At 44.3% G+C, this 72089-nt stretch overlaps 1 protein-coding gene across 1 annotated transcript; it reads left to right on the top strand.

Moving 5' to 3' along the window:
- Nucleotides 1-39677: 39677 nt before the first annotated feature.
- Nucleotides 39678-43169, top strand: LOC127309538 (uncharacterized). Its single transcript, XM_051340353.2, has 6 exons — nt 39678-39830; nt 40010-40134; nt 40295-40354; nt 41039-41155; nt 41250-41685; nt 41795-43169. The coding sequence occupies exons 1-6, from the start codon at nt 39678-39680 to the stop codon at nt 42971-42973; spliced, it is 2070 nt and encodes a 689-aa protein (XP_051196313.2). The 3' UTR covers nt 42974-43169.
- Nucleotides 43170-72089: the final 28920 nt, after the last annotated feature.

Below are 72089 nucleotides of genomic sequence, written 5' to 3'. Positions count from 1 at the left end.
TGTGATGATACTATGGGGCACGCCAAAGAGAAAGACGATCGAGTCCAGAAAGTTTACCGTGGCCGTTTCCTCGGCTGTTGTAACTGGTTTTTCTTCAATCCACTTGGTAAACTTATGGACTACAACTAACATATAAATGTGCCCTCCTGGCGAAGACTTGTGCAATTTTTCAACAATATCCATGCCCCACTCAGCAAAAGTCCATGCTAGAGGTATCGGCACTATCTATGCTGTCGGTGCATGAGGTTTCTTGGAAAACATCTGACATCCCTCCCAAGTTTTGAAAATCTCCTTGGCATCTTCCATAACGGTTAACTAATAAAACCATGCTCTGAAAGCTTTCGTTGTGATCGCTCGATAATTTGTGTGATGCCCATAGATCCCTTCATGTATGTCCTTAAGAATAGCTTGTCCTTCTTTGGGTGTGACGCGCCGCTGAAGTACGCCCGAGATGCTTCTTTTGTATAACTCACCGTTCACCACCCAAAAAGTCTTAGAATGTCGGATGATTCTTCGTGCTTCGACCTAGCTGTCCAGCAACTCTTTGTTTCAGATATGCTAAATATGGCTGCATCCAGGTAACCTCCACCATCATGATTTCCTTTGTCCCTTGGACTGCGGTGATGTATACTTCCATATCTTCGGGTGCAATCGCAATCCCCGATTTCTTTTTTCCCTTTTTTCCTTCGCGTCTTTGGACTTCTCTGCCTTAGGTGGTTTAATAGAGTGTTCCTTGATATCTTCCAAAAACACCCCAGGTGGGACTGGTAAGCATTGGGACCCGATGTTTGAAAGCATATCGACTTCTTTAGTGCTCGACATGCTGATATGTGAAGCCTCGCACCCGTTGAATAATCTTTTGAGATGGTTGTACATATCTCGATATGCTATCATGTTGTCGCTTACAACATTGCATTTATTCATGACTTGTCTGTCCGTAAGGTTGGAGTCACCGAAGATTTTAAGGCGAGTCACACTGCATGCTTTTTCCATTCGCATGCCATGCAGCAAAGCCTCATATTCTGCTTCGTTGTTGGACGTGTTTGGAAAACTCATCTGCATAACATTTCCAATCTTGTCTCCTTGCGGTGATATCAACACCACACCAGCTGATGCGCTTTCAAGTCGTTTGGACACGTCAAAGTACATTGTCCATGCACTCGATAGATCTGGGGATCCTGTATTCTGGAGATCCATCCACTCTGCCGTGAAGTCATGCAATAATGGGGATTTGATGCCCTTGCGCTTCTCATATGTGATATCCTGAGGGGAAAGCTCTGTTTCCTAAAGGGAGACACGTCCTGTTGCCTCTGGATTGTTCAATATATTTGACAAGCGTGCTTCGTTGACCACTAGGATCGGATGCTCCGAAAGGTAGTGGGGCAACTTCCTTGTTGTCATAAAAACTCCGTATGCTAGGTTTTTTATTATGGATACCGCTATTTTGAGGGTGATAACACCTCACTCGGGAAGTACATGGGTCGTTGGACCCCATGAACGAACCTTTCCTTACTCTGGTCGCTCGACTACAGAGCTGTGCTTACCACCTAGTTTTTAGCCACAATATAAAACTATAGAGTTTCCTTTCCTTGGGCGTGACCAGAACTAGCAGCGTGGAGAGCATACACTTCAAATCTTCAAAATCTCGGTCTGCCACATCGGTCCACTCGAATTTTTCTGATTTTTTCATCAAGGCATAGAACGGTAATGCCTTCTCACCCAACCGAGCGATGAATCAACTCAAAGCTGCAGCGCGCGCCGCCAGCTGCTGGATGTTCCTTAGGTTCGTCCACTTCTTCATTGTGAGGATAGCTTGAATCTTTTCAGGATTTGCTTCGATTCCTCTTGCAGAAACTAAGAATCTGAGGAGTTGCCTGATGTCTACGGGTGGTTCTATTCTTGTAGACAGTATTGGGCCTCCAAGAGCAGAGGTTTGTAGAACAGCAGCAAGTTTCCCTTAAGTGGATCACCCAAGGTTTATCGAACTCAGGGAGGAAGAGGTCAAAGATATCCCTCTCAAGCAACCCTGCAATCACGATACAAGAAGTCTCTTGTGTCCCCAACACACCTAATACACTTGTCAGATGTATAGGTGCACTAGTTCGGCGAAGAGATAGTGAAATACAAGTAGTATGGATGTATATGAGTGGTAATAGCAATCTGAATAAAATATGGCAGCGAGTAAACATGCAACAGAACAATAAATAAACGGAGATTCGATGTTTGGAAACAAGGCCTAGGGATCATACTTTCACTAGTGGACACTCTCAACATTGATCACATAATAAAACCACTCTACACTCTCTTGTTGAATGACAAACACCATTAATTGTGTAGGGCTACAAAAGCACCTCAATGCCGGAGTTAACAAGCTCCACAACATTCGATGTTCATATTTAAATAACCTTAGAGTGCATGATAGATCATTGCAATTATACCAAGTACTAACATAGCATGCACACTATCACCATCACACTATGAAGGAGGAATAGATCACATCAATACTATCATAGTAATAGTTAACTCCATAATCTACAAGAGATTACAATCATAACCTACGCCAAGTACTACATGATGCACACACTGTCACCATTACATCATGAAGGAGGAATAGAGTACTTTAATAACATCACCAGAGTAACTCATAGATGAATAGTGATACAAAGCTCATATGAATCTCAATCATGTAAGGAAGCTCATGAGATCATTGTATTGAAGTACATAGGAGAGAGATTAACCACATAGCTACCGATACAGCCCTTAGCCTCGAGGGAGAACTACTCCCTCCTCATGGGAGACAGCAGCGTTGATGAAGGTGGCGGTGGTGTCGATGGAGATGCCTTCCGGGGGCACTTCCCCGTCCCGGCGGCGTGCCGGAACAGAGACTCTTGTCCCCCAGATCTTGGCTTCGCGATGGCGGCGGCTCTGGAAGGTTTCTCGTACCGTGGCTTTTCCGTATCGAAGATTTAGGTTAGGGAGCTTTAAATAGGCGAAGAGGCGGAGTCGGAAGGGTTACGGAGCCGCCACAAAATAGGGGGGCGCGCCCCCCGTGGGCCGCGCCGCCACCCTGTGTGGTGGGCCTGTGGCTCTCCTCTGGCCCCTCTCCGGTGTTCTGGAAGCTTCGTGCAATTATAAGATGCTGGGCGTTGATTTCGTCCAATTCCGAGAATATTTCCTTACTAGGATTTTTGAAACCAAAAACAGCAGAAAACAGGAACTGGCACTTCGGCATCTCGTCAATAGGTTAGTTCCGGAAAATGCATCAAAACGATATAAAGTGTGAACAAAACATGTAGGTATTGTCATAAAACTAGCATGGAACATAAGAAATTATAGATACGTTTGAGACGTATCAAGCATCCCCAAGCTTAGTTCCTACTCGCCCTCGAGTAGGTAAACGATAACAATGATAATTTCTTAAGTGACATGCTACCAACATAATCTTGATCAACATTATTGTAAAGCATATGAAGTGAATGAAGTGATAGTAAAGATAATGACTAAACAACTGAATCATATAGCAAAGACTTCTCATGAATAGTACTTTCAAGACAAGCATCAATAAGTCTTGCATAAGAGTTAACTCATAAAGCAATAGATTCAAAGTAAAAGGCATTGAAGCAACACAAAGGATGATTAAGTTTCAGCAATTGCTTTCAACTTGTAACATGTATATCTCATGGATAGTTGTCAACATAAAGTAATATAACAAGTGCAATAGGTAAACATGTCAGAATGAATGCACACAGTTGACACAAGTGTTTGCTTCTAAGATAGAAAGAAGTAGGTGAACTGACTCAACATAAAGTAAAAGAATGGACCTTCGCAAAGGGAAGCATGGATTACTATTTTTGTGCTAGAGCTTTTCATTTTCAAAACAGAGAAACAATTTTGTCAACGGTAGTAATAAAGCATATGCGTTATGTATAAGATATCCTATAAGTTGCAAGCCTCATGCATAGATTACCAATAGTGCTCGCACCTTGTCCTAATTAGCTTGGATTAACATGGATTATCATTGCATAGCATATGTTTCAACCAAGTGTCACAAAGGGGTACCTCTATGCCGCCTGCACAGAGGTCTAAGGAGAAAGTTCGCATTGGATTTCTCGCTTTTGATTATTCTCAACTCAGACATCCATACTGGGACAACATAGACAACAGATAATGGACTCCTCTTTTAATGCTTAAGCATTTAACAACAGATAATATTCTCATAAGAGATTGAGGATTTGTGTCCAAACTGAAACTTCCACCATGATTCATGGCTTTAGTTAGCGGCACAATGTTCTTCTCTAACAATATGCATACTCAAACCATTTGATCATGAAAATCTCCCTTGCTTCAGACAAGACGAACATGCATAGCAACACACATGATATTCAACAAAGGTGTAAAAGTTGATGGCGTCCCCAGAAACATGGTTACCGCTCAACAAGCAACTTATTAAGAAATAAGATACATAAGTACATATTCTTCACCACAATAGTTTTTAAGGCTATTTTCCCATGAGCTATGTATTGTAAAGGCAAAGAATAGAATTTTAAAGGTAGCACTCAAGTAATTTACTTTGGAATGGCAGAGAAATACCATGTGGTAGGTAGGTATGGTGGACACAAATGGCATCGTTTTTGGCTCAAGGATTTGGATGCACGAGAAGAATTCCTCTCAATACAAGGCTAGGCTAGCAAGGTTGTTTGAAGCAAACTCAAGTATAAAACGGTGCAGCAAGACTCACATATGAACATATTGTAAGCATTATAAGACTTTACATCGTCTTCCTTGTTGTTCAAACACCTTAACCAGAAAATATCTAGACTCTAGAGACCAATCATGCAAACCAAATTTTAACAAGCTCTATGTAGTTCTTCATTAATGGGTACAAAGTACATGATGCAAGAGCTTAAACATGATCTATATGAGCACAGAAATTGCCAAGTATCAAATTATTCAAGACATTATACCAATTACCACATGAAGTATTTTCTGTTTCCAACCATATAACAATGAACGAAGCAGTTTCAACCTTCGCCATGAACATTAAGAGTAAAGCTAAGAACACATGTGTTCATACGCAACAGCGGAGCGTGTCTCTCTCCCACACAAGCATGAATTTATTCAAACAGAACAAAAACAAACAGACGCTCCAAGTGAAGCACATAAGATGTGACCGAATAAAAATATAGTTTCAAGAGAAGAAACCTGATAAATTGTTGATGAAGAAGGGGATGCCTTGGGCATCCCCAAGATTAGATGCTTGAGTCTTCCTGAAATATGCAAGGATGAACCACGGGGGCATCCCCAAGCTTAGACTTTTCACTCTTCTTGATCATAGTATATCATTCTCCTCTCTTGACCCTTGAAAACTTCCTCCACACCAAACTCGAAACAAACTCATTAGATGGTTAGTGCATAATCAAAAATTCACATGTTCAGAGGTAACACAATCATTCTTAACACTTCTGGACATTGCCCAAAGCTACTGGAAGTCAATGGAACAAAGAAATCCATCCAACACAGCAAAACAGGCAATGCGAAATAAAAGGCAGAATCTGTCAAAACAGAACAGTGCGTAAAGACGAATTTTTTAGAGGCACTGGACTTGCTCAGATGAAAATGCTCAAATTGAATGAAAGTTACGTACATATCTGAGTATCACGCACGTAAATTGGCAGATTTTTCTGAGTTACCTACAGAGAACCCTGCCCAAATTCGTGACAGACAGAAATCTGTTTCTGCGCAATAATCCAAATCTAGTATGAACCTTGCTATCAAAGACTTTACTTGGCACAACAATGCAATAAAATAAAGATAAGGAGAGGTTGCTATAGTAGTAACAACTTCCAAGACTCAAATATAAAACAAAAGTACTGTAGCAAAATAAAAACATGGGTTATCTCCCAACAAGTGCTTTCTTTATAGCCATTCAGATGGACTCAGCAGTTTTAATGATGCACTCCCAAGAAATGAGAGTTGAAGCAAAAGAGAGCATCAAGAAGCAAATTCAAAACAAATTTAAGCCTAACCCACTTCCTATGAAAAGGAATCTTGTAAATAAACAAGTCATGTAGGCATAACACAACAAGCATAGGAAAACTAGACAAGCGCAACTTCAAGATTTTCAGCATATAGAGAGGTGTTTTAGTAACATGAAAACTTCTACAACCATATTTTCCTCTCTCATAATGATTTTCAGTAGCATCATGAACAAACTCAACAATATAACTATCACATGAAACATTCTTATCATGAGCTATATGCATAAAATTATTACTCTCCACATAAGCATAGTCATTCTTATTAATTGTAGTGGGATCAAATTGAACAAAGTAACTATCATTATTATTCTCATCAAGTGTAGGAGGCATAGTATAATCATAATAAAATTTACTCTCCATAGTAGGCGGCACCAAAAGACCACTATCATTATAATCATCACAAATAGGAGGCAAAGTATCATCACAAAATTTTCTCCTCAATGCTTGGGGGACTAAAAATATCATGCTCATCAAAACCAGCTTCCCCAAGCTTAGAATTTTCCATATCATTAGCAACAATGGTGTTCAAAGCGTTTGTACTAATATCATTGCTACTAGCATGCAAATAAGATTCCATAGGTTTTTTAATTTTCGCATCAAACCATCCATGTCTTAACTCAGGAAATAGAATAAAAAGCTCACAGCTGTTTTCCATTATGCCTTACTAGTGTAAAACAAGAAACAAAAAGATGCAATTGCAGGATCTAAAGGAAATAGCTTCGAGCACTTACAACGGCACCAGAAAATAACTTAGTTGCCTGGGACCGGAGTTTGAGTGCCTTTTACCTTTCCTCCCCGGCAACGGCGCCCGAAAAGTGCTTGATGTCTACGGGTGCTTCTATTCTTGTAGACAGTGTTGGGCCTCCAAGAGCAGAGGTTTGTAGAACAGCAGCAAGTTTCCCTTAAGTGGATCACCCAAGGTTTATCGAACTCAGGGAGGAAGAGGTTAAAGATATCCCTCTCAAGCAACCCTGCAATCACGATACAAGAAGTCTCTTGTGTCCCCAACACACCTAATACACTTGTCAGATGTATAGGTGCACTAGTTCGGCGAAGAGATAGTGAAATACAAGTAGTATGGATGTATATGAGTGGTAATAGCAATCTGAATAAAATATGGCAGCGAGTAAACATGAAATAGAATAGTAAATAAACGGAGATTCGATGTTTGGAAACAAGGCCTAGGGATCATACTTTCACTAGTGGACACTCTCAACATTGATCACATAATAAAACCACTCTACACTCTCTTGTTGAATAACAAACACCATTAATTGTGTAGGGCTACAAGAGCACCTCAATGCCGGAGTTAACAAGCTCCACAACATTCGATGTTCATATTTAAATAACCTTAGAGTGCATGATAGATCATTGCAATTATACCAAGTACTAACATAGCATGCACACTGTCACCATCACAATATGAAGGAGGAATAGATCACAACAATACTATCATAGTAATAGTTAACTCCATAATCTACAAGAGATTACAATCATAACCTACGCCAAGTACTACATGATGCACACACTGTCACCATTACATCATGAAGGAGGAATAGAGTACTTTAATAACATCACCAGAGTAACACATAGATGAATAGTGATACAAAGCTCATATGAATCTCAATCATGTAAGGCAGCTCATGAGATCATTGTATTGAAGTACATATGAGAGAGATTAACCACATAGCTACCGGTACAGCCCTTAGCCTCGAGGGAGAACTACTCCCTCCTCATGGGAGACAGCAGCGTTGATGGAGATGGCGGTGGTGTCGATGGAGATGCCTTCCGGGGGCACTTCCCCGTCCCGGCGGCGTGCCGGAACAGAGACTCATGTCCCACAGATCTTGGCTTCGCGATGGCGGCGGCTCTGGAAGGTTTCTCGTACCGTGGCTTTTCCGTATCGAAGATTTAGGTCAGGGAGCTTTAAATAGGCGAAGAGGCGGAGTCGGAAGGGTTACGGAGCCGCCACACAATAGGGGGGCGCCCCCCCCGGGCCGCGCCACCACCCTGTGTGGTGGGCCTATGGCTCTCCTCTGGCCCCTCTCCAGTGTTCAGGAAGCTTCGTGCAATTATAAGATGCTGGCCATTGATTTCGTCCAATTCCGAGAATATTTCCTTACTAGGATTTCTGAAACCAAAAACAGCAGAAAACAGGAACTGGCACTTCGGCATCTCGTCAATAGGTTAGTTCCGGAAAATGCATCAAAACGATATAAAGTGTGAACAAAACATGTAGGTATTGTCATAAAACTAGCATGGAACATAAGAAATTATAGTTACGTTGGAGACGTATCATTGCCCAGCTAGGACTCCAAAGGAACACTTGTTCGGGTTAAGCTTGTGGAGGAATTTTTCGAGGTTGTTGAACGTTTCGCGCAGATCATCGATTAGAAAAGTTATTTGTCGTGTGGTGATTACCACATCATCGTTGTATACCTGAATATTTTTCCAATCTGCTCTCCCAAACACTTCTGCATCAATCACTGTTTTGTAGCACCCGCGTTTTTCAACCCTAAAGGCATCGTCTGGTAACTGTATAGATTGTAGGGCGTGACGAACGCTGTTTTGTCCTGGTCTTCTTCCTTCAATCTGATCTAGTGATAACAAGAGTATGCATCCAAGAAGGAAATACAATCACACCCGGCTGTTGCATCTATTATCTGATCAATTCGCGGGGTGGGAAAGTGATCGTTTGGGCACTGTTTGTTCAGCTCCGTGAAATCAACACACATGCTCTCTTCATTAGTATTTTTCTTTGGTACCAAGACTAGATTGGCCACCCAAGATGTGTCCACAATTTCGTGGATGAACTTGGCATCCTTAAGTCGATGAAGCTCCTTTTATATTGCTTTGCACTTCGGCTCTGAGAACCGTTGAGTGATTGTGTGACTGGTCTTGCTCTAGGGTATATGTTAAGTGTGTGCTCGGCGAGTACCCTTGGAATGCCTGGCATGTCTGTAGGGATGCCAGGCGAATGTTTCCCAATGCTCACGGAGAAACTCGATGGGCGCGATTTCCTATGCAACATCGAGACATGTGGCCACATATGTCGTTTTCGTTGAGTCGGAATGGTGAATCTGCACTTTCTTCGTGTCCTTGGTTGCATCGAACGCTTGATCAGGTAAATACTGACATACGTCTAGGGATACCTCACGATCGTCTGCGCTTTGGATTTGGAGGAACTCTGCATGCATTCCGAAGGATTCTGACAACTTGTGGAACTCTCTATCGCAGGCGTCAGAACAAGCAAAGTTTCCTTTGACGGTGATGACTCCATTAGGTCCTAGCATCTTCAAAAGGAGATATGTGTGGTGAGAAACTGCCATGAATCGAGAGTACACGCGCTTGCCTAGTATCGCATGATATTGTGATGGCCAATCCACGACTTCAAACTCTAGATTTTCTCTTCTAAAGTTTTCCCTGGTCCCGAAGACTACATTTGGTTTCCTCGGAACTATGTTGTGGAACCCAGCATCTGAGGGTATCAAGTTTGTGAGAGATATGTTCATTGCTCGTAGAGTCTTGGCGTAAATCAGGTTGATGGCGCTTCCTGCGTCAAGGAAACCTCTACTACAGTCGTACCCGCTGATTTGTGCATCAAGGACCAAGGGCGAATGACTTGGTCGAGAGATTTTATAAGGGTTATCCTCCCTACCGAACCCGATGTACTGATCGGACCAGTTGAGGTATTCAGGCGTGGGAGGTGGCCCCTTTATCGCCAAGTTTACTTGTCGCGTGATCATCTTCTGCTGCATGTTGGGTGGTCTCCCTTTCTGGATCATATTGATTGCTCCCCTTGGCTCGGGGTATCACTCGATGGATTACTATTGTTTGATGGTGCAGCTTGTATCGCTAGTACTGGATTCTATGGAGACAGTGGTTGCTGAGGGGGTGCATCGATAGTGACCGACCTAGGCGCCCCAGCAAACCCTTGCCTTGATGCACTTTGATTTGCTCTTCGGAAGACTGGGAGCATCCACTGGAAATTTCTACAATATTTCAGCAAATGATTCGACTGCTCGCACCCTTCAGAGTCGAAGTAGAAGTGCATGGTACATGATGTGTTAAGCATCTGCTCCTTGGTTAACTCAGGTTGCGGCTAGAACCGTGGCCTATATCTGTACGTCTGCCTGCTGGAGCTTGGTTCATCTCGATTGCTGCCTCGATATCCGCTATTGCGGTAATCATCCTTCATATTGTCTCTGCTTGTGAAGCCAGCTGCGATTTGCATAGGTCGATCAAAGTCATCATAGTTTCGAGGCCGTCTCTTTCGCTCGTTTCCACGTATTTGTGGATCCTCTTTGGTGACCTTACTCATTTTTTACTGGCTGCATCTTCTCCCTTAGCCCATTTGTTTGCCAGATCCATCAACTCTACTATCGTCTTTGGCCTGGCTCTTCCCATCTCTTCAACAAAGTCCGTGCGGTGCAACCGGTTGTTAAATGCATCGATTGCCCCTTCATCGGAGATGTTTTCGGGTGAGTTTTTTATCATGCTCCACCTCTGGAGGTACAACCGCATTGATTCTCCTAATTTTCGCGTCCACTTCGGCAACTCTTTGATTAATGTTGACGCTTGAAAATTGACCAAAAATTTCGGAAGAACTGATCTCGCAGATCATCCCAGTGCTCTACTATCCTTATGGTGACTTCCAAAGCCAAGACCTCGCGGGTCCACTCAAGAAAAGTTGCAGACTCTGCATAACTGTAGCCTTGGTACCTCCATTTACCCTGATAGTTTGCACATAATCATTGATACGTTGCAAACGTATCAGCAATTTTTTATGCTCCATACTTGTTTTACACCAATTTCTATATGTTTTGTCTACACTTCGTGGCACTTTTATGCTTTTTCCGGAACTGACCTATTGACAAGATGCCACAGTGCCAGTTCCTATTTTTACAGGAAATATTCTCGGAATTGGACAAAACGAAAACCAAAGTTCATATTTTTCCTGACACGAAAACAGAGTCCAAAGTAGAGACGAAGGAGGGCTAGGAGGCGTCCTCACCGGCCCTTTGCGCGGCCCCCTCCCTCGACGCGCCTAGGGGTGGTGTGGGGCCCTCGGGCTCCCATCGACCTTGCCCTTCCGCCTATATATTGCCTTCAACGCAAAAACCATAAATACCAGAGTCATATTCCCCGAAAAGTTCCGTAGCTCTGCCGCCATCGAAGACAAGTTTCGGGGATCAAAAGTTCCTGTTCCGGCAACCTGCCGGGATGGGGATTGACCCCCAGAGCCATATCCATCGACTCCACCGCCTCCACTTCGACTCCTTGATGGTTTGTGAGTAGTCCCCCATGGACTACGGGTTCTTGGCTGTAGCTAGTTCATACACTCTCTCCCAAGTACTTCAATACAATGATCTCATGAGTTGCTTTACATGATTAAGATCCATATGATGTAATTGGTGTTGTGTTTGTTGGGATCCGATAAATTGTAGAATTATGATCAGATTGTTCATCATGTTATCATACTATTGTTTATTTAAGATCTTGCATGCTCTCCGATACTTGTGGTTACCCTGATGAAGTAGTTGCATTATCTCCAAGAGGGAGTATTTATGCTCGATAGTGGGTTCATGACTCTAGTAATCTGGAAGAGTGACAATAACTCATGAGGTTGTAGATTTGATGTCGCTACTAGGGAGAAAACAACAATGCTTTATCCAAGGATAATTCTATTGCTTACTTTACACAGTTTACTTAATGCAATAATTTGTTGCTTGCAACTTAATACTGAAGGGGGTGCGGATGCTAACCTGAAGGTGGATTATTAGTCATAGATGCAGTTGGATTACGGTCTATGAATCATGTTGTAATGCCCAATTAAATACTAGAGTAAACTTTATCTTATCATAGCATGCATTGTCATGCCCTCACAATTATCAATTGCCCAACTGTAATTTGTTCATCCAACACATGTTATTTGTTTGGAGAGTTACCGCTAGTGTAGATAGCTGGGAACCCCGTTCCTTCTGTCATCATCATTGCTCTACAGTCAACTACGCACTGGAATATTTTCGGTTGCCATTGTCTTTGTGTTATTGCTACTGCTGTTGTGTTACTATTACTACCGCTATCATATTACTGTTGCTTTCACATCACCCCTATTACTAGTGCTTTTCCAGGTGCAGCTGAATTGACAACTCTGTTGTTAAGGCTTGTAAGTATTCTTTGTCTCCCCTTGTGTCGAATCAATAAATTTGGGTTTAACTTCCCTCGAAGACTGTTATGATCCCCTATACTTGTGGTCATAAATCATCTAGCCATGCTTCATGTTACTGGACCCCCTCGTACTTTATTTTGTCCGTAGGGATCTTGAATCCCTTTGGAACAACTTTCTTACCAACCCGACGAGAAAAATAGATGGCTCCACTAAGCTCTTCCTCGTCTTCATCTTCATAATCATCATCGTACGTAATCGCCTTCATCATCTCTGCGTCGATGTCCCCGCTTAGCACGAGCTTTGTCGATTCTACTTTGCATGCTATCGTTCCTGGTATCACCATGGTTTCTAGCGATTGCTCGAGGTTGGCACAGAGATCTTGATCGTCAGGGTTCCACCTCTTGCTGAGAACTATTGTGAGGACCTGGTGGTGCTACCTCTTGTCGAGAGGGATTTTTTGGAGGTGCCACTTCCTGCCGAGAGGGGTTGTTCGGTGGTGCCACTTCTTGGCACGTGGCGTTACTTCGACCTGGTGGTAATATTTCCCGCCGAGGACTTTCGTGAAGTTGTGGGGTACCCTCTAGATGCTGCCCAATAGCATTTAGACCTACGATCAAGGTTTTGTGCACCTGTGCTCGCGGACCATGCTCTGGTTGAGTTGTCAACAAATATGTTTGAGCTGCTACAATCGCTGCTTGGGGTGTTGTAGGGTGCAGTTTCCCTCTTGAGTCGTAAGTCATGAATGTTACATCAAGATCCCTAGTCATCTCTCGTCGTTCATCTTCTGGTATCCTGTCCAACCGAGATGAAGATCTTCAGTTGCGATTTCCTACTCCTGATGTTGCTGCTCCTGCAGCTCCTGCTCCCACACTTTCGTTTCTTATAGAGCTCAGCTCTGCATGTCGACGGATGGATTCTTTGGCTCGTGCCCTGCGGGCATCGAGTTCTCTCCTTTCTATGCATATTCAGAAGTATGGAGGTGATACCTGGTTCTATGCATTTTCAGAAGTGTTCGAGGGTGGAAGAAGATGTCCCTGAGGTGATGTTTCCTGTTACTCCTATTAAGGGCTCAAGTAATAACAGTGTGAATTTGGGCTCGGTGGGTACTGTGAATTCATCACAAGTCAAGAAGAAGCGGACTCAAAAAGTTGGCACGCCCATGGTCCAGCCTGCATAGCGTCGGTTCACGAGATGCTGCCTTCGGAAGGATAGATACATGCCCAAGCCCATTTTAACAGCTCAACCAAAGAACAAGAAAATGTCTGGGGCAAAGTTGTTGCTGGTGAATCAAGATGCCGAGGAGGAAGACAATTTGCAGAATGAAGCTACAAGGGAGGAAGCTCAAGAGTTGGTGCTAGTTAGGCAGTTACTCTATTTCATGTCATGCAAAGGGTGGACATTGCATTGTCGATTATGCCAGAGAAATTGACTAAGGATCAGCTTGAAGCTAACCCAGCTGAGAAGAATGCTTTAGGTGGTAATGATGATTAAGATTGTCTCATGGGTGACAGTGCCTCACCAATTAAATGGCCTTTATATATTTATGTTTGGGTCTCTCACGAGCTAGTGTCAGTCTATGTTTAGTATCTGGTCATGCTTAGCTCTATCACTAGGTGTGGGTCTTCTTTTGGGTCTTGGGGTTGTGAGATCAGTGTGCTATGTTTGTCGATGAGTTTATGGTGTTAGTTATGCACCTGCAAGAAAAAAAAGTGTGTCTTTTGATTGGTGTCTAATCCATAAATTTTGCCCCAAAATGTTTGATTGATTTGCCTTCTCCCCATCGGTGGGAGCGACTGGAGGTATCCTTGTGATTTGAAACTCTTCAGTTTTCTTTGGGATACTTATGTACACGAAGAGATTTTTCCTAGTGGTTAATTTTACCTCTATGCATAATGAAAATTGGACGTTGGTGTGTTTTTATGGCCCTTGTCAAGGTGTGGAGGGAGACAACTTCGTGTCATGGCTCTATAACTTGCAGATCCCTTCAATTGATAATTGGTTAGTCATGGGTGATTTTAATTTTCTGAGATCCTGAGAGAACACAATAAGTCTGAGGGTGACGCTAATGATATGTTCTTCAATGATATTATTGATCATTTGGGTTTGCTAGAATTACCAATTAAAGGTTGGGCCTATACTTGGTCTAACATGAAACCAGATACCTCGTTAGAATAGTTGGATTGGTTCTTTACCAACAAAAAATGGATTTATGTATATCCAAACTCTATGGCCTTTCCACTTGCTAAAACGGGTTTGGATCATGTGCCATGTGTGCTTAACATTGATACCAATATACCTAAAGCTAAGATCTTTCGGTTTGATAATTATTTGGTGGATTTGACTAGTTTTAATGATTGTGTGGCTACGTAGATTCACACAAGGAATATAGTTCAGCAGTTATAGCAGGTAAATTAAAAAGGTTGAGGTATGCATTGAAAAGTGGCATTTGATCTTATCTAGACTTGAAGGGATTATTCAGAATTGCAACAATGTCATACTGTCCTTGGATACTTTGGAGGAGCAAATAACTTTATTTAGAGTGGAGTTTAATTTTAGTAGAATTGTGAAATTGCACCTTGATGAGCTGCTTTTGTAGGAATGCAATTATTGGAGAAAACATTGTATGATTAGACGGATCAAGCACTGATGCATGATGTGGATGGCAATGAGGTTACTAATCATCAATTGATGGAAGGAATGCTTTGGATAGAATACAATGATAGAATGGGCAAATCGGAACCAATTTAACGCAGTTTTAGCTAACTAGGATTTTGCATAAAGGAGATGGGCGATGTGATCAAAGCTATGCCAACGGATTGAGCGCCTGGGCTGGATGGTTGTAATCGATATTTTACTTAGAAATGTTGGCCCATAATTCAAAAGGAATTTTATAGCCTTGCGTTAGAATTTTATGATGAGAGTATCTAGTTAAAGAATATCAATGGCTCGTTTATTACACTGGTGCCGCAAAAAGAAGTTTCAGTTCAAGTCAATGATTTCAGTCCTATCTCTCGGATGAATGTGTGTGTGAAATTCCTAAAGAAATTGGCTTCCAATTGTCTTCAAGATAAAATTTTAACATGCATACACAAAAATCAATATGGATTTATTAGAAATAGATAATTCAAGATTGTCTGGCGTGGTCTTTTGAATATCTCTACCTTTGTTAGGCTTCCAAAAAGCGAATCATAATTATAAAGCTTGATTTCGCGAAGGCCTCCGATACCATTGAGCATGAGGCGATTATTCAGGTCATGAGGTTCAAGGGGTTTAATATGAACTGTATAAGTTGGGCTCAAGCTATTCAATCTAGTGGCACTTCTTCTATTCTGCTCAAAGGTATTCTAAGAAAGCAATTTGAGTGTAAGAGGGGATTCGCCAAGGGGATCCAATTTCACCACGTACTCCTCTACCTCTTCGTTTCTGACTTACTTCGATCATCTGTTAATCAAATGGTGTTGCAAGGTTCTGTCTATTTGCCAATTATAACCAATGATGAGGATTTCCCTATTATCCAATACCCAGATGACACATTGCTCATAAGGAACAATTGATGGATCTTAAAGAAATTTTCTTTGTCAACGGGTCTAAACATAAATTATGAAAAGTTGCAAATGGTGCGTATAAATGTGACTGGTGATCTTGTGTCTGACTGGCTGAGGAGTGTGGTTGCCAGGTGGGTAAAATGTTGTTCACATACCTTTGTCTGCCTTTGGGGCTACAAAGCCTACCATTGCAGAACAACTTATGTTTGTCCGTCAGATGGAACGGAAACTGATTATTTCAATTTTAGCTTCTATGCAACTTTATTTTCTGTTTTCCTTGCTGCTTCCTACAGGTTCAACAAATCAGATTGATAGAATTTTCAGACATTGTTTATAGCGATATGAAGATGGAGAGCCTAAGGAGTTCTTGGATGCTTGGGAAATGATCCGCAAACCCAAGCTAAAAGGTGGTCTGGGTGTGGTGAATTTTCAGAAACAAAATGGTACTTTGTTGATCAAGTTTCTTCATAAGTACTACAATAAAAAGATGTCCCATGTGTACGTATGATTTGCTTTGCTTATCAAGGGAAAATTCCTCATGAGGAAATGTTTTTGTGGTTCTTTTTGGTGGAGGGATGTGCTAAAGCAAGTTGATAACTTCAGATGGGTGGCATCGGTGTCGCATGGTCATGGGGATACATCACTCTTTTGGACTGACAATTCGATGATAAATGGTTCCTCCTAGCCGATATGTAACAGATATCCAAGATTGTTTTATTTTGTACTCAGTGATAGTCTTTCGGTGTCTGATGTTTTCCATACAGACGACTTGGCGAGCCTATTTTATCGCCCTTTGTCCAATCAAGCATTTCAGGAGTTGGAGGAAATTACAGAGATGGTTCATGATAACCCCCTGTCTGATCAAAATGATACATGACACTATTGCTAGGGTGAAAATATTCTGCGGGGAGTTTTTATGCTCATATTCATGCTCATATCAAGTTCTAAATGTGTTAAAATGGCTGTGGAAATTGAGTTGCATGATGAAGTCTAAGGTGTTTGCTTAGTTAAAACACACGTTTAGGGTTTCGTGGATAGAGCTACATGCTCCCCACCTCTTCTATTTATATACTTGGCAGGATTACGATACAAGGCACATACGATACAAATACACACGTATGTGAACCGATCTCTTAACACTCCCCCTCAATCTAAACTACTACTACATACAAGGTTTAGATTGGTTCGAAATCGGTCTAGCATCAGCCGTGTCGCTGGCTTAGTGAAGATGTCAGCCAACTGATCATTAGAAGAGATAAACCTTACCACCAGAGCGCCATCAGCCACCTGCTCTCGCACAAAATGAAAATCAATCTCAATGTGCTTGGTCCTAGCATGGAAGACTGGATTCGCTGTTAGGTAGGTAGCACCCAAATTATCACACCATAAAATCGGAGCTTGCCGCTGGGTAACACCAAGTTCTCGAAGCAACGAACAAACCCACATAGCTTCTGTAACATCCCAAGTTTCAACAAAATGAACAAGAGAGAGAGATTCAAGAATCCAAAAATCAGGGTTAACAAAAAACTTTTTCTCATCATATAGGTTTATGCATATAGATCACCTTATTTTTTATTTTGAGTGTGCAATGGCCATGATGTTTGCCTATGTGTTCTCTCTCACTCTAAAACCCTAGCAATGATCACTTGATCACCCCAAAGTCAAATAAAAAGAAAATAGAAAAGAAATAATAAAACCCAACTTCACACACACATAAGGCTTAGGCCATTTTTACAAATCCTTGTGATAGACCATTTTAGTTTGCACCATTGGGTGTAAATGGGTACTAAACATATATTAACAACTTTGGAAACCATCAAACACTTTTCAAATCAAAATTGAAGCAAATTTGAGCTCACATGTGATTATGGTCACATGAGCCATTTTTAGTCTGATGACCACTTTGAGCCCCTGGTCTCTTCTTTCCACTTCTAAACTTTGTCAACTCTTTTCACCTCATCCAAGACAACATCAAGCACTACAACTTTGCCCAAAACCACCCCCTCAAATTCATCACCAATTTCAAATGGGAAGCAAGCAAAGTTGGAACTTTCTCACATAATCAAGATCATATGCAAAATGTGATTTTGCATACCAACTCCATTTTGACCACCACCACCACCAAAATGCTTCTTTCAATATTTGTTTGCAACCCACCAAAAAGAATTTCAAATTTCGAAAATAATTTTCTTGCGGGCATTGTGTCGAACACATTGCAGGCAGGGTATAAATTGGAGCCCATACTTCTTTTTCTACTTGGATTTGGTCCAAACCTTGACCTCTCTGCACCCTGGAGCATCCCTCTCACCTCACCACATCAACTTCACCACTTGCACTGGCCAGGTTTGGATTAAATCACCTCAAACATGCCATGCCGTGGCATGGCATGGCCTCACCATGCCATCTCCTCACCTGGTCATCTCCAGCCTGAACCACCGTGTCCACTAGCCTCCCCTCACTCTCCTGGACACGCCCGTACCATCCCATGGTCAACACGACGCACGCACACGCCGGAAACAGCGCGCCCAGTGACGCCCAGGCAACGCCCATGCCGCGCCAGAGCGCGCATGGCGAGCACCCTGGACGCCCAGAGCGTGACGACGCCCCGCGTCCTCACATCACCTCAGCCCTCACGCTCACCGCCAGTCGACGCCTCACCTCACCGTGACACGCCTGGACACGCTCGCTGGCCCGCGGGAACGCCGCAGGTGACGAACGCGTCGACGCCCATCCGCCACTGCCCGCGAGCTCCCGTCAAGCTCACCTCCGCTGTAGTGCCTCGTTTTCCCCACAATCAAGCGCGCCAGCACCGCATGGACGTCGCCAACACTCCGCGCCCATCACTTGGCTCTTCGCGGCCCTGGACCGACGGCGGCCATGGCGAACCTAGCCGGGCGCCACAGCCACCTCTCGCCGCTATAAAAGGAGGACTCCTCCGTCCAAACTGAGCACGCCAATCTCTTCCCCACCTCACCAGAGTTCTCCTCGCCGCCTCAATTTCACCAGATAGCCACCACACCGCTGCAATTGCTAGCTCGTTGCCGCCGCCCGTAGCCGAAGCTCGCCGGAGAAGGAGGCCGCCCCAGGACGCGCCGCTGCTTCCAGGCGCCTCCCCATCATCGACAACGACGCGGCGCACCCCTCCGACGACCGCCGGAGCTCCGACGACGGCTCCGACCCCCTGCTGCCGCCGCGCTCGCCACTGCCTCTCGCCGTCGACGACGACAACCTCCAGCCGTTCGATCATCGCCTGATCCAACGTCTCTCCTTCCCCGTACCGGTTCGGTAAGTTAGTTCCGCTGACGTGTGGGTCCCGCCGTCAGACGGCCTGCTCGCGCTGGACGCGAAGTGGGCCGGCCCAACTCTTTTTCCCGCGCGAGCCCACCATTTCAAATTCGATTTTTCCAGAGTTTATGAAATATACAATCTGATGCAAACTTTGAAATTCAATTGTGACAAATCTACTCAGCCAAATTTTACAAACTTTATATTTTTGGAAACCTTATGAAATGGTCTACACTTTGCCACTGACTAGAACCCTAGATCTTTTGTAGAAATGAAATGACAAAATAAACAAGGCAGGGACTTTTCTGCCTTATAATAATTCTTAAAAATCAACCGTAAATGCTTTTCAGTAAATTCCACCTCCAATAATTCACTTTTCACTTATACTAATTGTTTTTACAAAAATATGCCATGCTTACTTTGGATGATCATAGTTTAGTTGATTTAAGAGCCCTATGGCTATTTTCTAGTCAAAGATATTGCCCAAAACTATTAATAAATCTTATGTGGGATTTTCCTCATTTAAATCTTGTCACCACAATTTCCAAATAAAGTGGAGACTCTGGTTATTTAGGTCCCATAGGAATTGTGGTGATATTAAATCTTTGTTATGCTAGAATTAAATAGTATGAGGTGCTCACCTCATTTAAATCTTTTTTTCTCCAAATGCTAAGTGTGAAGAGGTTGACTTGGGTCAACCTAGGTCACATATTATGCATAAGAGAAATTAAATCTTAATAAGATAATGAGAGGAAATTTATTTCTCTAAATAATTCAAAGTAACATTTAAAGTTAGTAGGAGAGGAAATTTTTTTTCTTAATTGATAAGAATAACCCATCCACCAACTTAATAGTAATTTGTGATGCTAGTTTAAGTGTGTGAACCATGATTGTGCATAGTTTAGTAGATTAGTTTGGTGTGATGATTGTGTACCCCGTATTCGTATTTTAGACGCTAGTACCGAGGAGTACCAGGAGGAGGAGGAGGTCTACTTCCAGGAAGAAGAAGACCACTTTGACCAGTTTCCCAACCAAGGCAAGATAATACTCTTGCAAAGTGCAAAGCTCACCATGAGCAAGGCATTACCCCATTTACTTTATGTTTATGATCCTATTTCCCAGTTTTACTTTACAAGCTTTATTTACCTTTGTTTTATCAAAGTACCTTTGATTTATGATTTACTAGGTTAGTATGGAGTTAGTACAAGAGTATCAAACTTAGCCTAGAAGCAAGGCAAATACTTAGCACCCCTCACACCTAGTGGCTAGTGCAAAAAAATAAAATGACTACTCTAGATGGGAACTTTGTGTTGATGAAATGATGATGGTGAAAACCTTGGAATGATTAGTCATTTCCATTGAAAGATTTTGAAGGTGAATATGACACTGAAGTTGACTTGGTGACTTTGGCTAAAAACTGATGATTGATTGGATGCGATACCATTCCAATTTTTGAGTACCCCCACAATACCTGATTATGGGTAGGGCTTAGCTGGAAATTTATGTGCCTTAGTATGGGTTCCCTCTGAACACACATCATAGGGGTTATGCTTGAGGCTGCCTCCGTTGTTGAGAAATGATGTGAATTGAAGGTGAATTGTACGGCCAAGCCCTGTGCAGTTCCCGGGTTAACAGTTGGTTTTCACCGGGAGGCCAAGCTCATGGGGAGAGGTGCCTATACTAGGGTATGTAAGTGAAAGGTTAATGGTTGATGATCCGCGTACTGAGTTACGATTATTCAAGGTTTTATCCCTGACGGATGTAATCAAATGTTGTGGCACAAGTGTGCGACCTCTGCAGAGTGTAGAACTATTCGAATAGCCGCGTCCGCGGATATGGACAATTGGAAAGGCCATTCTGTTTCCGTCATCAGAATTTATGTGACTGGTGTTTTTGAACTTGAACGGTGACTGGGTTTTTGAATCACAACTGAGTTGTGGGAATGACACTAATGTTCCCACTTGAGTTAGTTAGCACTTGAGGAGTTGTTTACAAAAGTGTTTATGAAATAAAATTGGCTTTATGCAAATAAACTTAGAGCTTAGAACACCTTTTTGTAAATGCTAGTACTTACTTTAGTATTAGATTGCGAGTACCTAAAGTACTCACGGCTTTGTCCCTGGCTATTCAAATGGCCAGAATATGAAGCCGAACAGCAGTACGAGGAGGACGATCAGCAGGACGTCTACCACAACTAGGAGCTTCTAACGTCAAGCGTTGGCCTGTGGACTAGAGAGTCCTTGTATCTTACGCTTCCGCTATGAACTTGTGTTTGTTCGTTGGTCATTAGATCAACTATTTGTGTAATATGGATCATGTGATTCCAAGTTGTAAGACCTTATGGTTTGTAATGAATGATGACTGTGATACTTAACTATTATGCCTCGCAACAACAATTTCCTGGGATTGCGATGTATGACATAATAGGCATCCGGACTTAAAAATCCGGGTGTTGACAAGTTGGTATCAGAGCCATTGTTTGACCTTAGGAGACCCTAGTTAGAAATGGACGTTCTGAAAAATTGAGTTTCAAAAAGAAATGAAGTATTTCCGAAAATTTTAATCTTTGTCTTCTCCTTGAACTCTTTGGAAAAACAAGAAGTCATGCTCTTCCTTAGAAAGATAACTAAAATTTTGCCACACTTGTTCACTTCTCTAACTTAATCCTTTACTTCACTTTCAGATGGAGCCCGTGAACACGAAGTTTTACCAGCTTGGGAATGGGGGAAGCTTGATCTTCGAGCACGACCTCAACGCCCTGTCCGACCACCTTGGTCGCCCGCACCCGGAGTTCCACGGATCGCAGATCGCGAACCAGCCCGGAGGCGAGCTGCAGTGGATCATCACCGCTGACTTGAGGGGCAAGATGGAGCCTCCCACTTCTGAGAGGATCCTCTTCTCCTTCATGGAGAGCAACTGGCTGGACGGACTTGCTCGCGGCCTTCAGGAGGGACTCGCACGCTTGTGCGGGATGAGCGGGGAGGCACTCCAGCACCCTCGCTTTTCTCACCTCGCGAGGCGTAACTCTGCTGGAGAACCCATGGACATGTCATCGCACCCGCAGCTGAAGCACCACGTGGAGCATCTCGACTTCATGCTGTACCACACTCAGCAGGATCTCGACCACTCCCGTGAGTACGCCAACCAGACTCACGCCCGCATCATCGAGCAAGGCGACTGCATCAAGATGCTCGCCAAGGACCGCAGGACTCTCCGCCAGCAGCGCGCAAAGAAGGATGCCACTATCGACCGCCTCCGCGCGAAGATCGCAGCACTTGAGGCCACTGTCAAGGCCCAAGAAGAGCAGATGAAGAAGATGGAGGAAGATGGAGAAGACATTCAGGGAGGAAGCAACTACCTGAGTGACGACGACGACTTCGAGGAGGATGAGAACACCGAGGGGGAAGACTACGACTTCCTGGATGACGAGGATGATGAACACACCCCCATCGATGTTGATGAGGAGGAGGAGTAGTTCACTTGTGCACTATCGTAGGTGTGAGTTGTATCCCGCCCCATGTATCGTAGCTTGGAGAAGAAGGGTTCTTAAAACCCTTAGTGTGCTAGCTTGTAATATGTGTTGCTTGTTATGAATGAATGTATGTTTGTGTCATCATGAAAAGACTTCAAGTTTTAAACTTTTGAACTCAACCACAAAACAAGCCATAGAAATTTCCCTCTTTTCTCATGATCAATATCAATACTCAGATGGCCCCTCCAACTCGCAACACGAACCAAGATGCTATGATGCAGATGTTGCAAGTTATGCTGGAAGATAGAGAAGCAGAAAGAGCTGAAAGGCAAGCCAACATTGCAGCACTCCAACAGCTTGTCAACAACAATCAAGGCCACCATGATCACCCGGGATCAAAGCTCAAGAACTTCCAGAATACCAACCCGCCAGTTTTCAGCAAGACTGAGGAACCACTTGATGCAGATGATTGGCTCCAAACTATGGAGAACAATCTAGAAGTAGCTGGAGTGGAAGAGAATGAGAAAGTGCTGTTTGCCACGCACTACTTAGCAGGACTAGCAAGAGCTTGGTGGACAAGCACCCGTGCCATGAACGCAGGACAGTTCATGACTTGGACTGATTTCAAGCTCAAGTTCAGCAAGTACCATGTGCCCCCGGGTCTGATAAAGAAGATGAGAGATGAATTCCGTGAACTGAAGCAAGGCCGGATGTCCGTGGTGGAATACCGCGACAAGTTTCTCACACTGTCAAGGTACGCCCCGGATGAGACCGACACTACTGAGAAGAGGAAGGAAAGGTTCCTGAACGGACTGCATGATGAGATGCAGACTGTGTTGATCAACATCCCCTTTGCCGACCTCGAAGCCCTCGTTGACTCCGCCATCCAGATGGAAGGCAAACTGCACCAAGCCAGCGAGAACCGCAAGCGCCGCATGATGAATCAGAGTGGGCCTAGCAATGCCCCAAGGTACCGCCCCAACTCAGGCGGAGGCTTCAGGACCAACAAGCCCAATGCACAGATGTCACGTCCGGTTTATCAGAACCGGAGTGGAGGAAACCCCAGGCCAGGAGGCCACCACAACAACAGCAACTACAACACCAACAACAACTTCAACCGCGCTCCGCCAAGAGCCCCCAACAACAACAACAGCAACAACAACTCCAACACCGCACCAAGGACCGGGAGCAATGCAATCCCCGTCGCAAACAAGCAGGACAAGACCACCATCACTTGCTATGAGTGTGGTGTAGTGGGGCATTACTCCAATGAGTGTCCCAAGAGGCTCGCCAAGCTCGCAGGCAATCCCGCACCACCTGCTCAGCAGCAACGCCGTGTCTCCACCGGCAAGAAGTTCGCCCCCAACAACCCGAACAACCGCGGAGGTCGCCTCTACCACATGAATGCTGAGGAAGCCCAGGAAGCACCTGACGTGGTGCTGGGTATGTTCTCTGTTAACTCAATACCAGCAAGAGTGTTGTTTGATTCTGGAGCATCGCATTCGTTTGTTACAGAAGATTTTGTATGCACTAGTAAGATTCAACCAGTCAGCTTGAAACATGTCATGGTAGTTCAAATACCTGGATCAACAACTAAAGCTAGAAAATTTTGCAAAGATGTACCCATCAGAATCCATGAAATAGACTTTTATGCAAACTTGATTGTTCTGGGAACAAAAGGATTGGAAGTAGTCCTGGTATGGGTGGATGGCGAAACATCATGGATTGATAGACTGCGCCAAGAAGGCCATCACCATGACAAGTAGCACCGGAATAATAATAGAACACCTATCTGAAAAACTACCAAGAAAATTCACCTGCAATCAAAGTGTAGCAAAGCCAACTCTGGATCAAATCAGGGTCGTTTGTCGATACCCTGATGTGTTTCCGGATGATCTACCCGGTATGCCCCCGGACCGGGATATCGAGTTTATCATCGAGTTAATCCCTGGAACAGGACCTATAGCCCAGAGAGCCTATAGCATGAACCCCTCAGAGTTGATGGAACTGAAAAAGCAACTGGATGATATGCTGTACAAAGGTCTGATTCGACCAAGTGCGTCGCCTTGGAGATCACCAGTTTTGTTTGTGGATAAAAAGGACGGTGCCACTCGTCTGGTTACGGATTATCGTAAGCTTAACGATGTCACCATCAAGAACAAATATCCCTTGCCAAAGATAGAAGATCTGTTTGACCAGCTAACCGGTGCCCAAGTTTTCTCAAAGATTGATCTGAGGACAGGTTACCATCAACTAAAGATTCGAGCAACAGATATTCCAAAGACTGCCTTTACCACCAGATATGGACTGTATGAGTACAATGTCATGTCCTTTGGACTGACCAATGCCCCCGCTTATTTCATGAACCTCATGAATAAGATCTTTATGGAATTCCTGGATAAGTTTGTCGTTGTCTTCATCGACGACATCCTTATCTACTCCAAATCAGAAGAAGAACATGAGCAACATTTGGAAGTGGTTCTAGAAACCCTTAGGCAACATCAGTTGTACGCCAAGTTTAGCAAATGTGAGTTTTGGTTAAGAGAAGTGGGATTCCTGGGACACATCTTGTCCGCAGGAGGAATTGCTGTAGATCCCGCAAAAATCAAAACTGTTGAGGAATGGAAGGCCCCAACCACCCAGACGGAAGTCCGAGCATTTCTAGGATTGGCGGGATATTACCGCCGATTCGTTGAAGGATTTTCAAGCATCGCAAGGCCAATGACTCAACTGCTGAAGAAGGACCGGAAATTTGACTGGAATGACAAATGTGAAGAAAGCTTTCAGCTACTCAAGCTCAGATTAACCACAGCCCCAATTTTGATCATGCCCGATGTCACCAAGCCATTTGATGTCTATTGTGATGCATCCAAGACTGGACTTGGATGTGTGTTGATGCAAGAAGGCAAAGTGATATCTTACCTATCAAGGCAACTGAAGCAACATGAACAGAACTATCCAACCCATGACTTGGAGTTAGCAGCCGTAGTGTTAGCCCTGAAGGTTTGGCGTCATTACCTTATGGGTAATCGATGCGAGATATATTCAGATCACAAGAGCCTGAAGTACATTTTCACCCAGAAAGAGCTGAACATGAGACAGCGCAGATGGATAGAACTAATCAAGGATTACGACATGGAAATTCACTACCACCCCGGCAAGGCCAATGTGGTAGCGGACGCCTTGAGCAGACTGCCGTGTCAGTTGAACTCCATGATCGCAATAGAGCAACCAAGCCTGTACCAAGAGTTTGAACAGTTCAGACTAGAGCTAGTGAGCGAAGGATTCCTCGCCAGCATTGAACTCCAACCCACTTTGATGAGCCAGATAAAGGAAGCCCAGAAGGGAAATGCCAGCATTGACGGAATAAAGAGTCAGATAGCTGCAGGAAAGGCACCAGGATTCACCATAGACGAAGCCGGAGTTCTTTGGTACAAAGAACGTCTCTGCGTACCATCGGACTCTGACTTGAAGCAAGTCATTCTGCAAGAAGCCCATGACACCCTTTACTCAATCCACCCCGGAGGTACCAAGATGTACCAAGACCTGAAAGAACAATTCTGGTGGCACGGAATGAAGCGAGAGATAGGAAGCTACATCGCCAAGTGTGATATCTGTCAGCGAGTCAAAGCAGAACATCAACGACCCGCAGGACTGTTGTTGCAACCTTTACAGATTCCGGAGTGGAAATGGGATTCTGTCGGTATGGACTTTATCACAGGATTGCCCAAATCTAGCCGAGGAAATGACTCCATTTGGGTAGTCATTGATAGGTTGACCAAGGTTGCCCATTTCATCCCTGTCAAGACCACCTACCAAGGCCCAAAGCTAGCTGAGTTATACATCTCCAGAATAGTCAGCCTGCACGGAACCCCGAAGTCAATTGTGTCAGATAGAGGATCACAATTCACCTCAAGATTCTGGCAGAAAGTACATGAAGGGCTAGGAACCCGTCTGAATTTCAGCACAGCATACCACCCACAGACTGACGGACAGACTGAGAGAGTCAACCAGATCCTAGAAGATATGTTGAGAGCCTGTGTGCTAGAGTACGGATCCAAATGGGAAGACTGCCTACCATATGCAGAATTCTCCTACAACAATAGCTATCAAGCCAGCTTACAGATGGCCCCCTTTGAAGCCCTGTACGGAAGGAAATGCCGTACCCCTCTGAACTGGTCGGAAGTCGGAGATAGTCAAGTCTTCGGCCCCGATGTTCTCCGCGAAGCCGAAGAGAAGGTGCACAAGATCCGTGAGTACCTCAAGACCGCCCAGTCCAGACAAAAGAGCTACGCCGACAAGAGACGCCGAGAGATGACATTCGAGATCGGAGATTTTGTGTATCTCAAAGTCTCACCCCTCAAAGGAATGCAGAGATTCCAACTCAAAGGAAAGCTCGCCCCCAGATATGTCGGACCATTCAAGATTCTGGATCGCCGAGGAGAAGTCTCATATCAGTTGGAACTACCGGAAGAAATGTCTGCCGTACACAATGTGTTTCACATCTCACTGCTTCGGAAGTGTCTAGAAGTGCCTGAGAAGACCGAAGTATTCAAGAACATCGACCACAGAGCCATTGATATCAACAAGGACCTAACCTACCGCGAAGTGCCCATTCGCATCCTGGAAGAAGCATTCAGGACCACCCGCACCAGAAGTATCAAGTTCCTGAGGATACAATGGAGTAACCACACTGAAGAAGAAGCAACTTGGGAACGCGAGGAAGATATGAAGAAGGAATACCCAAATCTCTTTAGTACCTAGTTTTCTCTAGATCTCGGGACGAGATCTTTTGTAAGGGGGAAGGGTTTGTAACATCCCAAGTTTCAACAAAATGAACAAGAGAGAGAGATTCAAGAATCCAAAAATCAGGGTTAACAAAAACTTTTTCTCATCATATAGGTTTATGCATATAGATCACCTTATTTTTTATTTTGAGTGTGCAATGGCCATGATGTTTGCCTATGTGTTCTCTCTCACTCTAAAACCCTAGCAATGATCACTTGATCACCCCAAAGTCAAATAAAAAGAAAATAGAAAAGAAATAATAAAACCCAACTTCACACACACATAAGGCTTAGGCCATTTTTACAAATCCTTGTTATAGACCATTTTAGTTTGCACCATTGGGTGTAAATGGGTACTAAACATATATTAACAACTTTGGAAACCATCAAACACTTTTCAAATCAAAATTGAAGCAAATTTGAGCTCACATGTGATTATGGTCACATGAGCCATTTTTAGTCTGATGACCACTTTGAGCCCCTGGTTCTCTTCTTTCCACTTCTAAACTTTGTCAACTCTTTTCACCTCATCCAAGACAACATCAAGCACTACAACTTTGCCCAAAACCACCCCCTCAAATTCATCACCAATTTCAAATGGGAAGCAAGCAAAGTTGGAACTTTCTCACATAATCAAGATCATATGCAAAATGTGATTTTGCATACCAACTCCATTTTGACCACCACCACCACCAAAATGCTTCTTTCAATATTTGTTTGCAACCCACCAAAAAGAATTTCAAATTTCGAAAATAATTTTCTTGCGGGCATTGTGTCGAACACATTGCAGTGTGGTATAAATTGGAGCCCATACTTCTTTTTCTACTTGGATTTGGTCCAAACCTTGACCTCTCTGCACCCTGGAGCATCCCTCTCACCTCACCACATCAACTTCACCACTTGCACTGGCCAGGTTTGGATTAAATCACCTCAAACATGCCATGCCGTGGCATGGCATGGCCTCACCATGCCATCTCCTCACCTGGTCATCTCCAGCCTGAACCACCGTGTCCACTAGCCTCCCCTCACTCTCCTGGACACGCCCGTACCATCCCATGGTCAACACGACGCACGCACACGCCGGAAACAGCGCGCCCAGTGACGCCCAGGCAACGCCCATGCCGCGCCAGAGCGCGCATGGCGAGCACCCTGGACGCCCAGAGCGTGACGACGCCCCGCGTCCTCACATCACCTCAGCCCTCACGCTCACCGCCAGTCGACGCCTCACCTCACCGTGACACGCCTGGACACGCTCGCTGGCCCGCGGGAACGCCGCAGGTGACGAACGCGTCGACGCCCATCCGCCACTGCCCGCGAGCTCCCGTCAAGCTCACCTCCGCTGTAGTGCCTCGTTTTCCCCACAATCAAGCGCGTCAGCACCGCATGGACGTCGCCAACACTCCGCGCCCATCACTTGGCTCTTCGCGGCCCTGGACCGACGGCGGCCATGGCGAACCTAGCCGGGCGCCACAGCCACCTCTCGCCGCTATAAAAGGAGGACTCCTCCGTCCAAACTGAGCACGCCAATCTCTTCCCCACCTCACCAGAGTTCTCCTCGCCGCCTCAATTTCACCAGATAGCCACCACACCGCTGCAATTGCTAGCTCGTTGCCGCCGCCCGTAGCCGAAGCTCGCCGGAGAAGGAGGCCGCCCAGACGCGCCGCTGCTTCCAGGCGCCTCCCCATCATCGACAACGACGCGGCGCACCCCTCCGACGACCGCCGGAGCTCCGACGACGGCTCCGACCCCCTGCTGCCGCCGCGCTCGCCACTGCCTCTCGCCGTCGACGACGACAACCTCCAGCCGTTCGATCATCGCCTGATCCAACGTCTCTCCTTCCCCGTACCGGTTCGGTAAGTTAGTTCCGCTGACGTGTGGGTCCCGCCGTCAGACGGCCTGCTCGCGCTGGACGCGAAGTGGGCCGGCCCAACTCTTTTTCCCGCGCGAGCCCACCATTTCAAATTCGATTTTTCAGTAGTTTATGAAATATACAATCTGATGCAAACTTTGAAATTCAATTGTGACAAATCTACTCAGCCAAATTTTACAAACTTTATATTTTTGGAAACCTTATGAAATGGTCTACACTTTGCCACTGACTAGAACCCTAGATCTTTTGTAGAAATGAAATGACAAAATAAACAAGGCAGGGACTTTTCTGCCTTATAATAATTCTTAAAAATCAACCATAAATGCTTTTCAGTAAATTCCACCTCCAATAATTCACTTTTCACTTATACTAATTGTTTTTACAAAAATATGCCATGCTTACTTTGGATGATCATAGTTTAGTTGATTTAAGAGCCCTATGGCTATTTTCTAGTCAAAGATATTGCCCAAAACTATTAATAAATCTTATGTGGGATTTTCCTCATTTAAATCTTGTCACCACAATTTCCAAATAAAGTGGAGACTCTGGTTATTTAGGTCCCATAGGAATTGTGGTGATATTAAATCTTTGTTATGCTAGAATTAAATAGTATGAGGTGCTCACCTCATTTAAATCTTTTTTTCTCCAAATGCTAAGTGTGAAGAGGTTGACTTGGGTCAACCTAGGTCACATATTATGCATAAGAGAAATTAAATCTTAATAAGATAATGAGAGGAAATTTATTTCTCTAAATAATTCAAAGTAACATTTAAAGTTAGTAGGAGAGGAAATTTTTTTTCTTAATTGATAAGAATAACCCATCCACCAACTTAATAGTAATTTGTGATGCTAGTTTAAGTGTGTGAACCATGATTGTGCATAGTTTAGTAGATTAGTTTGGTGTGATGATTGTGTACCCCGTATTCGTATTTTAGACGCTAGTACCGAGGAGTACCAGGAGGAGGAGGAGGTCTACTTCCAGGAAGAAGAAGACCACTTTGACCAGTTTCCCAACCAAGGCAAGATAATACTCTTGCAAAGTGCAAAGCTCACCATGAGCAAGGCATTACCCCATTTACTTTATGTTTATGATCCTATTTCCCAGTTTTACTTTACAAGCTTTATTTACCTTTGTTTTATCAAAGTACCTTTGATTTATGATTTACTAGGTTAGTATGGAGTTAGTACAAGAGTATCAAACTTAGCCTAGAAGCAAGGCAAATACTTAGCACCCCTCACACCTAGTGGCTAGTGCAAAAAAATAAAATGACTACTCTAGATGGGAACTTTGTGTTGATGAAATGATGATGGTGAAAACCTTGGAATGATTAGTCATTTCCATTGAAAGATTTTGAAGGTGAATATGACACTGAAGTTGACTTGGTGACTTTGGCTAAAAACTGATGATTGATTGGATGCGATACCATTCCAATTTTTGAGTACCCCCACAATACCTGATTATGGGTAGGGCTTAGCTGGAAATTTATGTGCCTTAGTATGGGTTCCCTCTGAACACACATCATAGGGGTTATGCTTGAGGCTGCCTCCGTTGTTGAGAAATGATGTGAATTGAAGGTGAATTGTACGGCCAAGCCCTGTGCAGTTCCCGGGTTAACAGTTGGTTTTCACCGGGAGGCCAAGCTCATGGGGAGAGGTGCCTATACTAGGGTATGTAAGTGAAAGGTTAATGGTTGATGATCCGCGTACTGAGTTACGATTATTCAAGGTTTTATCCCTGACGGATGTAATCAAATGTTGTGGCACAAGTGTGCGACCTCTGCAGAGTGTAGAACTATTCGAATAGCCGCGTCCGCGGATATGGACAATTGGAAAGGCCATTCTGTTTCCGTCATCAGAATTTATGTGACTGGTGTTTTTGAACTTGAACGGTGACTGGGTTTTTGAATCACAACTGAGTTGTGGGAATGACACTAATGTTCCCACTTGAGTTAGTTAGCACTTGAGGAGTTGTTTACAAAAGTGTTTATGAAATAAAATTGGCTTTATGCAAATAAACTTAGAGCTTAGAACACCTTTTTGTAAATGCTAGTACTTACTTTAGTATTAGATTGCGAGTACCTAAAGTACTCACGGCTTTGTCCCTGGCTATTCAAATGGCCAGAATATGAAGCCGAACAGCAGTACGAGGAGGACGATCAGCAGGACGTCTACCACAACTAGGAGCTTCTAACGTCAAGCGTTGGCCTGTGGACTAGAGAGTCCTTGTATCTTACGCTTCCGCTATGAACTTGTGTTTGTTCGTTGGTCATTAGATCAACTATTTGTGTAATATGGATCATGTGATTCCAAGTTGTAAGACCTTATGGTTTGTAATGAATGATGACTGTGATACTTAACTATTATGCCTCGCAACAACAATTTCCTGGGATTGCGATGTATGACATAATAGGCATCCGGACTTAAAAATCCGGGTGTTGACAGCTTCGGCTGCTCCATTTGCAAGAGCCTTATACTCTGCCTCAGTGCTAGATCTGGAGACCGTGGGCTGCTTCTTCGAACTCCATGAAATAAGGTTCGGACCCACGAACACTGCAAAACCACTCGTAGAGCGTCGATCATCAACATCTCCAGCCCAATCTGCATCAGTAAAAATACTAACACTCTGCTGCAGTGACCTCCTAATGCGAAGCCCTGTATCCAATGTTCCCTTGACATAACGAAGGATATATACGTTTTACAGCCTCCCAATGCACTTCAGTGGGTTGAGACAAGAATTGGCAAACCTTGTTGATAGCGACGTGTGAGAGTCAAATACTGTAGACTGCCAACCACACTGCGATATCTGAAAGAATCCTCTGGACCAAGAAGTGCACCAGTATCTCGAGCAAGCCGCTCAGTGGGAACCATCGGAGTGGAAGTGGGGTTACAATTCTCCATATTAACCCGATGCAACAAGTCTAATGCATACTTGCGCTGCATAAGTGTCATGCCCCCTGAATTGTACGACGCTTCCAATCCAAGGAAATATTCCAGAACTCCAAGATCCTTGATAGGAAAAGTGGCAGACAAAGAGCGAACAAGACCTTCCACAACAGCAGTAGTGGAACCAGCAATGACAATGTCGTCTACATGGACCAACATGAAAACTTGAACACCGCGCTGATTGAAGATGAACAAGGATGTATCAGCCCGGGAAGGAAGAAACCCCAGCTGAAAAAGGCGAGTACTCAAGCGAGCATACCAAGCACGGGGGGACTGGTTCAGACCATAAATAGCACGCTGCAACTTGCACACATGAGAGGGAAAACGAACATCCTCAAAACCAGGGGCTGCTGCATATAGACATGTTCTGTCAGAAAACCATGGAGAAAAGCATTGCTGACGTCAACCTGACGAAGGGTCCAGCCTCGAGAAACAGCAAGAGAGAGAACCAGGTGAATGGTGGCCGGTTTGACAACAGGACTAAAGGTATCACCATAGTCAATGCCGTGCTGTTGAGTGAACCCGCGAGCAACCAGGCGAGCTTTATTGCTTCTCAACTGAACCATCTGGACGATGCTTGGTTTTGAACACCCACTTGCTTCCAACAATATTAGTGCTAGGTGGTCGAGGAACCAGAGTCCAGGTCTTCGTCTGAGCGAGAGCACTGAATTCACCCGTCATTGTGGCGTGCCACGCCGGTTCACGAAGGGCATCATGATGAGACACCGATGCTGCAAAGAGAGCACGACGACGAGTATCGTACCGCACAGTGCCGTCAGTGTAGTGCTTCTCACGACGAGTATTTTCACGCAGACGAGTAACCATGCCATGGCCAGGCTGTGAGGCCGCCGGAGCCAGCTGCTCAGCGGACGGCCCGCCAGGCGATGGAGCTGAAGTCGGTGGCGTGGGCGCGCCACACGCAGGCGATGCAGGCGACGAGGGAGTGCACGCCGAAGGCGTGGCCGCATCCGCACCAGGGGAACCCGGAGGCGACACGGCAGCATCCGCGCCGTGAGACGATGGCAACGTGGCAGCATCCGGGTGGAGCGCTGTTCCCGGGGCATGCACATGCACGCCCACAGCCGGAAGAGGGACGTTGATCACCGCGGGGTTCTGCACAGAAAGATCAACAGCTGGAGAGGACAGGTTAGTGGACAGGTAAGATAGGTCATATTGACGCACATGATCACTCGTAGCCGGTTCAGTGACAGGGAAATTAATAGCTTCACGAAGAGTGGGAATATCGACCGTAACCCCGGGAGTGGCATACGGGAACACGGATTCATCAAAAACGACGTCACGGGAGATGTAAATACGACACGTGGATTTATCAAGACACTTGTAGCCCTTGTGCATAGGACTATAGCCCAAGAAAACACACATCTTGGATCTAAACTCGAGTTTGTGAGCATTATACTTGCGAAGACTCGGCCAACACGCGCAGCCAAAGATACGGAGAAACTCGTAATTGGGCTGAATTTTGAGAAGGCGGAAAAGTGGTGTCTGATGTCTACGGGTGCTTCTATTCTTGTAGACAGTGTTGGGCCTCCAAGAGCAGAGGTTTGTAGAACAGCAGCAAGTTTCCCTTAAGTGGATCACCCAAGGTTTATCGAACTCAGGGAGGAAGAGGTCAAAGATATCCCTCTCATGCAACCCTGCAACCACAAAGCAAGAAGTCTCTTGTGTCCCCAACACACCTAATAGGTGCACTAGTTCGGCGAAGAGATAGTGAAATACAGTTGGTATGAATATATATGAGCAGTGGCAACGGCACCAGAAAAGTGCTTTGCCTAGGACAGTAAACAAGCAGTAGTAACGCAGCAGTAGTAACGCAGTAAAACAGTAAACAAGCAGCGATAGTAGTATTTAGGAACAAGGCCTAGGGATTAGACTTTCACTAGTGGACACTCTCAACTTTGATCACATAACAGAATAGATAAATGCATACTCTACACTCTTGTTGGATGATGAACACATTGCGTAGGATTACACAAACCCTCAATGCCGGAGTTAACAAGCTCCACAATTCAATGTTCATATTTAAATAACCTTAGAGTGCATGAAAGATCAATTCGACTAAACCAAGTACTAACATAGTATGCACACTGTCACCTTCACACTATGTAGGAGGAATAGATCACATCAATATCATCATAGCAATAGTTAACTTCATAATCTACAAGAGATCATAATCATAGCCTACGCCAAGTACTAACACGGATGCACACACTGTCACCATTACACCGTGCAGGAGGAATAAAACTACTTTAATAACATCACTAGAGTAGCACATAGATAAATTGTGATACAAAACATATTGCAATCATAAAGAGATATAAATAAGCACTTCATTATGCCATTCATAACAGTGAATAAGTATTCTGTGAAATATAGCCTAAGAGACCCACACGGTGCACACACTGTCACCTTTACACACGTGGGACAAGGAGTCTCCGGAGATCACATAAGTAAAATTCACTTGACTAACATAATGACATCTAGATTACAAGCATCATCATATGAATCTCAATCATGTAAGGCAGCTCATGAGATTATTGTATTGAAGTACATAGGAGAGAGATGAACCACATAGCTACCGGTACAGCCCCGAGCCTCGATGGAGAACTACTCCCTCCTCATGGGAGACAGCAGCGTTGATGAAGATGGCGGTGGTGTCGATGGAGGAGCCTTCCGGGGGCACTTCCCCGTCCCGGCGGCGTGCCGGAACAGAGACTCCTGTCCCCCAGATCTTGGCTTCGCGATGGCGGCGGCTCTGGAAGGTTTCTGTGGGTTTCGTCGAACATGATAGGGTTTTCGCGACGGAGACTTTAAATAGGCGGAAGGGCAGCCTCGGAGGGGGCCTGGGGCCACCACACCATAGGGCGGCGCGGCCCCCCCTCTGGCCGCGCCAGGGTGTAGTGTGGGGCCCCCAGGGCTTCCCTCTGGCGGCTCTCGGGTGTTCTGGAAGGTTCCGGGAAAAATAGGGACCTGGGCGTTGATTTCGTCCAATTCCGAGAATATTTCCTTACTAGGATTTCTGAAACCAAAAACAGCAGAAAACAGGAACTGGCATTGCGGCATCTCGTCAATAGGTTAGTTCCGGAAAACGCATAAATATGACATAAAGTGTGCATAAAACATGTAGATATCATCAATAATGTGGTATGGAACATAAGAAATTATCGATACGTCGGAGACGTATCAATGTCTCTTTGTTAAGAACGGGTGTAGGCATGCAATTAATCAAGTAGCAAGCCGTCAGGAAAGCCTCATCCCAGAAACGTAAGGGGAGAGAGGAGTGGGCGAGCAAGGCAAGACCTGTCTCGACCAAGTGACGGTGTTTGCGTTCAGCAACGCCGTTTTGCTGGGAGGTATGAGGGCAGGAGACACGGTGTGAGACGCCTGTGCGCTGAAAATACTGATGGAGTTTATGATATTCGCCGCCCCAATCGGATTGGACAGCTTTAATTTTGGCGTTCAAAAGGAGCTCAACATGAGCCTGAAAAGCATAAAACACCCACTCAACATCAGATTTATGTTTAAGAAGATAGATCCAGCAAAAACGAGAGTAGTCATCAATAAAGCTAACATAGTACTTAAAACCACCGGAAGAAGAAATAGCAGGACCCCAAACATCAGAGTGTATAAGCTCAAGAGGCATAGTGGTAACACGATGAGACAAAGTATATGAGAGTTGATGACTTTTGGCACACTAACAAGCATCACAAACCAAACGAGGGCTAGCGGAAGTACAGGATAAATCATGGTTCTTAACAATAGTGTGAACTACATTATTTGTGGGATGACCTAGACGCTGATGCCACTGAGACGATGAAGTCTTGGCACCGGGAGAGCACGATGAGTGGATGGCGAAGACGCACGGCTAAACGGAACGGGGTAGAGTCCACCATGACTTCTACCGTGAAGCAGAATTCTCCGGGTGACCTTGTCCTTAACACAGAAAAAATTTCGGTGAAATTCAACAAAGACATCATTGTCGCAGACAAGGCGATAAACAGAGAGAAGATTCTGACTAATATGTGGGACATGAAGGATATTGTTCAGTTTTAATTGAGAACCGGCTAAAGAAGAGTGACCAATGTGGGCAATAGACAAACCTGCACCGTTGGCCACCTGAACCTGATCCGTCCCGCCATAGCGCTCCTGCATGTGGAGACGCTGAAGATCATTTGTCAGATGATCCATCGCCCCGGTGTCCATCATCCAAGGCAGAGAGCTGGTCGATGCCGAGTTGCCGGCACACTGCTGGTTGTTGCCGGTGCGCTGCTGGATGCTGCCGCGCACAAAGTCGGGGTTGAAGCGGTTCCGACAATCATCGGCGTTGTGCCCCCAATAGCCGCAGATTTGACACTGCGGGCGCTGACGCCGGCGTCCTCCGTTCTGGCCGCGGTTGCCACCGCCGCCGTTAACACCGTAATTGCCGCCGGTTGGGCGACCGTTGCCGTTGCCGCCCGCTGGCGGTCCGTAGGGCTGGGGGCGTGGCCGCCCGCTGGCGACCCATAGCCGCCTCCACTGTTACCGCCGTAAGTCGGACGGCCGTTGTTGCCCCCGCCGTAACCGGGCTGAGAGCCTCCGCCAGTGAAGGCAGGCGAGGGCGCGTGGGGCTGCCAGGGAGCACCACCACGAGCAGCAGCGTTGGCGGACGAGGTCCACTCCTCGGTTTCAGCCGCCTGCGACAGCTGCAGGCCCTCGTAGTTCAGGACCATGGAATAAAACTCGGCTGCGGTCACCACCCTGGTGATCATGTTCAGGGATGCCGCGATCGGATTGAAAGTGGAGCCGAGGCCGGTGAGCATGTAATCGATGATTTCATCGTCGCGAAGAGGAGACCCAGCGGTGGCCATGGCGTCAGCCAGAGCCTGCACCTTGTGCATATACTCGCTTGCGGTCACATCGCCCTTCCGCAGCCCTTGGATTTGGCGATGGAGATGCCTGACTCCAGCGCGGCTCTGCGCGGAAAACATGGCTTGGATTGCCGTCCAAGCAGCGGCCGCCGTCTTGCAGCCGAGGAGCTGGCTCGCGATCTCCTCAGTCATGGAGGAGAGGAGCACGCCCAGGACCTTCTGGTCCTGAGTCCACCACGTACCATACGCGGTGTTGTCAACCTGCCGAGCGGCGTCGCCGGTGCCCTCGGTGGTGGTCTTGACTGGCGCCGCCACCGTGTCGTCGAGGTAACCATGGAGCGAAGCCCCGGAGAGATTGGTGAGCGTGAGAGCACGCCACAGAGCGAAGTTGTTGCAGTCGAGACGGATTCCGATGGTGGGAACCGTGGGAGCAGCCGGCAGCGCAGGCGGAGAGACGACCAGGCCGATGACGGAGAGCTGCATCGCTGCGCTAGAGGAGCCCATCGGAGAGGGCGGCGGCGATGAGATCGGATCGGGAGAAGGGAGACCCGTGTGGCGGCTGATGGCTCTGATACCAAGTTAAAACACACGTTTAGGGTTTCGTGGATAGAGCTACGTGCTCCCCACCTCTTCTATTTATATACTTGGCAGGATTACAATACAAGGCACATACGTTACAAATACACACGTATGTGAACCGATCTCTTAACATGCTTGGTTATTACTGTCAGATAGACTAAAAACTAGAGACTTGCTACAACGTCGGCATTGGAAAGTTACTGATGACAATGTTTGTGAGTTGTGCCCTTGAAGTTAAGGGTTTATGAGGGCCGCATTCACCTTTTCTTTGAGTGCAATTTTAGTGCTTGGATATGGAATTATTATAGATAGAGTGGCACCCATATGATGACATTTATTTAGTGTTGGAGCATGCAAAGGAAAGTTTTCCACATCCTTCCTTCATGGAAGTGCTTATCATGGCCTGTTGGAATATTTGGTTGACTAGAAATTGAAAATCTCCAGACAAGTGAAGTGTTGCTTTACTAGATGGAAGAGAAAGTTTGTGCATGACATGTCTCTACTGCAATATCGCATTAAAGCAAAGCACAATGATAGTCTGCTGTGATGGATTAGGTCCCTGCCTTAGTGCCCTGATCTTCTTTGGTGGTGTCTATACTCCCTCTATCCCAAAATAGAATGCCTATAATATTTGGTTAAAGTCAAACTTTTTATAATTTGACTAACTATATAGAAAAAGTGTCAACATTTATAATCTCAAATTAATATTTTTTTAACCATCATGAAATATATTTTCATATTATGTGTATTTAAAATTTTCGATGTTGATTTCACTAGTAGAAAACGGGGCATTAGCACCGGTTTGAAATGTCCATATTTACCGGATGGGCAACCGGTGCAACTCATCCGGTGCTAAAGCCCCCCCCCCCCCCCCCCACCCCTTTAGCACCGGTTCAGTGAAATCAACATCTATAGGCATCCTAATTTGTACATAGGTTCTCGAACTTTAATTTTTACCGGATGGCCATATTTTTTTCTACATAGTTTCTCAATCTTTTTTTTTTGACTTTGACTGAAAACTTTAGGATATCCTAATGTGGGAAGGAGTGAATTTGTTCTTTTATGTTCTTTTCTCTATCTTTCCAGTTTGTATATAAGATTGGTTGAGTTTTGAATAATAAATTGATGTGGGGTCGTTGCCTCACAGTCCTCTTTTTTTTTGAAGTTTGAGAATTGAAATTTCTGATAGTTTTGCAAATCTTCAGAACTTGAAAAATTCGAAAAGGTTGAGATCTCCAAGAGATGGAGTTCGATTTTTTATGAAAGTTGATGAGGTGTCATCTAAAAGGAATTATTTAAAAGGAAAGTTTGACCTTAACCGTAAATTAGCACCGGCCCGTGGCTATAAATGAACATACGACCTCATTATCATATCATACACATTATGAGAAATCGAGTAGATAAATCATTAGAACATGGAAATCTCGTAAAACAATTCTGGTATGTGGCAAAACACATCTGCCTACATCAATGAAAAAATCTTCCAAAAATATTATCTTGTACTAGTGTGTATGTAACGGAGAGAAGGGGTTTGAGATATTGGAAAGAGTTAACCAAATCCAATTAAAACCTCCTATTTTAAATAGGATCAATAGTTGCTATAATCAATTGATGGCGGCGATTAATTTTCGTCTCATCTCCAAGTCATGATATAGGTAAGTTGATATATACACAGGCAGGATATTTATATTAATTGCGAGATAGCATATAGATATAGGTAAGAATATATAGCATGCATCCATTTTTGGAGGTTAATTACACGAAAAGATTACCCAGTCTGGAGCGGTCACAGCACATATATAGCATATAGATATAGTCGGTGTTTGTTTCCATTTGGGCGAGGGCTTCTTTGCGTGGCCGCCGGCGCAACGAACTCGATACGTACACCGGCGTCAAGCCCGGGGCGGCGCCTTTATAAAACGAAGTGGAAAGTCCATCGCCGCGCGCAACGAACCCGACCAATTATATTTACCTGCTTCCCTTGAATCGTTTCCGTATCCAACAGCTAGGCTAGCAATGGCAGCACGGCGGAAGCTACCTCACGTCTATAGAAGCCATGCAGCTGCTGTGCGGCAACTGGTTGAATCTACCGTACCGGCGTCGTGCTCGATCTCGATGCCGATGGCGGCGGTTCAGATAGTCCAGCTCGCCGCCATCACGTCGTCGCTGGTGCTGCTTCTGCTGCAACCGGTGGCGGCAAAGATGGTGCCGCTGCCGGCGGCGCCGGGAGCACGCGACAATGCCGGCGTTACACTGCACGTACAGCGACACCAGGTGAGTTCGCTCCTTCAACGCTTCTCTGCTATTTCTTCTCCTTCGTCCATGCATGCATACATAATCGCGTCCATCTCCTTGTTACAGTACTTTTTTCGTTATACATCAGTTATTCGTCAGAATTCAGAAATGGTATACTTTTTTTGTGCCGCATGTTTGTAATATGTACGGCGGCGCAGGTGCTGGTGGAGAACGGCGTGGTGCAGGTTTCGGTGTCGAAGCCGCAGGGACAGATCACTGGCATCCGCTACGCCGGCGAGCGCAACCTCCTCCACTTCGGTAGCGGCGACGAAAATTCCGGCGGGTAAAGCATGCATTTATGTACATACATATATACGTTAGTCTTGCTGCCATATATGGGGCGGCTAGATGGATCTTGTACATTGGATATCGCCATATATCTGATCTTCTTGCCTAAATAGTTGTGGGTATGAACTGAGCGGTGCTTACATACATATTTACAGGTACTGGAACGTGTTTTGGAACTTTCCAGGGTCCGGTCAGCCAAGAGGCAGGATCGACATGTAAGTACTACTGTCTCACTAGTCAGTTCTAGTCACAACTAGTGATATAATTTACATATCTTAGTATCTTAACTATGAGTCCTGGTCCTGGTGTAAATCTCTCCCACTGTTCAGGGCAGGCTCCTGGTCCTTTTGTACGTAGTTGCAAAGGGTGCATCCTGCTTTCTGTTCTAACTGTCTGTTAATCTTTGCGCGTGCTCTCCATGCACGTACCGGTGCTGTTATTTAACTTAGTCTTTCTGTTACTCTTTACTCTTAGTTTAACTGGCCGATTTCAGAGCACGTACAGTTACAGGGTGCAATATCAATGTTATAAAATTTCTTCACCTGATCGACCATACCTGCATGCTTGCGTGGTGGTCAGTTAATTAGCTGGAACCACCATTTTTGATGAAAGGATGCGTAATCCTACTAATTAAGAACATAACTGTGAACTGTAAAGTGTTGTTGCCGTACATTTCTGAAAAAAAAAAAGAAGGTTTTTTTTGTGTTAATCATTTCTGATAATCTCCGAACAAAAATCATTTCTTCAGTTCTGTTGGCAAAGAATTTTTTTCGAAAATGTGTTGGCAAAGAATATGTTTGATGAATTGAGTCTTAATAATCATACATGCATGTGTGAATGAAGTGTGCCTGAAGAAGAAGTAAACCGTTGCAAAATTAACCGTATCTGAATTTGTGCAGGCTGGACAGTACAGAGTTCAGGGTGGTTTCTTCAAGCGAAGAGCAAGTGGAGCTCTCCTTCAGGAGCACCTACGACCCATCGCGTTTCAACAGCGTCCGGCTCACCGTCGACAAGCGGTACACCGCCGATTGATCACTCCTTCACTGTCTTCTCTTACCAGAAGTCCTGCAGGGGATCCATTAACTTATCTTGATCATGCTCATGATATAGGCTGGTGATGCTGAGAGGCAACTCCGGGTTCTACTGCTACGCCATCTTTGAGCACGCGAACAGCTGGCCGGCGCTGAACATCACGGAGGCCCGGCTCGCCTTCAAGCTCAACACGGCGAGGTTCAACTACATGGCGGTGTCGGACAGGATCCAGAGGTACATGCCGAGGGCGGCGGATCGGGACCCGCCCCGTGGCAAGCCTCTGGCGTACAAGGAGGCCGTGCTGCTGATCAACCCCGCGGAGCCGCAGTTCAGGGGGGAGGTGGACGACAAGTACCAGTACTCGCTTGACAACAAGGATAACAAGGTTCATGGCTGGATCGGCGGCGGACCCGTCCCCCTGGGGTTTTGGGTCATCACCCCGAGCAACGAGTTCAAGAGCGGCGGGCCGCTTAAGCGCGAGCTCACCTCGCACGTCGGCCCAACCTCCCTCACGGTGAGCACACAATCCTGCAAATGCAAAGATGATGGCATAGTCAATTCGATCCAGTTTTAGTTACAAAATATGAACGGTTCTGTTTTCTGTGAAACTCTTGCTTTGGCAGATGTTTCTTGGAACACATTACGTCGGGAACGATATCGTGGCCAAGATCGACGACGGCGAGCACTGGAAGAAGGTGATGGGCCCGGTGTTCATCTACCTCAACTCCAATCCGAGCAGGGGAAGCTTCCAGGCGCTGTGGGAGGACGCCAAGGCGCAGGCGGAGGCCGAGGCGAGAAAGTGGCCCTACACCTTCCTGGAGTCGCCGGACTTCCAAAAAGCCCCCGAGAGGGGCTCCGTCACCGGCAGATTACTGGTCAGAGACAAGTACATGAGCCGCGTCGACATGCCCGCCCGACTTGCCTACGTCGGCCTCGCCGCGCCTGGGGCACCCGGCTCTTGGGCGACCGAGAGCAAAGGCTACCAGTTCTGGACGAGGGCTTCGGCGACCTGCGGCAGCTTCGCCATCTGCAATGTCCTCGCGGGGGAATACAACCTCTACGCCTGGGTACCCGGGATTCTCGGCGACTATATGTACGCCGCTTCGGTGACCGTGTCGGCCGGCGGCGCTGTCAGCCTCGGCGACCTCGTGTTCGAGCCGCCGCGATCGGGCCCGACGCTCTGGGAGATCGGCGTTCCCGACCGGAGCGCCGCCGAGTTCTTCATCCCGGACCCCAACCCCAAGTATCTCAGCAAGCTCTTCCTCACAAGAGACAACAAGTACCGGCAGTATGGACTGTGGGATAGGTACGCCGACCTGTACCCCAGAGCCGACCCCGTCTTCACCATCGGCGTGAGCAACTACTCCAATGACTGGTTCTTCGCGCACGTCACGAGGAAGGTGGGCGGCGGCGCCGGCCTGACCAACGCGCCAACGACGCGCCGGATCCGGTTCAACTTGGGCCGCGTGGTCGCCGACGGCACCTACACGCTGCGTGTCGCCCTGGCGGCGGCGCAAATGTCCAGGCTGCAGGTGCAGGTGAACGAGGCGACGAGGAAGGGGTCCGAGGGAGTGTTCAACACGCCCGAGTTCGGCGACGGCAACGCCATCGCGCGGCACGGCGACCACGGCACCTGGTGGAGCTTCGAGTTTCCCATCAAAGGGTACCTGCTCATGGAAGGGGAGAACACGATCAGCATCACGCAGGTCAGGGCCTTCAGCGAGTTCTTCGGGGTCATGTACGATTACATTCGGCTCGAAGGGCCTCCCGGTTCTTGGCGAGATCCCACCACACTACTTTGATGTAGTACATTTCTGGTTACAAGATTGTATTTTTGATCGCCTAGTCACAAGATTGCTGACTGATTGTACACAAGATTGTAGTAGATCATAGGTAGTTGAGTTCCTTACTGCAAACAAAAGAAAAGGTAGTTGAGTTCCGATATACTGTATGGTTAGTTACCAGTGGCAGTGAGATCATGATTATCATTTATCAGTGCACCAGCAGTGCCATACCAATTTCCAGAAAGGGGCCTCATTTGCTCCATATTTTGTGGACAAATAACTGTCTCGGCTCTCAAGTCCTGTAATTTTTAAATGGGACTATGGGAGTAAGCATGTCGGCCTAAGCCAAAGAAATACATACAACAAGTGATTGGAAGACCTTGAAGGCCTAAGGGCATCTCCACCCACCTGATCCATTTTAGACACGAAAAGTGTTTCTTTTAGTCTCTTTGAGTTAAGCCACGAACACTAAAATGACCGTTTGGTCACGTTTGTCCATTTGGGTCGGGTAGCCTAGCGGTCCGATGCATTTTGGCCCGGCCTATAAACTAAGTTTATTTCTCGCCATATTTAAACTCAAATAACACATAGGTATAGAGAATAATAATGTTGCAATAAAATAATATAAGTTCCTTGCTACATCCAAATAAACAAATAAACAACAATGTTCACATGCAAATAAAATTCATGTGATGACTAGTCTTTATTCTCCTCATGCTGCTAATGTCCACTTCTGCTCAATAATATTCGCTTGGAGATGAGCGGATATGTGGCTTTCACGGAGCTCAGTGCCGGCAACAGTTGGCTCTCTCAAGCAAAGATCATCGGACACCACCACAATCACAGCTCGACAGAACTTGTACATCGCCTCAAGGTAGATAGTCTAGCTCATTCGCAGGTACACATCATTGAGATCACCAACCACTCCATAGGCAAGCATACAAATAGTTACGGAACACTTCTGATAAAAGCTAAATCCTAGCTTACCAGTGGCATCGGGCATGCATCCGAAGTAGGGGTCATAGTCTTTCACGCCGCGTAGAATAGTCAAGAACAAGTATCTTGACATCCGATAGAGCCTTCGAAAAAGGGCATCCATAAAGACCGGCTTGGTGGGGTGGAAGTAGTTCCGATACATCCGGTAGTGTCCACCCTCTCGATTGTGCTTCAGGTTAACCCTGGGAGGCTGATACGCGTACAGCACGCGTCCGTTGGGAACCCCAAGAGGAAGGTGTGATGCGTACAGCGGCAAGTTTTCCCTCAGTATGAAACCAAGGTTTATCGAACCAGTAGGAGCCAAGAAGCACGTTGAAGGTTGATGGCGGCGGGATGTAGTGCGGCGCAACACCAGAGATTCCGGCGCCAACGTGGAACCTGCACAACACAACCAAAGTACTTTGCCCCAACGAAACAGTGAGGTTGTCAATCTCACTGGCTTGCTGTAACAAAGGATTAGATGTATAGTGTGGATGATGATTGTTTGCAGAAAACAGTAAAACAGTATTGCAGTAGATTGTATTTCAGTATAAAGAATTGGACCGGGGTCCACAGTTCACTAGAGGTGTCTCTCCCATAAGATAAACAGCATGTTGGGTGAACAAATTACAGTTGGGCAATTGACAAATAAAGAGGGCATGACCATGCACATACATATTATGATGAGTATTGTGAGATTTAATTGGGCATTATGACAAAGTACATAGACCGCCATCCAGCATGCATCTATGCCTAAAAAGTCCACCTTCAGGTTATCATCCGAACCCCCTCCAGTATTAAGTTGCTAACAACAGACAATTGCATTAAGTATTGCGCGTAATGTAATCAGTAACTACATCCTTGAACATAGCACCAATGTTTTATCCCTAGTGGCAACATCACATCCATAATCTTAGAGATTTCTGTCACTTCCCCAGATTCACGGAGACATGAACCCACTATCGAGCATAAATACTCCCTCTTGGAGTTACAAGCATCTACTTGGCCAGAGCATCTACTAGTAACGGAGAGCATGCAAAATCATAAACAACACATAGACATAACTTTGATAATCAACCTTGGGCTTGCTACTCTCATCAAACAAATTTTCGGGAACAAGCCAAGCATAGTTATTTTCTAGTGCATCATTCATAGCTAGGAGTTTACATGGTATTGGTGCTTTGATCTCCCCTCCATCATCAATATTATTAGTGTATCTTATTCTATCCATGTCCATCTTTTCAAGGAGACTAACAAAATTAGTATGAGAACCAAGCATATTAAATTTAGCAAAAACCTTTCTAGCTTCTCTTGCTAGACCACCAAATTCTTTAAGAAGGGTTTCTAAAACAAAATCTTTCTTTTCCCTCTCTTCCATATCACCAAGTGTAAGGAACATGTGTTGGATTATAGGATTGAGATTAACAAATTTAGTTTCCAACATGCGAACTAAAGCAGCAGCAGCAATTTCATAAGTAGGTGCAAGGTCTACCAAGTGTCTATCCTCAAAATCGTCAATGGTACTAACATGGTTGAAGAATTCTTCTATATTATTAATCCCAACTATAGACCCACGTCCTACCGGTATGTATTTTGTGGTAAAATTAAAAGGAAACATGATGAATCAAGTAAAGTAAATGCAAATAACTAATTTTTTTGTGTTTTTGATATAGTAAACAAGATAGCAAATAAAGTAAAACTAGCAACTAATTTTTTTGTATTTTGATTTAGTGCAGCAAACAAAGTAGTAAATAAAACTAAGCAAGACAAAAACAAAGTAAAGAGATTGGGAAGTGGAGACTCCCCTTGCAGCGTGTCTTGATCTCCCCGGCAACGGCGCCAGAAAAAGAGCTTGATACGCGTACACCACGCGTCCGTTGGGAACCCCAAGAGGAAGGTGTGATGCGTACAGCGGCAAGTTTTCCCTCAGTATGAAACCAAGGTTTATCGAACCAGTAGGAGCCAAGAAGCACGTTGAAGGTTGATGGCGGCGGGATGTAGTGCGGCGCAACACCAGAGATTCCGGTGCCAACGTGGAACCTGCACAACACAACCAAAGTACTTTGCCCCAACGAAACAGTGAGGTTGTCAATCTCACTGGCTTGCTGTAACAAAGGATTAGATGTATAGTGTGGATGATGATTGTTTGCAGAAAAAGAAAACGTATTGGCAAAGAGATTGTATTTCAGTATAAAGAATTGGACCGGGGTCCATAGTTCACTAGAGGTGTCTCTCCCATAAGATAAACAGCATGTTGGGTGAACAAATTACAGTTGGGCAATTGACAAATAAAGAGGGCATGACCATGCACATACATATTATGATGAGTATTGTGAGATTTAATTGGGCATTACGACAAAGTACATAGACCGCTATCCAGCATGCATCTATGCCTAAAAAGTCCACCTTCAGGTTATCATCCGAACCCCCTACAGTATTAAGTTGCTAACAACAGACAATTGCATTAAGTATTGCGCGTAATGTAATCAGTAACTACATCCTTGAACATAGCACCAATGTTTTATCCCTAGTGCCAACAGCACATCCATAATCTTAGAGATTTCTGTCACTTCCCCAGATTCACGGAGACATGAACCCACTATCGAGCATAAATACTCCCTCTTGGAGTTACAAGCATCTACTTGGCCAGAGCATCTACTAGTAATGGAGAGCATGCAAGATCATAAACAACACATAGACATAACTTTGATAATCAACATAACAAGTATTCTCTATTCATCGGATCCCAACAAACGCAACATATAGAATTACAGATAGATGATCTTGATCATGTTAGGCAGCTCACAAGACCCGACAATGAAGCACAATGGGGAGAAGACAACCATCTAGCTACAGCTATGGACCCATAGTCCAGGGGTAGACTACTCACACATCACTCCGGAGGCGACCATGGCGGCGTAGAGTCCTCTGGGAGATGAATACCCTCTCCGGCAGGGTGCCGGAGGCGATCTCCTGAATCCCCCCGAGATGGGATTGGCGGCGGCGGCGTCTCAGTAAGGTTTTCCGTATCGTGGCTCTCGGTACTGGGGGTTTCGCGACGGAGGCTATAAGTAGGCGGAAGGGCAGGTCAGGAGGCGGCACGAGGGGCCCACACCCTAGGTCGGCGCGGCCAGGGCTTGGGCCGCGCCGCCCTATGGTATCGCCACCTCGTGGCCCCACTTTGTCTCCTCTTCGGTCTTCTGGAAGCTTCGTGGCAAAATAGGACCCTGGGCGTTGATTTCGTCCAATTCCGAGAATATTTCGTTACTAGGATTTCTGAAACCAAAAACAGCAGAAAACAGCAACTGGCACTTCGGCATCTTGTTAATAGGTTACTTCCAGAAAATGCACGAATATGACATAAAGTGTGCATAAAACATGTAGATATCATCAATAATGTGGCATGGAACATAAGAAATTATCGATACGTCGGAGACGTATCAGCATCCCCAAGCTTAGTTCTGCTCGTCCCGAAGCGAGTAAAACGATAACAAAGATAATTTCTGGAGTGACATGCCATCATAACCTTGATCATACTATTTGTAAAGCATATGTAGTGAATGCAGCGATCAAAACAATGTATATGACATGAGTAAACAAGTGAATCATATAGCAAAGACTTTTCATGAATAGCACTTCAAGACAAGCATCAATAAGTCTTGCATAAGAGTTAACTCATAAAGCAATAATTCAAAGTAAAGGCATTGAAGCAACACAAAGGAAGATTAAGTTTCAGCGGTTGCTTTCAACTTGTAACATGTATATCTCATGGATAATTGTCAACATAGAGTAATATAATAAGTGCAATATGCAAATATGTAGGAATCAATGCACAGTTCACACAAGTGTTTGCTTCTTGAGGTGGAGAGAAATAGGTGAACTGACTCAACAATGAAAGTAAAAGAATGGTCCTCCATAGAGGAAAAGCATCGATTGCTATATTTGTGCTAGAGCTTTGATTTTGAAAACATGAAACAATTTTGTCAACGGTAGTAATAAAGCATATGTATCATGTAAATTATATCTTACAAGTTGCAAGCCTCATGCATAGTATACTAATAGTGCCCGCACCTTGTCCTAATTAGCTTGGACTACCGGATCATCGCAATACACATGTTTTAACCAAGTGTCACAATGGGGTACCTCTATGCCGCCTGTACAAAGGTCTAAGGAGAAAGCTCGCATTGGATTTCTCGCTATTGATTATTCTCAACTTAGACATCCATACCGGGACAACATAGACAACAGATAATGGACTCCTCTTTTATGCATAAGCATGTAACAACAATTAATAATTTTCTCATATGAGATTGAGGATATATGTCCAAAACTGAAACTTCCACCATGAATCATGGCTTTAGTTAGCGGCCCAATGTTCTTCTCTAACAATATGCATGCTTAACCATAAGGTGGTAGATCTCTCTTACTTCAGACAAGACGAACATGCATAGCAACTCACATGATATTCAACAAAGAATAGTTGATGGCGTCCCCAGGTACATGGTTATCGCACAACAAGCAACTTAATAAGAGATAAAGTGCATAAGTACATATTCAATACCACAATAGCTTTTAAGCTATTTGTCCCATGAGCTATATATTGCAAAGGTAAATGATGGAATTTTAAAGGTAGCACTCAAGCAATTTACTTTGGAATGGCGGAGAAATACCATGTAGTAGGTAGGTATGGTGGACACAAATGGCATAGTGGTTGGCTCAAGGATTTTGGATGCATGAGAAGTATTCCCTCTCGATACAAGGTTTAGGCTAGCAAGGTTATTTGAAACAAACACAAGGATGAACGGCGCAGCAAAACTCACATAAAAGACATATTGTAAACATTATAAGATTCTACACCGTCTTCCTTGTTGTTCAAACTCAATACTAGAAATTATCTAGACCTTAGAGAGACCAAATATGCAAACCAAATTTTAACATGCTCTATGTATTTCTTCATTAATGGGTGCAAAGCATATGATGCAAGAGCTTAAACATGAGCACAACTATTGCCAAGTATCACATTATCCAAGACATTATAGCAATTACTACATGTATCATTTTCCAATTCCAACCATATAGCAATTTAACGAAGAAGAAACTTCGCCATGAATACTATGAGTAGAGCCTAAGGACATACTTGTCCATATGCTACAGCGGAGCGTGTCTCTCTCCCATATAGTGATTGCTAGGATCCATTTTATTCAAACAAAACAAAAAACAAAAACAAACCGACGCTCCAAGCAAAGCACATAAGATGTGATGGAATAAAAATATAGTTTCAGGGGAGGAACCTGATAATGTTGTCGATGAAGAAGGGGATGCCTTGGGCATCCCCAAGCTTAGACTCTTGAGTCTTCTTAGAATATGCAGGGGTGAACCACCGGGGCATCCCCAAGCTTAGAGCTTTCACTCTCCTTGATCATATTGCATCATACTCCTCTCTTGATCCTTGAAAACTTCCTCCACACCAAACTTAGAACAACTCATTAGAGGGTTAGTGCACAATAAAAATTAACATGTTCAGAGGTGACATAATTATTCTTAACACTTCGGCCTCGTTCGGTTCATGGGGACCATATCCCCACGTGGAACAAACCACTCGTGGATTTGGGTGATCCCCTCATGTCACCTCAATCCCCACAAATTCTCTCCCGTATTTCCTTCTAATCCCTGATGCTAAATGCCCATTCGGTTAATCCCGAATCATGGCGATCTGTGCCAGGTCCTTCTCACCGCCGCCCCTCTCGAGCCAGGAGCTTCATCCACGCCGTTGTCCATCCCCACATCTGCAGGTCCCTTGCCGCTCCTCGCCGTCGCCGCTCCGCTGAAGAAGGACATCGTCCTCCCCCGCATCTGCAGGTCCCTTGCCACTCCAAGCCGCCGTCGCCGCTGATTGGAGAGGAAGGAGCACGCGTCCTTGATCTGCTCAACGGGATTCACCACCGCCGTCGGTCAGTCAACCCCTGCCGCCGCGTCGCCGTCGGTCAGTCAGCCCCTGCCGCCGCGTCGCCATCGGTCAGTCAGCCCCCGCCGCCATGTCGCCGCTTTTCCATATCGCGGGAGAGAGATAGGGAGGGACGAAAGAGCGACGAGATAGACTCGTACCGATTCGGGATGTGTTCCACGGGATAAGGGGCGTGTATCTATTTCCCGGCGAAATGAAGGGGATTGGGGGGTAATAGGACGGGGTCGAATCCCTGGCGGGTTTAACCGAACGAGTTTTAAAAGAGCACCGGGATTAAACCACCGCGGGCCTGATCCCGGCTAAGTCGCGGGGATTTCGACCCAAACCCGGCCGGGTAGGGGCGAAACGAACAAGGCCTTCTGGACATTGCATAAAGCTACTGGACATTAATGGATCAAAGAAATTCATCCAACATAGCAAAAGAGGCAATGCGAAATAAAAGGCAGAATCTGTCAAAATAGAACAGTTCGTAAAGACAAATTTTAAAATGGCAACAGACTTGCTCAAATGAAAATGCTCAAATTGAATGAAAGTTGCGTACATATCTGAGGATCACGCACGTAAATTGGCATGTTTTTCTGAGCTATCTACAGGGAGGAAGGTCGGAATTCGTGACAGCAAAGAAATCTGAAACTCCGCAGTAATCCAAATCTAGTATGAACTTTTCTATCAACGACTTTACTTGGCACAACAAAACACAAAACTAAGATAAGGAGAGGTTGCTACAGTAGTAAACAACTTCCAAGATACAAAATAAAAACAAAGTACTGTAGTAAAAACATGGGTTGTCTCCCATAAGCGCTTTTCTTTAACTACTTTCAGCTAGGCGCAGAAAGTGTGTATCAAGTATTATCGGAGGGTGGTGCATCTTCAGCGGGGTATGGAGTTTCCTCAACCGAGCATAGTATATTAGATACATAAGTTTCAGCGTCTCCCTTTTCATTTTTCTTGGGCTTGCTACTCTCATCAAACAAATTTTCGGGAACAAGCCAAGCATAGTTATTTTCTAGTGCATCATTCGTAGCTAGGAGTTTACATGGTATTGGTGCTTTGATCTCCCCTCCATCATCAATATTATTAGTGTATCTTATTCTATCCATGTCCATCTTTTCAAGGAGACTAACAAAATTAGTATGAGAACCAAGCATATTAAATTTAGCAAAAACCTTTCTAGCTTCTCTTGCTAGACCACCAAATTCTCTAAGAAGGGTTTCTAAAACAAAATCTTTCTTTTCCCCCTCTTCCATATCACCAAGTGTAAGGAACATGTGTTGGATTATAGGATTGAGATTAACAAATTTAGTTTCCAACATGTGAACTAAAGCAGCAGCAGCAATTTCATAAGTAGGTGCAAGGTCTACCAAGTGTCTATCCTCAAAATCGTCAATGGTACTAACATGGTTGAAGAATTCTTCTATATTATTTCTCCCAACTATAGACCCACGTCCTACCGGTATGTCTTTTGTGGTAAAATTAAAAGGAAACATGATGAATCAAGTAAAGTAAATGCAAATAACTAATTTTTTTGTGTTTTTGATATAGTAAACAAGATAGCAAATAAAGTAAAACTAGCAACTAATTTTTTTGTATTTTGATTTAGTGCAGCAAACAAAGTAGTAAATAAAACTAAGCAAGACAAAAACAAAGTAAAGAGATTGGGAAGTGGAGACTCCCCTTGCAGCGTGTCTTGATCTCCCCGGCAACGGCGCCAGAAAAAGAGCTTGATACGCGTACAGCACGCGTCCGTTGGGAACCCCAAGAGGAAGGTGTGATGCGTACAGCGGCAAGTTTTCCCTCAGTATGAAACCAAGGTTTATCGAACCAGTAGGAGCCAAGAAGCACGTTGAAGGTTGATGGTGGCGGGATGTAGTGCGGCGCAACACCAGAGATTCCGGCGCCAACGTGGAACCTGCACAACACAACCAAAGTACTTTGCCCCAACGAAACAGTGAGGTTGTCAATCTCACTGGCTTGATGTAACAAAGGATTAGATGTATAGTGTGGATGATGATTGTTTGCAGAAAACAGTAAAACAGTATTGCAGTAGATTGTATTTCAGTATAAAGAATTGGACCGGGGTCCACAGTTCACTAGAGGTGTCTCTCCCATAAGATAAACAGCATGTTTGGTGAACAAATTACAGTTGGGCAATTGACAAATAAAGAGGGCATGACCATGCACATACATATTATGATGAGTATTGTGAGATTTAATTGGGCATTACGACAAAGTACATAGACCGCTATCCAGCATGCATCTATGCCTAAAAAGTTCACCTTCAGGTTATCATCCGAACCCCCTCCAGTATTAAGTTGCTAACAACAGACAATTGCATTAAGTATTGCGCGTAATGTAATCAGTAACTACATCCTTGAACATAGCACCAATGTTTTATCCCTAGTGGCAACAGCACATCCATAATCTTAGAGATTTCTGTCACTTCCCCAGATTCACGGAGACATGAACCCACTATCGAGCATAAATACTCCCTCTTGGAGTTACAAGCATCTACTTGGCCAGAGCATCTACTAGTAACGGAGAGCATGCAAGATCATAAACAACACATAGACATAACTTTGATAATCAACATAACAAGTATTCTCTATTCATCGGATCCCAACAAACGCAACATATAGAATTACAGATAGATGACCTTGATCATGTTAGGCAGCTCACAAGACCCGACAATGAAGCACAATGGGGAGAAGACAACCATCTAGCTACAGCTATGGACCCATAGTCCAGGGGTAGACTACTCACACATCACTCCGGAGGCGACCATGGCGGCGTAGAGTCCTCCGGGAGATGAATCCCCTCTCCGGCAGGGTGCCGGAGGCGATCTCCTGAATCCCCCGAGATGGGATTGGCGGCGGCGGCGTCTCAGTAAGGTTTTCCGTATCGTGGCTCTCGGTACTGGGGGTTTCGCGACGGAGGCTATAAGTAGGCGGAAGGGCAGGTCAGGAGGCAGCACGAGGGGCCCACACCCTAGGTCGGCGCGGCCAGGGCTTGGGCCGCACCGCCCTATGGTGTCGCCACCTCGTGGCCCCACTTCGTCTCCTCTTCGGTCTTCTGGAAGCTTCGTGGCAAAATAGGACCCTGGGCGTTGATTTCGTCCAATTCCGAGAATATTTCGTTACTAGGATTTCTGAAACCAAAAACAGCAGAAAACAGCAACTGGCACTTCGGCATCTTGTTAATAGGTTAGTTCCAGAAAATGCACGAATATGACATAAAGTGTGCATAAAACATGTAGATATCATCAATAATGTGCATGGAACATAAGAAATTATCGATACGTCGGAGACGTATCAGAGGCCTCGTCGAGCCTCTATGCAATGGCCTTTGCCTCTCAGTGTGCTCATGGACGGGGGAGGCCACGACAACCATGAGCTCTGAAGAGGCGTTCGACTCCTCTTCCGACGAGTTGTCAAGGACGTCCTTGATGAAAAACTCGATGGTATGTCTGAGGTCCATCTGCGGGGCAACAATAATGAATCAATGGCGTGCCTATGAGACACAAAATGGCCAAAAATGGTCCAGGGTTTATACCGAGCAATTGGCCAAACATGTCATGGTCATCGATGTCGGTGGGCGACCCCGAGAGAAACTGCGGTGGGGTAGGGGCTGCAATGAGGCCCACAAGGGCACTCCACAACGCCGACACCACTAGTGTCCTCCGGTGAGCTGCGGGCCATACAAAAGGTGTCGGCAACATCGAACGGTAGGGAAGGTGGCAGCGGCGTTGCTCTAGGATTGCAAAGGGAAGGGGGATGCGAATTGGTGTGGTGGGTTTGGTGTCGCTGGTAGGCGGCCCCTAGGTTGAGTAGTGGAGGACGCGCGTAGACTCTCTTGTTGTCTGTGCCGATGCATTCCGAGCCCAAATTTGGGCCACAAATTCGTCAACGCGGACATGCTGATCAGTTTGTGTCGAGCTACTGGGCTGGTGATGTGGGCATACCTAAACAGGTACCTCTCATTACTATACCCAATGCTGTCCAAGTGAAGGCCTACGGAAGAATTGTCCAGCCCAAGTAAAGTTGGGATGTGAAAAAACACTAGAAGGCAGATGGACCTTGCATGAGCAACAAGGATGCGATTCGACTAAGGAAACCCCCGCATTCTAACCTACCTAGACAAGGTAATCTGAGACTTGGCTTCGCCAGGAGGGCCCGCTAAGCAAAGACACGATACACCAAACTCTAGCTACGCTAGATCGATATCACCATAGCTATCTCAGCGATCATTGTAACGTCATCAATAACACAAGTAGAGGCATGAATGTGGGTAAAACTCTCCTTGTTCCCTCTGTGTTGTCCTTGTCTGCCGTCGAAACCACCAATATCCCCAAAATCCAAGTCCAACGACGTATGGTCATTGTCATGGTTACGCCACGTCAATTGGTGTTGTCTGTAGGAAGTCCGCGTTCTGGATGCATGGTTTCTGCGGCTCCGATCTCAGCGATCTACGGCTTTTTGATTTAGGAGGAATCGACCTGCTTTCGATCTGTGTCCTTCATGCCACATTTGCCAGCCATGCGACCAGCCTTTTTCTCCTTCGGCAAAGGAGAAGAGATGAGTTTCGGGACCTTTTGCTTCCACGTTGACTCGGCTGGTTCCATCCACTTTACGGATCGTTTTTCGGTCCCGGCGGAGTTGACATCGCCATCGACCACCGCGACCTCCGCGACGACATCTTTCGTCGGCTCCTGCAGCGAGCTGGATTCGAAGTCGACCCCACGCTCAAAATAAACATCGACCTCTACACCAACAACGGTCTACTTCTTCGACTGCGACGCTCATCACATCACGAGTCTAAACGATCTCATGGAGATTCGTGAAGCTGCCTCTCCACCCGCAATAGTGGCGATAGCAATAGCATTCGCCCGGCATGCTTCCAATGTGCAGTGGTCATCCACCATAAAACTATCGCTGCAGCCACTACCAGTGGCGTGGCAAAAACTCCTCTCGACGAAACACCAACGGCAGAAACACTATTTTAACGGAAGATTCGCCAACGGCGGAAGCGCTTCTCAAACCGCCCCTCTCCTGTCCACACCCCCCCCCCCCAACGGCATGGCAATGGGACATGGAAGCTTATAGGGGCACGAAACCCTTCATAGGGGCAAAACCCGAGAACAAATGCAGGCCTATCACTGCCTCCTCATCGAGCGGCAGAACAAACTGGAGGATAATTGCAAGAAGATAGAAGATGAGAATAAGATGGAGAAGAGAAAAAGGCACTCATTGCATGCACGAAGGCTGCCAACGAGTCGATTCCTCCTAAATAAACTTGTCTTATTGTCACCCCTTACAACTAATGAGAATTAATTAATTTTTAGTATAAAATTATGTTGCTAAAGAAAGATATGTGATACAGTGGTGAAAATCGCCTTCGCTTATTTTGTAAGAATCATCGCTTAACTAAGTAAAGACATCATTTCCGTTCCATGTTCTCTCTCCAACTCAACAAAAAACTTACGCTGCAACTGGACGTGTTTGGCAGCCCGTATCAACTCAGATTTTCCCATCTCAACCGAGATTTTTGGACATACCTATGTTTGTTAGCCTGGTTGCACGCAGATGGGCTATGCCCACCTCATACGGAAAATACCCTCAGCCTAGTCCGGTTGTGAAGCTCAAATCAAGCTTCACAACTCAACCAAGCTGAGTCCATCCCGCAATCCTTCGCGCGGCCCCACCAGCGCACCCCCAGGCCACAGCCCGGCCTCCCCCGCCCTCCTCATTTTCTCTCGACAAGAAAAGAAACAACACATGCTCCTCCCGTGCCCCTCCTCTGACCGTCAGCCGCTGCCGCCCCCTGGCCGCCGGCCGCTGCCGCCCCCTCCCCTAGCTGCCCTGGACGCGGGTCGTCGCCCGCAGCTTCCCATGGAAGCCTCACGCCGCCCCTGGACGTCGCCCGTCGCTGCCCTAGCCGCCCGCCGCCCTTGGATGCCGCCTGGCCGCCGGCCGCCACCACCCCTCCCCTGGCCATCGTGGACACCGGTCGCCGGCCGCCGCCACCCCCCTCCCCTGGCTGCCTGACACCACCCATCACCTCCGGCGCAACACTGCCAAAGGCGGTGCTGCTCCTCACATGCAGATCGAGCTGGAGGCAGCTACAGGAGGACCCGATTGATTTTCTGTCTGTTTTAGGACCTATTTGCAAAAAGGTGTATCTTTTGAAAAAAAAACTGCTAGTTAAATACAGAATATTAAATGAGTGTGTATTTTATGGAATATTGAATTAGTCTGTGTAGTTTAACTTCGTTTGAATATTGAATAGTGCTAAAATCAATTGAGGTGGTATCCTCACTATCTCATCTCATACATGTACTACCAAACAACATCTCAGCCCAGCTTAGCTCACCTCATACATGTGCTACCAAACAACATCTTATCTCATCTCAACTTGGTTAGGGTCATCATTTATGAGAAGAGATAGTTATTCTCGGTTCACCCGGGCTACCAAACACACCCAAGAGAAAGCTGAAACCACCCATTGTACATGACCTAAGATGGTTAAGTCATGCTCTAAGAGAAAGCTGACATCACTCATTTTACATGACCTAAGATGGTTAAGTCATGATGCAGGTATGCAGTGGGATTTTAGACCGATTGCTTCCATTTGCCGCGTGACTTTGTAGCATTGTCCACACAGTATAAACAAGGTATCGAATGATTTAACGTTTCATGCAAGAGCATGTGCAGATCTATTACCTCAGTTTTTGTTTTTGATATGTAAGGGCAATGACGCGACGCAAACGGACGCCCGCCGTGACCGAAAATGCGTGTGGCATCACCTCCAGCGGCGCGACGTAAAGTGATCGGGCCGGTCCGCGGAGACGCAAACCTGGCACAAATATGCGCCAGGTTTGCGTCTCTGCGGACGCTGCGCGGACCCGCCTGGTAGCGGCACAACTGCTCCGTCTTCCGCGGCATTACTTCCGGGCGGTGCGCTGCAACCTTTGCAGGACCGCGTTAATGACGTGCCTCGGCTTCCGCGAGCGTGCGCAGCTAGTAGGCGTTGCACTGGTAGGCCATTGAAGGCGAGATGGCGTCAGAGCCTCTTAAAGGGACGCTGTCGGCGCCTATTTCCCTGACCAAACCATTGCCAAATCCCACAGTATCCACCACACCGACGCCATGGGGAACAAATGTTGGCCGTTCCGCAAGATGAAGAACGACCAGGAGGCTAGCGGCTCGCGTTCCGGCAAGAAGGCATGGGTCGGCCGGTGATACGTCCATTTTGCATCACTATTTTATATCATAATTTACTGTTATTCATTGATATATTTCATATTTAGAGATGATACTTATGTTATTTCACCTATTTTGCATGTTTCATGATTATTGGAGAATTACTCACCGGAGTCAGGATTCTGCTGGAAAAAGCACCGTCAGGATACAATATTTCTGAAGATCAACAATTAACGGAAAATATACCGAAGCTCCTATTTTTCCAGATGATGGAGCCAGCCAAAAGGGGAGGCCAAGGAGGGCCACCATGGGCCCCCCATAGGCCGGCGCGGCCACCAGGCCTGGCTCGCCGCCATGTGGGGAGGGGGCCCACGACCCCCCTCGGCCATCGCCCTCACTACAAGGAAAAGGCCTATTGCCGGCGCACCAAAAAGGCCTATTGCCGGCGCACTTAGAGCCCGCCGGTGGGAACAGGCCGGTGATAATCGCTTATTGCCGGCGCACCTATTGGTGCGCCGGTGGTAACTCGCGTTATCCCCGGCGCACCTGTCTTGTTCGCCGGCGGTAGGTTATACAAGAAAACAAAAAAAATCAAATCTAGATCTAGATCTAGCTAATCAGTGGTTGTCGTCTCTGCGCTGGTGTAGGAGGTACAGAAGGTGCAGGATGATGGCGGAAGCTCCCGAGATCATCGCGTCGGTGTAGGAGGAGGAGGAGTAGGCCGGAGGTGGAGGAGCCCGGAGTAGGTGGGGGAGCCCGGAGTTGATGGAGGTGGCCGGAGTTGGTGGAGGAGGCCGGAGGTGGTGGAGGAGGCTGGACGTGGTGGCGGAGGCCGGACGTGGTGGAGGAGGCCGGAGGTGGTGGAGGAGGCCGGAGGTGTTGGAGGAGGCCGGAGGACGTTGTGGCCGTCGGTGGCCATCGTGGCCGTCGGTGCAGTAAAGGTCGCCGGAGTAGCTCGCTGTAGTAGCTCGATGTAGTAGATGAGGAGGAGGAGGAGGAGGAAAAGAGAAGGAAAATGTGAAAGTGAGGAGCACAGGCAGGTGTGGAGTATATATATATATCATAGGTTACTGCCGGCGCACCAAGTAGGGTGGTGCGCCGGGGGTATTTTTTTTCTTTTTTTCTCCCAAATCTTAAATCTGAAAAAAGTCCTATTTCTGTTTTGAATTTGACGAATCCATTTTTTCTCCAAACCGCCGTAGGCCGTTGAATTCGAATAGGAAATTTTGAGTAGATCGATTTTGATATAAAAAAGTTTTTCACCGGAGGTCGTATGCAACCAGAAATCCCGTTTTACCGAAAGATGACGCCATTTTGCATAATACATCGATATTCAAATTTTCAAATTTTTACTAAAACTAGATCACATATTACATGGGCATTTCAAAGGATTTTATTTTTTGAATTTTCTATCATTTTCTATTATTTTTTTGAAAACTGAAAAGGCGATTCCGGGGGGGGGGGTGGGGGTGGAGAGAAAAATCTAGGCAGCTTACCCCCGGCGCACCTCTATGGTGGTGCGCTGGTGGTAAATTGTCTACCACCGGCGCACCACCATAGAGGTGCGCCGGGGGTAAGGTGCCCAAATTTTTACTGTTCAGCCAGATCTCTTCGAATTTTATCCCCGGCACACTAATTTTTTTTGTGCGCTGGCAGTATAGGTCCATCGCCGGCGCGGCGCTTATTTGGTGCGCCGGCAACATGTTCCACCGGCGCATGCCTATGGTGGTGCGCCGGCACCACTTGCGTGCAGCTATAGCCTTTCGCGTACTTCATCTCCCAGAAACCCTAAGGTCGGGGGGAACATCGAGGATAGTCATAGCCGCCTCTGCGGGGCGGAAAAACACCAGGGAGAAAAGAGCTCTCCGGCAGGCTGAAATCTGCCGGGGAAATTCCCTCCCGGAGGGGGAAATCGTCGCCATCGTCACCGTCATCGAGCTGGACTTCATTGGGATCATCATCATCATCTCCACCGCCGACACCATCATCTCCACCGCTGCACCTCATCTCCGCTGTAACATCTAGGGTTGAATCTTGATTATTTCATAGGGGAAACTCTCCCGGTGTTGATTACTCCTTGTTATTGCTGCTATTGAGTGAAACCATTGAACCAAGCTTTATGTTCAGATTGTTATTCATCATCATATCACCTCTGATCATGTTCCATATGATGTCTTGTGAGTAGTTCGTTTAGTTCTTGAGGACATGGGTGAAGTCTAAATGTTAGTAGTGAACTATGTTGAGTAATATTTAATGGTTTGATATTTAAGTTGTGGTGTTATTCTTCTAGTGGTGTCATGTGAACATCGACTACATGATACTTCACCTTTATGGGCCTAGGGGAATGCATCTTGTATTCGTTTGCCAATTGTGGGGTTGCCGGAGTGACAGCAACCTGAACCCCCGTTGGTATATCGATGCATGAGGGATAGCAGGATCTCAGAGTTTAAGGCTGTGGTTAGATTTATCTTAATTACTTTCTTGTATTTGCGGATGCTTGCAAGGGGTTTAATCACAAGTATGTATTAGTCCTAGGAAGGGTGGTGCATTAGTATAGGTTCACCCACATAACACTTATCAAAACAATGAAGATTAATCAACTATATGAAACGAAAGCACTAGACTAAATTCCCGTGTGTCCTCAAGAACGTTTGGTCATCATAAGTAAACAAACCGGCTTGTCCTTTGTGCTAAAAAGGATTGGGCCACTCGCTGCAATTATTACTCTCGTATTTTACTTACTTGTACTTTATTTATCTGCTATATCAAAACCCTCTGAAAACTTGTCTGTGAGCATTTACAGTGAATCCTTCATCGAAACTGCTTGTCAACACCTTCTGCTCCTCGTTGGGTTCGACACTCTTATTTATAGAAAGTACTACGATACACCCCCTATACTTGTGGGTCATCAAGACTATTTTCTGGCGCCGTTGCCAGGGAGTGGATCGCTATTGGTAAGTGGAATTGGTAAGGAAAACTTTTACTGTACGTGCTGTTTTTATTTCTGCCTGCTGCTATAATTCATTATGGAGAGATCTTCTCTTGAATTCCTATTTGGAAAATCTACTACTACTGCAAAGGTAGTGGATGAGGCGCCAGGTGAGAAAGTGATTCCATATAAAATACCTATGAAAATTATTGAATCGTGTTGTGGATAACCGCTACGAAGGGGATGGAACTGTCCATCCTGGAGATCATTTACTGTTTTTACATGAATTATGCGGGTTATTCAAGTGTGCAGGTATTTCTATGGATGAAGTTAGGAAGAAACCATTCTCTATGTCGTTGTCTGGTAAAGCGGCGCATTGGTATAAATTGCTGAAGAATGGGAATTCTCTTGATTGGAAGGATATTGTGCCTCTATTTTATTCTAAATTTTATCCTCCAAGTGAAATTCACAAAGACCGAAACCGCATATATAATTTCTGGCCTCATGATGGAGAGAGTATTGCCCAAGCATGGGGGAGATTGAAGTCTTTAATGTTCAAATGCCCCATTCATGAGCTTCCTGGTAATATCATCATTGATAATTTCTATGCAGGACTTTTTTTTCAAGATAAAACCTTGCTGGATACTACTTGCTCTGGATCATTCACACACAACAAAGAAGAGTTTAAATGGGACCTTCTTGATCGGATTCAGGAGAATACTGAAGGATGGGAGAACGACAAAGGTAGAGAGTCGGGTATAAATTATGATTATGAATGCATTGAAACTTTTATGGATACTGATAAATTTCGAAATATGAGTGCTACTTATGGTCTTGACTCTCAAGTTGTTGCAAATTTTTCTAAAGCTTTAGCCTCTCATTTTGAATTGCCTAGGAAGAATTTTGATAAGTATCATGAACCGTACAAAGATAAAACTGATTCACCTATAGGTAAATGTATTGAAGTCAAAACTGTTGATCACATTCTTCCTGAAGCTTATATTGAAAAAATTCCTTTTCCTGCTAAAATGAAACAGTATTCTGTTATAACTAGTGTGGTTAACAAAAGTGCAAGGAAACCTATAGAACCTGAGGAGCAAATAAATGTAGAACCTATTGTTGCAATAATTAAAGACCTTGTGACTGAAAATGTAGAAGATGGTCACATCATTTTCTATGAAGATGCTTCTAATATTGTTTCACATCCTAGTAAGTCTAGGAAAGCTAGCGTTCCTATGCTCTCTGTTAAATTGGTGATCATTGTTATTATGGTTTATGTGATATTGGTGCTAGTTCTAGTGCCATTCCTTATGAGCTTTACGTGGAAATCATGCATGAAATTGGTTCTTGTGAACTTGAAGATATTGATGTGGTTATTCGGCTAGCTAATAGAGAAACTATCTCTCCTATTGGTATTGTTCGAGATGTGGAAGTTCTATGTGGTAAGATTAAGTATCCTGCTGACTTTTTGGTGCTTGGTTCTGCTGCTAGTAAGACTTGTCCTATCATATTTGGTAGACCTTTTCTAAATACTTGTGGAGCTATTATAGATTGCAAGAAAGAGAAAATTGTGACTAAATTTGCTGGTGAATCTTATGAGTTTAATTTCTCTAAATTTGCCAAAGTTCCTTATGAAGCTGAATTGCCTAATGATGATTTTAGATTTGAACATCTTGCATCTATTGCTCTTGCTCCTAATAATCCTTTGCAGCAATATTTGGAGGATCATGAGAGTGAAGTCTTTAGGGAAGAAAGGAATGAGCTTGATGAAATTTTCCTTCGTCAACCCATTCTTAAACATGACTTACCAGTCGAAGATTTAGGTACAACACCACCACCAAAGGAAGATCCTGTTTTTGATTTGAAACCATTACCTAATAATCTTAAGTATGCTTATATTGATGATAAGAAAACATATCCTGTTATTATTAGCGCTAAGCTTTCAGATTTTGAGGAAGAAAGACTATTGGAAATATTGAAGAAACACCGAGGAGCTATTGGTTACACTCTTGATGAATTGAAGGGGATTTCTCCCTCTATTTGCCAACATGCCATCAACATGGAAGATGATGCAAAGCCTGTTGTTGAACATCAGCGTCGTCTAATTCCTAAGATGAAGGATGTGGTAAGGAATCAGGTATTAAAACTTCTTGAAGCTGGTATTATATATCATATTGCTGATAGTAGATGGGTTAGTCCTGTGCATTGTGTTCCTAAGAAAGGAGGAATAACTGTTGTACCTAATGATAATGATGAGCTCATCCCTCAAAGAGTAGTTGTAGGGTATAGAATGTGCATTGATTTTCGAAAGGTTAATAAAGTTACTAAGAAAGATCATTACCCTTTACCTTTTATTGATGAAATGTTAGAAAGGTTATCTAAAAATACTCATTTCTGCTTTCTCGATGGTTATTCTGGGTTTTCACAAATTGCTGTTAGAACTAAAGATCAAGAGAAAACCACTTTCACTTGTCCCTATGGAACTTATGCTTATAGGCGTATGCCTTTTGGTTTATGTAATGCTCCTGCTACTTTTCAAAGATGCATGTCTGCTATTTTTCATGGCTTTTGTGAAAAGATTGTAGAGGTATTCATGGACGATTTTTCTGTCTACGGGAATTCTTTTGATAATTGTTTGCGAAATCTTGATAAAGTTTTGTAGAGATGTGAAGAAACTAACCTTGTTCTTAATTGGGAGAAATGCCACTTTGTGGTTAATGAAGGAATTGTATTGGGACATAAAATTTCTGAGAGAGGTATTGAAGTTGATAGAGCTAAAGTTGAAGCAATTGAGAAGATGCCCTATCCTAGGGATGTAAAAGGTATTCGTAGTGTTCTTGGTCATGCTGGTTTTTATAGGAGATTTATTAAAGATTTCTCTAAAATTTCAAAGCCTCTTACTAATCTTCTTCAAAAAGATGTACCTTTTGTTTTTGATGATGATTGTAAGGAAGCTTTTGAAACTCTAAAGAAAGCCTTAACAACTGCTCCTGTAGTTGAACCTCCTGATTGGAATTTACCTTTTGAAATTATGTGTGATGCTAGTGATTTTGCTGTAGGTGCTGTTCTTGGACAACAAGTAGATAAAAAATTGATTGTTATTCATTATGCTAGTAAGACTCTTGATGCTGCCCAAAGAAATTATGCTACAACTGAAAAAGAGCTATTAGCTGTAGTTTTTGCTTGTGACAAGTTTAGACCTTATATTGTTTACTCAAAAGTTAAGTTCATACTGATCATGCTGCAATTAGGTACCTTATGGAAAAGAAAGATGCTAAGCCAAGGCTTATTAGATGGGTGCTTCTTTTGCAAGAATTTGATTTACATATTGTAGATAGGAAAGGTGTTGATAATCCTGTTTTGATAATTTGTCTAGATTGGAAAATATAGCTTATGATCATGTTCCTGTTAATGATAGTTTTCCAAATGAACAATTGGCTGTAATAAAGGTGAGCTCGCGAGATAGTCCTTGGTATGCTGATTATGCTAACTTTATTGTTTCCAAGTACTTGCCTCCAACCTTTTCAGCTCAGCAAAGGAGGAAATTATTTTATGACTTGAGGCATTATTTTTGGGATGACCCACACTTATATAAAGAAGGAGTGGATGGTATTATGCGAAGATGTGTCCCCGAATATGAACAACAAGAGATATTGAGTAAGTGTCATGGTAGTGTTTATGGAGGACATAACGCTGGAGATAGAACCGCGCAAAAGGTTCTACAGTCGGGATTTTATTGGCCAACTCTCTTTAAAGATGCAAGCAAGTTTATTTTATCTTGTGATGAATGTCAAAGAGTTGGTAATATCTCTAGACGCAATGAAATTCCTATGAATTATACTCTTGTTATTGAACCATTTGATTGTTGGGGATTTGATTTCATGGGTCCTTTCCCTTCTTCAGAAGGTAACACTCATATACTTGTTGCTGTTGATTATGTTACTAAATGGGTGGAAGCCATACCCACAAAAAGTGCTGATGGTGAGACCTCATTAAAAATGCTTTTAGATGTTATCTTTCCTAGGTTTGGAGTACCCAGATATCTTATGACTGATGGAGGTTCTCATTTTATTCATGGTGGTTTTAGAAAAACTCTTGCTAGATATGGTATTAATCATAGAATTGCTTCAGCTTATCATCCTCAGACTAGTGGGCAAGTAGAATTATCAAATAGATAAATTAAATCTATCTTGCAAAAGACTGTTAATAAATCTAGAAAAAATTGGGCTAGTAAGTTAAAGGAAGCGTTGTGGGCTTATAGAACTGCTTATAAAAATCCTATGGGTATGTCTCCTTATAAAATGGTTTATGGAAAGGCTTGTCATTTACCTTTAGAACTAGAGCACAAAGCTTATTGGGCTGTAAGAGAACTTAATAAAGATTCTAAACTTGCCGGTAAGAAAAGGTTGCTACAATTGAGTTCTTTAGATGAATGGAGAAGCGAAGCTTATGAAAATGCTAAACTTTTTAAGGAGAAAGTTAAAAAATGGCATGATAGAAGAATTATTAAAAGATAATTTAATGTTGGAGATAAAGTCCTATTGTATCGGTCTCGTCTCAGATTTTTTGCAGGAAAATTACTCTCAAAATGGGAAGGACCATATGTCATTGTGGAGGTGTATCGTTGAGGGGCAATAAAAATCGCTTCGCTGAAGGATGATGCCACACAAGTGGTGAATGGACAAAGACTCAAACATTATATTTCTGGAGATTCTTATAATGAAGATGTTGATGTTATTCGAGTGGTGACTCTGGAAACCTTCATCAAAGATCAAATTGATAGTTCTGTAGAGTTCGACTTCGAATAGCTTACAGTTTTGGTAGTAAAAAGTACGCGTTTAACTTTCTGAACAATATTTTTGCTGTTTTCGGGAAATATGAAAAATTACGAGATCGAATCGGAGTGGAGGAGACGCACGAGGGCGCGTCCCCACATGGTGGCGTGGGCCCCACCCTGGCCGCGTCGCCATATGGGGACGGCTCCTCGGTGTCCCTCTCCCACTCGTGTTCGACCTGGTACTTTCCTTTTGTGGTGAAAATTCTTGCTATATAATCCCCCGGACCATCCGAGGTCCATATATCGTCTTCTCGTCGTGTTTTGTTTCGAGCTGTTTTCTGCCAGGATCTGTTTTTGATCTAGAGCCACCATGTCTTCGTCGGGAACTCCGAAGGACAGCTTCTTTGAGAACGTCGTCAACCCGTACATTAACGAGCTGAAGATGCATCCCAAGGAATTGCTGCTCGTAGATGGAGAGTTGCAGATAGAAGATGTCCGAGGTCCTATAGGAGAAGGAAGCTTGGAGGACAGGATGGAGAAACTAGAACAAGAGGTCTTCGCCTACAAGAAGATGGATGAACATGAAGTGGACATCTTCCATAGAATTGTGTCCGAACTTATTGATGAACACAAGAAGGAGACTACAAAGCTGTGGGACAATATCCTCTCACTTCACAACACTACCAACCAACTTCAAGCGCAACTTTATGATGTTCAGAATCAAAACTGTGAGTATGAAAACAGGTTTAAACACATAAGCTATGCTGCCGGTTTCAGTATTCCCGAGACCAAGACGTCGTTTATTGATGGAGAGCCTCTTCCTTGGAAGTCTGATGACTGGAAGAATTTACTACCATCACCACCGAAGGAGTAATTCATCATTGGTATTGGCATCCCCTTGGCTTGTTCCAAGCTTGGGGGGAGTGCCGCGGTATCACATCATCACTATCTTTTACCTTTTTACTATCAAGTAGTGTCATATCATGAGTAGGGAAGTTATCATATAAGATGGTTTGCAGTGTGGAAGTATCTCTCTTTTTAGTTGGTTATCTATGTATCCCTTGGTGTGAGTTATCGTTATGGAATATTAATGAGAAGTTTTATCATTTAATTTTTGCACATCTTATTTTAGTTTGCAATTTCTATTATATGATTGATCTTGTTGTTAGTATTGATATCACTTTGGGAGCATCAAGTAAATCTATTTGGTTTTGGCAAACTTAGCATTGTTCAATAGCAACAATACTTTGAGGCTTAAGTAGAAAAGAGGGAAGTACATGTAGATATATTATTTCATTATCTTTCTTTCTTGTTAGCTAATGAGCTTAGTATTCTGAAGTTAAAATTGTTTGTGCTTACAAGGAAGATGCATGATTGTTTCTATCACATGTATATTTGTTTGTTTCCCTCAAATCTTAAGCTTGCTAACCAACCTTGCTAGCCAAAGACTCAGATCGAGAGGGAATGCTTCTCGTGCATCCAAAACCTTAAACCAAACCCATGCTATTTGTGTCCACCATAACTACCTATTATGTGGTATTTTGTACCACTCCAAGTAAATATTTCATGTGCTACCTTTAAAACAATTCAAAAGTTATTATCTCTTACTTGTGTCAATGTTTTATAGCTCATGAGGAAGTATGTGGTGTTTTATCTTTCAATCTTGTTGGGCAGACTTTCACCAATGGACTAGTGGCATATACATCCGCTTATCCAATAATTTTGTAAAAAGAGCCCGCAACGGGGTTCCCAGCCCCAATTAATAACTGTCATTAATAATTCTCTTCACATGCTTTGCCCTGATTTATCAGTAAGCAACTTAATTTTGCAATAGACACTCCTCCATGGTATGTGAAATGTTGGAAGGCACCCGAGGTTCGGTTAGCCATGGCTTGTGAAAGAAAAGGTTGGGAGGAGTGTCATCCATAAATAAAACTAAAGTACATGTGTAAACAACAGAGAAGAGGGATGATCTACCTTGCTGGTAGAGATAACGTCCTTCATGGGAGCCGCTCTTTGAAAGTCTGTTTGACAAGGGGGTTAAAGTGCCCACTACCATTCGTTGACAACAACAAACACCTCTCAAAACTTTACTTTTATGCTCTCTATATGATTTCAAAACTTAAAAAGCTCTAGCACATGATTTAATCCCTGCTTCCCTCTGCGAAGGGTCCATTTTGCATCACTATTTTATATCATAATTTACTGTTATTCATTGATATATTTCATATTTAGAGATGATACTTATGTTATTTCACCTATTTTGCATGTTTCATGATTATTGGAGAATTACTCACCGGAGTCAGGATTCTGCTGGAAAAAGCACCGTCAGGATACAATATTTCTGAAGATCAACAATTGACGGAAATATACCGAAGCTCCTATTTTTCCAGATGATGGAGCCAGCCAAAAGGGGAGGCCGAGGAGGGCCACCATGGCCCCCCCCCCATAGGCCGGCGCGGCCACCAGGCCTGGCGCGCCGCCAAGTGGGGAGGGGGCCCACGACCCCCTCGGCCATCGCCCTTTCGCGTACTTCATCTCCCAGAAACCCTAAGGTCGGGGGGAACATCGAGGATAGTCACAGCCGCCTCTGCGGGGCGGAAAAACACCAGGGATAAAAGAGCTCTCCGGCAGGCTGAAATCTGCCGGGGAAATTCCCTCCCGGAGGGGGAAATCATCGCCATCGTCACCGTCATCGAGCTGGACTTCATTGGGATCATCATCATCATCATCTCCACCTCTGACACCATCATCTCCACCGCTGCACCTCGTCTCCGCTGTAACATCTAGGGTTGAATCTTGATTATTTCATAGGGGAAACTCTCCCGGTGTTGATTACTCCTTGTTATTGCTGCTATTGAGTGAAACCATTGAACCAAGCTTTATGTTCAGATTGTTATTCATCATCATATCACCTCTGATCATGTTCAATATGATGTCTTGTGAGTAGTTCGTTTAGTTCTTGAGGACATGGGTGAAGTCTAAATGTTAGTAGTGAACTATGTTGAGTAATATTTAATGGTTTGATATTTAAGTTGTGGTGTTATTCTTCTAGTGGTGTCATGTGAACATCGACTACATGATACTTCACCTTTATGGGCCTAGGGGAATGCATCTTGTATTCGTTTGCCAATTGTGGGGTTGCCGGAGTGACAGCAACCTGAACCCCCGTTGGTATATCGATGCATGAGGGATAGCAGGATCTCAGAGTTTAAGGCTGTGGTTAGATTTATCTTAATTACTTTCTTGTATTTGCGGATACTTGCAAGGGGTTTAATCACAAGTATGTATTAGTCCTAGGAAGGGTGGTGCATTAGTATACGTTCACCCACACAACACTTATCAAAACAATGAAGATTAATCAACTATATGAAGCGAAAGCACTAGACTAAATTCCCGTGTGTCCTCAAGAACGTTTGGTCATCATAAGTAAACAAACCGGCTTGTCCTTTGTGCTAAAAAGGATTGGGCCACTCGCTGCAATTATTACTCTCGCATTTTACTTACTTGTACTTTATTTATCTCCTATATCAAAACACCCTGAAAACTTGTCTGTGAGCATTTACAGTGAATCCTTCATCGAAACTGCTTGTCAACACCTTCTGCTCCTCGTTGGGTTCGACACTCTTATTTATAGAACGTACTACGATACACCCCCTATACTTGTGGGTCATCAAGACTATTTTCTGGCGCCGTTGCCAGGGAGTGGAGCGCTATTGGTAAGTGGAATTGGTAAGGAAAACTTTTACTGTACGTGATGTTTTTATTTCTGCCTGCTGCTATAATTCATTATGGAGAGATCTTCTCTTTAATTCCTATTTGGAAAATCTACTACTACTGCAAAGGTAGTGGATGAGGCGCCAGGTGAGAAAGTGATTCCATATAAAATACCTATGAAAATTATTGAACGTGTTGTGGATAACCGCTACGAAGGGGATGGAACTGTCCATCCTGGAGATCATTTACTGTTTTTACATGAATTATGCAGGTTATTCAAGTGTGCAGGTATTTCTATGGATGAAGTTAGGAAGAAACCATTCTCTATGTCATTGTCTGGTAAAGCGGCGCATTGGTATAAATTTCTGAAGAATGGGAATTCTCTTGATTGGAAGGATATTGTGCCTCTATTTTATTCTAAATTTTATCCTCCAAGTGAAATTCACAAAGACCGAAACCGCATATATAATTTCTGGCCTCATGATGGAGAGAGTATTGCCCAAGCATGGGGGAGATTGAAGTCTTTAATGTTCAAATGCCCCATTCATGAGCTTCCTGGTAATATCATCATTGATAATTTCTATGCAGGACTTTTTTTTCAAGATAAAACCTTGCTGGATACTACTTGCTCTGGATCATTCACACACAAAAAAGAAGAGTTTAAATGGGACCTTCTTGATCGGATTCAGGAGAATACTGATGGATGGGAGAACGACAAAGGTAGAGAGTCGGGTATAAATTATGATTATGAATGCAATTAAAACTTTTATGGATACTGATAAATTTCGAAATATGAGTGCTACTTATGGTCTTGACTCTCAAGTTGTTGCAAATTTTTCTAAAGCTTTAGCCTCTCATTTTGAATTGCCTAGGAAGAATTTTGATAAGTATCATGAACCGTACAAAGATAAAACTGATTCACCTATAGGTAAATGTATTGAAGTTAAAACTGTTGATCACATTCTTCCTGAAGCTTATATTGAAAAAATTCCTTTTCCTGCTAAAATGAAACAGTATTCTGTTATAACTAGTGTGGTTAACAAAAGTGCAAGGAAACCTATAGAACCTGAGGAGCAAATAAATGTAGAACCTGTTGTTGCAATAATTAAAGACCTTGTGACTGAAAATGTAGAAGATGGTCACATCATTTTCTGTGAAGATGCTTCTAATATTGTTTCACATCCTAGTAAGTCTAGGAAAGCTAGCGTTCCTATGCTCTCTGTTAAATTGGTGATCATTGTTATTATGGTTTATGTGATATTGGTGCTAGTTCTAGTGCCATTCCTTATGAGCTTTACGTGGAAATCATGCATGAAATTGGTTCTTGTGAACTTGAAGATATTGATGTGGTTATTCGGCTAGCTAATAGAGAAACTATCTCTCCTATTGGTATTGTTCGAGATGTGGAAGTTCTATGTGGTAAGATTAAGTATCCTGCTGACTTTTTGGTGCTTGGTTCTGCTGCTAGTAAGACTTGTCCTATCATATTTGGTAGACCTTTTCTAAATACTTGTGGAGCTATTATAGATTGCAAGAAAGAGAAAATTGTGACTAAATTTGCTGGTGAATCTTATGAGTTTAATTTCTCTAAATTTGCCAAAGTTCCTTATGAAGCTGAATTCCCTAATGATGATTTTAGAGTTGAACATCTTGCATCTATTGCTCTTGCTCCTAATAATCCTTTGCAACAATATTTGGAGGATCATGAGAGTGAAGTCTTTAGGGAAGAAAGGAATGAGCTTGATGAAATTATCCTTCGTCAACCCATTCTTAAACATGACTTACCGGTCGAAGATCTAGGTACAACACCACCACCAAAGGAAGATCCTGTTTTTGATTTGAAACCGTTACCTAATAATCTTAAGTATGCTTATATTGATGATAAGAAAACATATCCTGTTATTATTAGCGCTAAGCTTTCAGATTTTGAGGAAGAAAGACTATTGGAAATATTGAAGAAACACCGAGGAGCTATTGGTTACACTCTTGATGAATTGAAGGGGATTTCTCCCTCTATTTGCCAACATGCCATCAACATGGAAGATGATGCAAAGCCTGTTGTTGAACATCAGCGTCGTCTAATTCCTAAGATGAAGGATGTGGTAAGGAATCAGGTATTAAAACTTCTTGAAGCTGTTATTATATATCATATTGCTGATAGTAGATGGGTTAGTCCTGTGCATTGTGTTCCTAAGAAAGGAGGAATAACTGTTGTACCTAATGATAATGATGAGCTCATCCCTCAAAGAGTAGTTGTAGGGTATAGAATGTGCATTGATTTTCGAAAGGTTAATAAAGTTACTAAGAAAGATCATTACCCTTTACCTTTTATTGATCAAATGTTAGAAAGGTTATCTAAAAATACTCATTTCTGATTTCTTGATGGTTATTCTGGGTTTTCACAAATTGCTGTTAGAACTAAAGATCAAGAGAAAACCACTTTCACTTGTCCCTATGGAACTTATGTTTATAGGCGTATGCCTTTTGGTTTATGTAATGCTCCTGCTACTTTTCAAAGATGCATGTCTGCTATTTTTCATGGCTTTTGTGAAAAGATTGTAGAGGTATTCATGGACGATTTTTCTGTCTACGGGAATTCTTTTGATAATTGTTTGCAAAATCTTGATAAAGTTTTGTAGAGATGTGAAGAAACTAACCTTGTTCTTAATTGGGAGAAATGCCACTTTGTGGTTAATGAAGGAATTGTATTGGGACATAAAATTTTTGAGAGAGGTATTGAAGTTGATAGAGCTAAAGTTGAAGCAATTGAGAAGATGCCCTATCCTAGGGATGTTAAAGGTATTCGTAGTGTTCTTGGTCATGCTGGTTTTTATAGGAGATTTATTAAAGATTTCTCTAAAATTTCAAAGCCTCTTACTAATCTTCTTCAAAAAGATGTACCTTTTGTTTTTGATGATGATTGTAAGGAAGCTTTTGAAACTCTAAAGAAAGCCTTAACAACTGCTCCTGTAGTTGAACCTCCTGATTGGAATTTACCTTTTGAAATTATGTGTGATGCTAGTGATTTTGCTGTAGGTGCTGTTCTTGGACAACAAGTAGATAAAAAATTGATTGTTATTCATTATGCTAGTAAGACTCTTGATGCTGCCCAAAGAAATTATGCTACAACTGAAAAAGAGCTATTAGCTGTAGTTTTTGCTTGTGACAAGTTTAGACCTTATATTGTTGACTCAAAAGTTAAGTTCATACTGATCATGCTGCAATTAGGTACCTTATGGAAAAGAAAGATGCTAAGCCAAGGCTTATTAGATGGGTGCTTCTTTTGCAAGAATTTGATTTACATATTGTAGATAGGAAAGGTGTTGATAATCCTGTTGCTGATAATTTGTCTAGATTGGAAAATATAGCTTATGATCATGTTCCTGTTAATGATAGTTTTCCAAATGAACAATTGGCTGTAATAAAGGTGAGCTCGCGAGATAGTCCTTGGTATGCTGATTATGCTAACTTTATTGTTTCCAAGTACTTGCCTCCAACCTTTTCAGCTCAGCAAAGGAGGAAATTATTTTATGACTTGAGGCATTATTTTTGGGATGACCCACACTTATATAAAG

The sequence above is a fragment of the Lolium perenne genome, chromosome 6 (assembly GCF_019359855.2).
Source record: "Lolium perenne isolate Kyuss_39 chromosome 6, Kyuss_2.0, whole genome shotgun sequence".
Classification (NCBI taxonomy): domain Eukaryota; kingdom Viridiplantae; phylum Streptophyta; class Magnoliopsida; order Poales; family Poaceae; genus Lolium; species Lolium perenne.
The sequence above is the reverse complement of the archived record's forward strand: the minus strand, read 5'-3'. Positions and strand labels throughout refer to the sequence as shown.

Coding starts and splice junctions, on each gene's coding strand:
- LOC127309538 (XM_051340353.2), top strand. CDS start 39,678: ATGGCGGCGGTTCAGATAGTCCAGCTCGCCGCCATCACGTCGTCGCTG. Junction 40,135..40,294: donor GGCGACGAAAATTCCGGCGG/GTAAAGCATGCA, acceptor ACATATTTACAG/GTACTGGAACGTGTTTTGGA. Junction 41,686..41,794: donor TCGGCCCAACCTCCCTCACG/GTGAGCACACAA, acceptor TTGCTTTGGCAG/ATGTTTCTTGGAACACATTA.